General features: G+C 35.7%; 3 protein-coding genes across 6 annotated transcripts; all 3 read right to left on the reverse strand.

The window, feature by feature from the left end:
- Nucleotides 1–27,088: 27,088 nt before the first annotated feature.
- LOC108984113 (disease resistance-like protein DSC1) lies at nucleotides 27,089–35,037 on the reverse strand. Of its 4 annotated transcripts, XM_035691056.1 has the most exons (6): nucleotides 34,465–35,037; nucleotides 29,648–33,186; nucleotides 29,251–29,532; nucleotides 28,068–29,150; nucleotides 27,547–27,737; nucleotides 27,294–27,433 (listed from the first exon to the last, which is right to left on the reverse strand). In XM_035691056.1, the coding sequence occupies exons 2-6, from the start codon at nucleotides 29,768–29,770 to the stop codon at nucleotides 27,400–27,402; spliced, it is 1,713 nt and encodes a 570-aa protein (XP_035546949.1). In that variant the 5' UTR covers nucleotides 29,771–33,186; nucleotides 34,465–35,037; the 3' UTR covers nucleotides 27,294–27,399. The 4 variants fall into 4 exon arrangements, with proteins under 4 accessions (XP_035546947.1, XP_035546946.1, XP_035546948.1 ...); XM_035691054.1 differs by having other exon boundaries at nucleotides 27,089–27,737; nucleotides 29,648–30,756; XM_035691053.1 differs by having other exon boundaries at nucleotides 27,089–27,737.
- LOC118348593 (TMV resistance protein N-like) lies at nucleotides 30,124–30,585 on the reverse strand. Its single transcript, XM_035690624.1, has one exon. It carries the CDS (start codon nucleotides 30,583–30,585, stop codon nucleotides 30,124–30,126), a length of 462 nt encoding a protein of 153 aa, XP_035546517.1.
- Nucleotides 30,663–34,958, reverse strand: LOC108984114 (TMV resistance protein N-like). Its single transcript, XM_018955949.1, has 2 exons — nucleotides 34,465–34,958; nucleotides 30,663–30,756 (listed from the first exon to the last, which is right to left on the reverse strand). Exons 1-2 carry the CDS (start codon nucleotides 34,956–34,958, stop codon nucleotides 30,663–30,665), a joined length of 588 nt encoding a protein of 195 aa, XP_018811494.1.
- Nucleotides 35,038–63,653: the final 28,616 nt, after the last annotated feature.

Here is a 63,653-nt window from a genome sequence, read left to right on the forward strand (position 1 = left end):
ATCGAAAAATACCAAAACAAACATTCTAAGAAAAGGCTTGAAGATATGGTTCATTAATCCCTAAAATGTAGCAGGTGTATTGGTAAGCCCAAATGGCATTACCAGGAACTCATAATGGCCCTCATGAGTTCTAAATGCAGTGTTTGAAATATCACCTTCTTTCACCCTTACTTGATGATAACCTGACCTTAAGTCAAGTTTGGAGAAAATCTTAGCTCCATAAAGCTCATCAAGAAGCTCATCAATGACAGGTATGGGAAACTTGTCTTTGATGGTTTCATTGTTAAGGGCTCGGTAGTCAATGCACATTCTCTAACTACCATCAACTTTTTTCACCAACAACACAGGTGAAGAAAATGGATTTTGGCTAGGCCTTATAACTCCATTACTGAGCAAATCTTTCACTATTTTCTCAATCTCAGATTTTTGATAATGAGCATAACAATAAGGCCTCACTGAAGCTGGCTGAGCACCCTTCTTCAACAGAATTTGATGATCAAATTTCCTAGGTGGGGGTAAATCCACTAGTTCTTCAAATACAACTTTAAACTGGCCCAGTAACTCTTCAACTTCACTTTACAATTGCTCCTTAACTACACAAGTTTCCAAAGTCATTACCTACAACAACCACCATTGCTGGCTCATAAAAGAGGATTTCAACAGATTCAATCCAGGTTGTACTGCTACTGAATCATAAACTAAGCCTTGCAAGGAAAGCTTTTTACCATTCACCACAAACTGCGTGGTCATATTAGTAAAATCCCAATGAATAGCCCCTAATGTCTTCAACCATTGGACACCCAATACAAGATCACAATCCCCCAAATTCAATACATGAAAAGGAACCAAAAACTTGGTACCTTGAATGCTGATATTTTCTTCACATCTGCCTTGGCTAAGTATTTTAGCACCATTAGCCACCTTCACTTGAAGACCTACATCTTTGATTACCTTCAATTTTGCTGCCTCTACCGCTAATGGATCCAAGAAGTTATTAGTACTTCCTGAATCCACCAAGATTTTAACAGAAAATGAACCAATCTTGCCCAACAACTTCATTACATTACTGTTAGTACAACTAGAAATAGCATTAAAAGTAATGAAACCTCAAGCTCTACAGACTCTTTTTCAAGAACTGAATTCACTTATGGTACCAACTACCCATCCACTTGTTTTTCTTCATTCTCTACACTACTATCCACATGCAACAAATAAACCTTTGGATTTTTACAAAGATGATTGGGGTTTCATTTCTCATCACAGTAGTAACAAAGTCCCTTTTTTCTTTCTCCATCCATTTGTAAAGAAGTAACTCTCTTAGCTAGAACCTGATTCCTTGGCCCTTTATTAGAAACTTCTACTGCATTATCAACAACCCCTTTCTCACCAAGATTAAGATTATACTTCCAAGGCCTTCTCGAGGATAAAACATACTCCTCTTGGATCTTTGCCAATCCAAAAGCAACCCCAAGATTGATAGGATTAAAGATTTTCCTGATAATCTAACTTCATCTTTTAACCCACTCAGAAAACAACTAAGTTTATGTTTTTCAGATAGCCCTTTTAATCGATTAGACAAAGCTTCAAACTGTGACTTGTACAAAGTGATTGAAGAAGTCTGCTTCAATTTCATCAAAGCCTCCATTGGGTCATCATATGCTGATGGCCCAAACCTCACTTGTAAAGCCAAAATCAAGAACTCCCATGAATTAAATTGGCTAGAATCCAACCCTTCTTGGTACCATATCAACGCCTCCCCTTCCATATGATAAGAAGCTACTAACAAATTCTGATGAAATGGTGTTTGATGGTAATCGAAATACAGAGTGGCTTTAAAAACCCACCCATCAGGATCAGTGCTATTAAAATGTGGAAAATCCAAACGCAACCCTCTATAAAGTGCATTTCTATCCTCACAATTCTCCTCCACGAGCTTCATGAGAATTAACATGATTAGATTCAACAGCAGAACGTAACATGTCAGTAAGTTGATCTAACCTTTCCGAAATACCATCGATTGCCTGTTGATGCTGCTCTGATTGCTTCTGAACCATTTCTTGTTGCTTTTACAAACCTTCTAGTTGACCTTTCACAGAACCACTCATACATTCTGCCATTGTAGGACTGACCACTGCTGATACAACTTGTAAGGTTCAACTTGCTACACTTCCAGAATAAGTAACCTAAAGCTTGTAATGCCAAAGCTCAAAAACTCTCAACACTAGAACTGACAGAACAAGATTTCATTAGTAAACCTTGTAGAGAATTTTTGAGGAATTCTCAACCTCCAAAAATAGATTTCCAAGATCATTCACACCGAAACCATTATTCCTACCTTTGCTTTTATAGAAGCATATGGCCAACTAACTTTCTAAAACAATCGTATGTAGTAAAACTCAAGAATACAAAATGTAAAACGTAGCTATCTATTTACATCATGAAACACAACGTTTCATCCTCTAAATGCAGCTTCTAAGAAAATAAAACGCAAACCCATTATGTGAAGATTAAAACGATTCGTTTCATTAAAGCCTTTCCTTCCTTTGATTCCTCTTGACGGTTAAACCGTTGCAACTGACTTCCTAACAAACTCATAACAGACTTCTCTCATGGCTTCTTTGGACTGCACCACTTAAAGGCCTTTGCTAGGTACACGTGACAATAGACTTGCGGTGAAATCTGCTTGTGAAATCTGAAAAGGTTGAACGTGGCAGATGCTGGCCATGGGAGGTGTTTCTACTCATGGATGCTGATAGAATGTATGATGCAAAATTGGGGATAAGAGTAGGAAAATTTCATAAAATCAACAGCATTGATCAGAGGAGAAATGGATCAGGGGAGGAGGTTTTTGAAACTGTCAGTTACAACGTGCCTGTGGGTTGCTCACGGTGGTGTGCGGTTTGGTGCGGTGGGGAGAAGCCGAGGTTTGCGACTAGGTTAGCTTGAGGAGAAATGACGTCATTGAGGAAAAAGGGAGAAAAAGGATCAGAGGTGGAGGGATGGCGACGTCGGGAGGGTGATTCCGGTGGGTACAAGCGGTTTTGGCAACGGCTTGCTATGGTGGAGACGTCCGAGAGAAGGGAGGGTCTCATGGGGAATGGGGTGTCGTCTAAAGTCACCGCAAAAAGCCAATAACCTCGTCGCAAAAAATAATAACTCACGAAAGGAAAATAATTCGGGTCAGATTATTTGCAATGAGACAAAGTAGCCGTAAAAAATTATTTTTCACTGCAAAAAATTCCCCCACACCCCACCCCCCAAGTATTACTTGCGGACGTGATTTAATGGTAAAAGGTTAGTTTTTTTCCTACGAACAATTTTTGTGTCATCAACTAATTATTTGTCTCAAATATATATCGTGAAAAAAAAATTATGACAAAAGAAAATATTTCTTGTAGTGATTATTTATGTCGTTAAAGTTACCAGACTAATATAAATTAAGTACCCATGAAATTTCACTTCAATAGAATGTGTACTTACTTTTGTCTTACTATTTTGAGTTTGTGGGTGTGTGTCATGTGTGTAACAATGCACAATATATACCAATCTGATCACTTTAATTTGTAACCAAAGGGGGGAAAATAAAGACATGAATTAACAAGTAAAATTGTAAGTTAAGGTTAAAATTTGTTCCCCTAGAAATTAGCATTACTCAGGCAATCTGGTAAACTATTGATCAAGACGGGGAACCCTCTGGCTTATTTTGATTGGAAACTAGCCTTTGTTGCGTGTAGTGTCGTCTTGCATTCACACGTCGTTGCGTGTCACGTCTCCTAAAGGGATTTTTAGATCTGTGGTGGAAAGTTGCATTTGAGTTTGTGTGTGGAGTGATTTTAGGGATGTGATCTTGCGATTTCTTTTTATTTTTTACAGTGAGTTTGGTGTGGGTCTAGTGTCTTGCAGATCTGGAAAGCGTGTGGGTGTAAATGCAGACTAGGTATATGGAGAAGACCAAATCTATAAGTAGAGGCCAGAGGAGTTTGGAGGGGGGAGGAGCAGAAGACGAGTAGCAGGAGCACAAGCGGCCGGCTCTCGCTAGGTGGTGGCAATGATTCCACCCGCCTTCAATCTTTGGTGGTGGTGGTGATGATTCCAGTGAATAGTAGCACACATGGCTTGTGTGGATTTAGATTTTTTTCAATCTTTCTTTGTTTGTAAAAGTAGAAGTACTGGAAGAGATCTTGGTTTTGAGTGACATTAGCAGGTTGCTAAGATTTAGCAGGTTGGATGGGTCGAACCCGAGCATCATTCAAACTCAGTTTTTTGGGTGCGGGTTGGGTCAAGCGGGCGGGTCCGGTCAAGCTGTTTCTTGCATAGGCCTATTTAACATAAATGGGTTTTGGGAAGCTACAATAATGCCTACTTTTACAAACTTATAAGTATTCCCTATTTCACTCAGCTCAATGTGGAATGAAATTTGCCCCAAATTAATCATTTTGGCTCGAATTTTGGTAAACCGATGCATGGGATCTAAGTGGTTGCCATGTTTATTGGAATCCACTTTTTACATACCATATTTGGTAAACGATGTCATTCACTTGCATAGTGGTCATCATAACATGTGTACATTGGTCCAATTGTTATTGACTATAGAAAATCAAAACATAACATATGATGGACCACACTTAACTATATGACTTGCACTAAACATCGCATATTAGCATACATAAGCTTCGTAAACAATGGATTCAACATGCCACACACAATTGCATCAACAAGCACATTTTTATAAAGAAAAAAGCTACTTTGCCTTCTCACTTTGACCGTTCTATTTATCTGTTGGTCAAATTTATTTATTTTTTGTTTTTTTTTTAACTTAGTGATTAAGAAAGTGATTTTAAGTATATTGGTGTATTTTTTTATTTTTTTAAAAAATTTAAATGCATTAAAAAAATGTGAAAAGAAAAAAAAAACAAAACGCCCAATGGTAAAAGTGGGGCGCCATAGTAGCCCCACTCTTTTATAAATCAGCCAAGTTCAATGTTAGCCCCTTTCATGAACCTTGGCTATACATAGCACAGGTAAACAATACTTGTTCACGCAAAAAGAATAATTTCAGCATACATAAAGGTTATGATCATGTGATTAACCTTATCTCCTTAGCAATCAACTAAGCACGCCAATCAAGCACCTATTAAGTAACATAAATATTCCATGCCAATCTCTGCTCAAACTTTTACTATTTGGTTTGAAGGTCTCATAACAGGGGCGATATCCTCTGGATTGGGTATATACTGGGTTTCTAAGCTTCCTGCATATCCCTAGATCCTAGGAATTTCCTTGTGACTTTTACATATAAAGATTTCCCATGCTTTCTGATATAGGCCTGCCGGAGTGTTTAATGCTGGCTGTACAGCTATTTCTAGAATCAACTTCTTCCCTAATTAGTTCTAAAAAAAATGGGCAACCTCTTACTAGAAAATTCCAAGGTAATTATATTCCAGCCTTAAAATCAGGCAAAATACCTTTTTTTTTTTTTTAATTTTGTTACGAGGATTGCTAACCTTCATGGATGGATATGGATAATTTTAATATGTTAATTACTACGTTTTTCCTGACTTTTCTTTAGGCTATTTTCAAGAACAAAATAGCAAATAAAGTTAAATAGTTGAAATATTATTATATATTTACTTATAAAAATATATATATTTTCAAAATTGGAAATTCTTTGGGTTTGTTTTTAGTTGGGCCAAAATAAATACTAATAGTATTTATTGGTAAGTTGGGCTTTTAACAAAAAAACTAGCCTTTTTTGCACAAGCCCGGACTGGAATGGACTGATAGATAATGGTCTGGTCTGGTCTAGAGGTACCATTGGTTCGGTCTTGGGGTGGAAAATGGGTAGACAAAAAGTTTTCATCCGATCCAAAAATAACTCTTGAGATAGACCGGACCAAAACTGATTACACCTCTACCACGTTGGGCTATGAGTAATCCTAAGCTAAATGAAAATCTTTCTCCTATGCTATATTTCTACAAAATGTGCCTAGAAACAAACATTTCTTATGAAGCTGGTAGTCCACTCTTGGTGAGGAATATTTTTCTACTATCAAACAACACCTTAATGTTCCTATCTCTTTTGAAGTGTAAATGTATTTGAGTTTCATGTTAAAATCTGGTTCCAGGGTTTATGAACAAATGTCTGTAAACAATTATAATGCCACATCAGTATATATGAAAGTTCAACATGTGTCACTTGACACGCAATATATGCGTGCTTATGTACATAAAAAATTCATTTAAAAAGTTCTTAAAAATACAAAGCCCTGGCTGATCTATGGGTGGCTGCATGACCACGCCTTCTTGGTGTTGGCCAATAAGAGTTCAAGTGACGAGCCCGAATCTTGTTCGTTGTGCTACGTACCTTATAGTTGTGATCCTTTTGGCATAAATGATAGCCACATTATCTCATCTTGACGTACCAACTTGATTTCTTCCTCTGTTAATGGGCTATGAGAATGTAGATCAAGTTCCACACTACCAATGTTCGTATCCAAGAGACACAGGAGATGATGAGGATTTCCTAAATCCAACATTTTAACATTGGCAGCCTTATCATCCTTATATACCCAAAAAGAAGCACACATGGCAAGCCCCAACCAATTACTGTCATTATAAAAATTAGGAGGTAACTCAAATCCTATTAAGGGCTCATTGCTGTGATAGCTGAACCATTCCGTCATTCCACATGGAAGGAAACAAGAACTGTATTTAAAGTTTCTATGGAAGACCTGATAAATAGAAACACAAAATCAAGTCCATTAGTGAGAGACAGGTTGAGTGGGGTGGGAAGCAAATGGCGATTTAGAGAATCTAATATTATTTTTTTTTATCTTTTCAAATCAATCTCTTTTAAAACTCTCATGATCACGAAAGTCATAATGATCATGTATAATTGCCCCTTGACAGTATATATTTCAAAGTAATTAATGCATATTTATATAGTTTATTACCTCGCCATTTTGGTTCTGAAAAGGCAAGGTAAAGCACTTGAGAAATGTTTCCTCAAACTCTTCCATATCTTGATAATGTAAGAGGCGGAGGCTATAGTTTTGCACTGTCAAATTAGGGCAATTACTGCCAAATAAAGCCTTAATTTGACTACATGGGTTGCACAAGCCATCTCTCAGACATCCATGCGGTATATAGGCTAGCCAAAGGAATCCATGTAGATAAAACCACATGCATTTCTCTTTAGTAAGGCGAATGACAATGCGACGTATCAACCCACCTAAATCAATGTCCAATCCACAAATAAGCTTGTGAGAAACATTGGGATCGTGGATTGAAAAGGCAGCACATATAGAAAGCCCCATCCAATTCCTATCATTCATGACACTTGGAGGTAGCTGGATATTCACAAACGCCCCTACTTTGATGTTGAACCACTCCGGAACTTTTGTCTGAGGCAAATAAGTAGTCACTACAAGAAAAAAGGGTTTTCCCGACGATTTTTATAGTGTTGCAAAAGGGAACGCCGGAATAGACGATTTTTTACGTCGATTTTTTTACCGCCGCTGAAAACCGTTGAGAAACCTAATTCTTGGGGTTACTTTAACTACTTGCGGCAATATTAAGCTTTTTAGCAGCGATTTATTTCGTCGACCAAATAAAAAAACTGTTGCAACGCTCCATTTCGCCGTAACTACGCTCTGGCGCCAATCCCTTAAAATTATTTTCTTTTTCCCCCCCGATTTCTTTCCCCCTTCACTTCTCTCTGTTCTTCCCCAATATTTCGTCTCCATTTCCCTTTCCGAGAGATCAGCTGCTACTCCACCCACGTCCCCCGAACGATTTCATCTCCATTTTCGCCCGACCACCCAAAGGTTTGTCCTTTACCACATTCCTCCTCCCGCGGAAGCTACTCTGGCTAGACAGAATCCCCGAAGCTGATTAGGAGCCGTGCGATTCGTCTCTGTTGAACCTGTAGGATTTGGGGATTCAATGGCTTCCAACTGAGGCTCGTCGAGATTCAGTTGAGGGATAGCGTGGGTCCTTCCGTCACCTCAGGTATGGCTACAACTCAGAACTGGTTTGGTAATGAATCGATTTTGCGCGCGTGTTTCTTTACAAAATTAGGAGTTTTCTTGTTGCACTTGTTTAATTTCTATCTGTCCAGTTGTGAAATCTACCGCTTGTTTCACGAATTATTGTAGGGTATACATGCATTTTGTGTTTCATAGAACTCATGTCCGTGGCTCCAACATTGAATGACCCAGTAAAAAATTTCTATTTTGCCAATACATCTTATACTAAATTATAATTTAGTTGTTACTAAATTATAGATAATCTCAAGTTTATAGTCCTACTTGTTTTTGGAGATGGTCCTGTTCTCATAACACAGAATGGAAATTAATTCATTAGTGTTTAGGTAAGACGAAGGAAATCTGTATGACTTCTGGGACTATTCCCTATTGCATTCACTAAGAGAGAGTGACACTTGAGTAAAAAATTTATTGCCCTTCTGATTTTTTACAGTGAACAATTTATTTTTCCACAATATGGATTGGCATATATGCGTGTGTGTGTGTCCTGTCTGTCTTTTCCTCTACTAACACAGCAAGACTTTTTTAAGGATAATACACAAGGGTTGAGGAAATTTTTCAGAATTATGATCCCCAAGCATGACCCTGTATGAATTTGGTTCATTTTTGAGCGAGATTGGAGCTCTCATGAACTGATGAAAATGTAGTCTTCATAGACTGAAAATATTCAATTCATTTTACTGTGCTCTTGAAATTGGATTTGTGCTAGCTAGGGCCTGCCTTGACATTAATCATCTTGGGCAAACTTTGCTGCCCAAATGTATATAGAAAAACCCTCCTTTACCCACAACAAACTGCATGTACCTCTTGTGTGCTGGAAAAAACTCTTTTTACTGGTTTGAGTGCATGCAGTCCTAATGCAAGCCATGATGAAGACCCTAGTGTAGACTCTATAATTAAGATGTGATTTAATAAATTATTTGTTATATCTATATATATATATAGATATTGAGATATATCTAATTATCATTGCGCTGGATTAACCCTTTTTTCTTGTAGTGTAAAAAAGTTTGATACTGAATGCCTAACTATATGATCATGAAGGGGCACTGATTTTAATGGGGGGTACAAACTCCTAACTGAAGTTTTCCAAAGTATTTTGTCAAACTTTCCGTGATTAATGGCTTGGATATAAATCATGTTTTGGAAACATGATGCTGAAATTAATAATATATATGTTTTTTGAACAATTACTGCCTCCTGCTCAAAAACCAACCAATATGTACAGATTTTTCTTGTGTGCTTCTCCCTTATTGGCTTCAAAAGTGTAATGTAAGTGTTATTACATTATTCATATCTGATCTATAATTTTTATTTGCGGCGACTGTACACCCTATTAGCAATATCGGAGAACCAAAAAAAGAAGTGAAAACGCAGCCGGTGCAAATAGAAAAATTACAAAAATTATTAAGTCCAGCTTAATTTAGCTTTTTAATTAGCTGATCATGATGAACGAGTACTGAGTTTGTGCTTCTCTCACTTTTGTTACAAAGTGCATGTCGTTGTGGTGGTACAGAAATATTGGATTCAAACTATAAAATGAATTAAGTTAGAAAACATTTTGAGGCACTTTGAGCTTGGAACTCCAATTATAACTTTGACAATTGGGTAAAAATATTCACTATGAAGCTCGCTCACATATGACTGAAGCAATTAGATTTTTCTTAAAATTCCTCTGCTACATTATCATGTCGAGAGTTTGATAACTTGCTTACAATGACTTTATTTTTGGGTCATAAATATCAATATCCAGATTTTATCTTCCATTTGGGTATGTGTATCAATTATATAGTACTCCCTAAATATTAATCAAGTTCATTCTTAAATATCAATTGAATTATGAAGTGCCCCGCCAAATATGATCATGCTATTGGAGTATTCCTTTCTTTGGGTTACAGTTTGGTGAGCTGTTAGTCCCATTGTTTATGCATGATCTCTTACATGCACGATGATTGTTAGTCCACAGTCCTCTCATTTCTTTGTATAGAAAGCTCATAATTCAATATTTCCCCCCGAATTACATTCATATCGTTTCGAGTTAATTTATTTTCTGTTTTGACCTCAATTATCTCAAATTTCTTGTAGACTCATGATATACTAAAAGATAATATTGGGGATTATTGTGCAACATATATGGTCAGATTTCTATATATGGATTAAATAATTGAAATGCATGAAATATAATCACTATTGAATATATAGGTTATATATTCACATTAATATACATCACTATCGAACTTTACATGCATATACTTGTGTGATACTTTTGTACATGATTAATTAAAAAACTCATGTACTTGGAGTAAGGGTGATAAGGAGATCATCCATATTAATTAGTACTAATCATCTGCAAATATTAAATTCATGCTTTTAATATATATATATATATGTATATATATATTAATTTCTAGCCATATTCTGTTTAGATATTACTTAATAAACTGATTTAATATTCTTGACATCATGATCATGGATGAAATGACTGTCAGTTTGGACTGGTATTTGTCCCATTTTCACTATTATAATTTTATAGAGACAAAAGCCACTAGATTCCTTCCTCGTAACAGCCACTCATCCGAATTTAATATATGACCCTTGGGACCCACGTACAACTAGCTTTACTGTGTCCAGCTTTGCTGAATCATAGATAAGGACATCTTCACTGTTTTTTGAGTTCTCTCTCCCCTCTCTCTTCGCACGTAGGGTGATCCAATTGGTTGGTCATTCGATGTGATTCTCTAACTTTGTCACCGACTTATAAGACTAGTTACTCATGTTATTCATGTTATTCATGAGTAACTTAAATGTGAGTTACTTGTTCATGTTTTAGTGTGTAGTTCATCTCATTATATAGTTTTGGTAGACCCCCCCATATATGGAAATCAAAGTTATCCTATTACTCAATTATAAAGTCTATATTCATATATATATATATATATATATATAGACTTTATATATATATGGAGATTGATCCTATTCTCACTTGGTAAAGCTGCAGATTGTCTGGTATATATTTTCATGTTTATATGGCCCCCATAGTTAACCTAATTGCTTCAGTATTTTCATTTCTATTTTGGCAAATTTTTCTCCCCCACAACCAATCATTAGGAGCTAATGATTGATCGATGTTGGGAAATGGATATATATAAGACACATTAGCATAGATCTTCTCTCTCTCTCTCTCTCTCTCTCTCTATGATTATTTATCTTCTCAATAGCCCTTCAACATATCCATGTCTTTTTTCAGATTATATTAATTATATATTGCACAGGACAAACATCTATCGTTCATTATTGTAGTGGGCTACAACTGTGACAGTGGCTATAGGATAGGAGGTGTGAGATGTTGGGTATGGCCATCATGTACGGAATCATGATGGCCATATATATATATATATATATATATATATATAAGACACATTAGCATGCACTTCTCTCTCTCTCTCTCTCTCCCTCTCTCTCTCTCTCTCGCTCTCTATGATTTGTTCTCTTCTCAATACCCCTTCAACATATCCATGTCTTTTTTCAGATTAGATTAATTACATATTGCACAGGACAAACATCTATCGTTCATTACCTTAAACCATATTCAACTGTCACAGTGGCTATAGAGAGAGGAGGTGTGAGATGTTGGGTATGGCCAACATGTACGGAATCATGTCCTGTATATATATATATATATATAACACACACACATATATATATATATAATGGTGAAATGACATCCATCACAAGAATAGATTTTGGTCTACTTAATCCATATTGATTACAACCATGCACATGTTGGAAACAGCCCAACGAAAGCTAGCTAATTCCCAGCTATTTATACTAGCTTCAAGTTTTAATTCCTAAAAGTATAAGTAACTCAGATTTAACATACATCATAACAAATTCCTCTGAAGCAAATCTGATCATGACTTCCTTGGAGTTTGTTTCCCTTTAATTACAATTAGATAGCCAGCTTTCTTTTCCCTTTTGGATGTTAATTATTTTTTGTATATGTTTTTTTGGTTTTTACCCAGATATTGTACATATATAATACAATAAATCATCGAACTCCTATGATTCATTTTGTTTTTCTGAATCATTGAAAATGTGGGGCTTTAACAGGTGTGTTAATGTGATATCGAACTCTAGTGCCTATGTGACCCTAACTTTAATTCTCGATTAGGTTCAAATAAGTCGAAACTTTAGACTTCAAATTGGGTGTGCCAATTCCACTAAATTTTTTGGGCTATGAATTTCACTCACCAAAATACATAAAGATGAATTAAACTATGTGAATTTGGTCCATCGACCAAATCTGGATTCTGTTTCCCTGTCTCTTCCACTTCCTTCCATTTATTTTAAGGAATTTGGGTTAGCAAAATACATGTAGGCCTAATCCAAATTTATTTAATCCCATCAACTTTCGTTACTTAATTGGTACTCTTTATTTCAGCTCACTAAGCCTCAAATAACAAATGTGGTCAGCAAGAGCTTGAGTTACATGCTCTCGCCTAGTCAGAACTGACATTAGTTTCAACCGAGTTGAGTTATTATTAAAGAAAGTTGAGTTATTATTATTCTTTAATAATAACTCAACTCATGTCAAGTTTTGACTTCTAGCTTCCCTTTTGCTCTTTTTAAATAAAAGAGCTGGTACGATAGTTTAAAACCCCCAAAGAATTATTACTATATATTTTCGTTATGGGACTCCCCCCACCAGATTTTTTCCATCATGTAGATATATCTCTTGGGACAATCTATTGGCATTTTGCTCTATGTCATCGTATATGTAACATTGCCCATAAATATGATTTAAACAAGATTTAATTCTTGTGCCTTAGACCATAAATCCCTCCAACCATCCATTAATTTTTGGAGCCGGGTTTGGGTTTCAATTACCTCAAAGTTGAAGTATTGTGTTCATTTATATAGTTCATATGAGGCTTACCCAATTCATATATGCCATAATTGTTTTCCCAACGATAATGAAAATATTCAAGCATACCACCTACACGCTTCCATAACTTCCATAATTATTCCAACTCTTGTGTAGGTAGACCATCCCACTAGAATCTTTATATGCACCTTCATCTAGAATATTTCAAAAATATTCACATATGATGCACTATGTTTAACATGATGACATATATTTTCTACAGCACTTCACTGCTCCTGGCATAAACAGTGAAATATTCAATATTCAACACTATCTCTTCGTCACTCCACAGCGATCTTCATGACAACCCCGGTTAGTATCATTTTCAACATCTTCTCTTGTGCTCCACATGCAAGTAACTTTGACTCGCCTGTTTATAAATTCAACAATGAACTTTCTCAAATTTCTTACCCGTCCTCCATATAGCTAAATTGAAGTTATCCGATTAACTAATATATATGTATATTTCAACCTTTTTAGATGGACAAAAGCTGGATGAACTTGACTGATCGACTTCGTTCGCCTGCATACGCCGATGGGGTTAACGCTTTCCTCACCCTAGGATGAAACCATTCTCAGGGCAGTGATCGCATTCGGTGTCCATGTCGTTCATGCTGTAATAATCTTTTCTTGCCTATACGAATTGTGGAGACTCACTTGCTTCTCAAAGGGATCAATCCAAATTATACCCATTGGATATTTCATGGGGAGGAGGAAACTCGGAGATTCAATGACGACGATGATGATAGTAACGCTGCTGATTACACCGATGAGTACATTGATGACATGAACCATATGTTAGATGACATCCGGGCAAGCACATCCTTTGATGTTCCCCAAGATCATGGTAATCCATTGGCAACTCGTGGTGAAATTCCAGATCCCTCCCCAAGTTCATCTTTCGACCAGCTACTAGAGGATGCCCAACGTCCACTTTTTGCTGGTTGTACAAAATTCTCAAAACTATCATTCATTGTGAAGTTGTTACACATTAAGACACTCGGTGGATAGTCAATAAAGTCGTTTGATATGCTACTTAGCCTTTTGCGGTCTGCCTTTCCTAACGCTGAATTGCCACATTCATATGAGGAGTTAAGGTCATTGGAGCGTGGTTTGGGTTTCAATTACCACAAAAATCATGCATGCCCCAATGACTGCATCCTGTTCTGGAAGGAAAATGCTAATCTTGATGAATGTCCTAAGTGTAAGGCTTCAAGGTGGGTGCCTAATACACACAAGGCACATCATATCCCTCAAAAAGTGTTGCGGCATTTTCCTTTGAAGCCAAGATTGCAACGTCTCTTCGTGTCTGCAAAGATAGCAGAAAATATGAGATGGCATAAAGAGCAACGACCGACTGGAGAGGCTATCCTGAGGCATCCTATAGACTCAGAGTCCTGGAAGAGATTTGATGAAGAACATAGTTGGTTCGCTCAGGATGCTCACAACGTAAGGCTTGGGATGTCAAGTGACGGTTTCAATCCCTTCAACAATATGGCTAAACCGTATAGCATTTGGCCAGTAATTCTTGTTCCATATAACTTGCCGCCGTGGTTGTGCATGAAAGACCAATTCTTCATGACATCCCTCATTATTCCTGGACCAAGATCTCCAGGTAATGACATTGATGTTTACTTGCAACCGTTAGTCGATGAACTGCTTGAATTTTGGGAACATGGGGTACCCATGCATGATGCCTACACAAAGGAAACATTCATGTTGCATGCCTCATTAATGTGGACAATCAATGACTTTCTAGCATATGGAAATCTTTCTGGCTGGTCAATAAAAAGAAAATTAGCATGTCCATCCTGTAATGTGGGCACTGATTCCATCTGGTTGAAGTATGGCCGAAAATATTGTTATATGGGACATCGTCGCTTCTTGCCGCCAGATCACATGTGGAGAATGAGAAAACATTTGTTCAATGGTAGAGAAGATCAACGCATGCCTCCAAGGATGTTAGACGGAGCTGATGTTTTAGCTCAATTACAGATGCATGGGGATGTGCAATTTGGTAAATCTGGTCGAAAGAGAAAACGCACTGCTGAAGAGTTGAATTGGACAAAGTATAGCATTTTCTTCAAGCTACCGTATTGGGTAACACTGCGTATTCGACATAATCTAGATGTCATGTATATTGAGAAAAATATTTGCGATAACATCATATGCACTTTAATGAACATTCCTGGGAAAACCAAGGATAATATCAATTCTCAACGTGACTTGGAGGTTTTTCGCTTCAGAATAGAATTACATTTGAAGGTTCAAGGTGAACGTGTTACAATGCCACATGCATTGTACACATTACACGGTGATGAAAGGAATAAATTATGTGAATGGCTGGCCGATGTGAAATTTCTAGATGGATTCGCTTCCAATATCTTGCATTGTGTTTCTGTACGTGATTGCAAAATCTCAGGATTGAAAAGTCATGACTGCCATGTTTTCCTGCAAAGATTACTACCTATTGCTATTGCTGGGTACTTACGAACTGATATTGCCTTGGCCTTGGCTGAACTGAGCACTTTCTTCAAGGAGCTGTGTGCCCGAACCCTGGATGTTAACCGTCTATCTCAACTCCAAATTGATATTGTCACCATTCTATGCAAATTGGAGATGATATCTCCTCCATCTTTTTTCGATGTCATGGTCCACCTAGCTGTCCACTTACCCCGTGAGGCCATACTTGGGGGTCCAGTACAATATAGGTGGATGTATCCATTTGAGAGGTATCTCGGTAAGTTCAAGCGGTATGTTAAGAATAAAGCTCGCCCAGAAGGCTCAATAGTCGAAGCCTACATTCACATTGAATGCCTGACTTTTTGCTCAATGTATCTCCAAGATATTGAGACGAAATTTACTCGAATGGACCGCAACATTGATGGTGGAGAAGCGGAGAATATAGATGGATTCAAGATTTTCAACCAAAAATTACGAACCATGGGTGTGGCTTCCAACTTGCAATTACCAGATAAACTTCTCAAGGAAGCCATATGGTACGTCCTCAACAACTGCGCTGAGATTGGACACTACCTAGAGTAAGCATCCATTATATCTCAAGACTTAAAACTTTTTTCCTTATCTTTCTTCGTTGACAAACCATTTATGGTGTATGTCCTTCACGGAACTGACGTGTATTGCTGTATGTGGTTGTGCGATGCCAATTGCAGGGAGCACTATGAGAAATGTAAGGTGCATAGCCCAAATTGTGTGAATCGAACACATCAAACTGAGTTTCCAACTTGGTTTAAGGAACGTGTAAGTTAGACTGCGCCCTCCCTAGTTAGATGAATCAATCTTTTCTATATAAGTTTTCTTCCCAACTATAAGTAATTACCTACCTACAATACTGTTGTAGGTTCAGGACCAGTGTATCGCCAACCCACTCACTGTGACTGCTGATCTGTATGTGTTAGCATGAGGCCCTGAACCTAAGGTTGCAACGTATGCTGCTTGCATTATAAATGGCAAAAGGTTCCATACAAAGCAGCGTGAACTTCGGAGGCGTACACAAAATTCAGGGGTGTTGGTAACCGGTGACGAAAGTACAAATAACGTTGACTTCTACGGTGTTATTAATGATATCGTGGAGTTACGCTATATGGGTTGGCGTCGGGTGTACTTGTTCATGTGTGATTGGTTTGACGTTGGTGATCCAAGGAGAGGGATCCGAGTTGATAACCATATGACCAGTATCAACATGGACAAGACTTGGTATAAGGATGAACCATTTGTGTTAGCATGCCAGGCTTCCCAGTGTTTTTACATCAGAGATTTAAGGGCGAAAGGGAGATGGTTTGTGGTGCAAAAGTATAACAATAGGAATGTATTTGACATTCCACCAGTGCCAAGGGTGTTAGAAGATATTGATGGCGAATCAAGTGATGATGATGCCTATCAAGAAAATGAATCATCATTTGATTATGCACCATTGGATTGTGATGGATGTCCAGTGTTAAGTCCATTGAATAGGGATGATATAGAACCTATCTTGATTGGTGCACGAGAAGGCAACGATTTGGCTGGTCAAAACATGGATTCAACCGATTTTATTGACGATGGCCTACTAGCCTCTAGTTCAGGAGATGCTTATGGTGATGGGGAATATTCAGATGAGGATGACCTACCCATAGACGACGAGTATGTCTCAGAATAGACAACCAGTTGTAAAGTTGACGCACTTTAATTCCATAGTTTACCTTTTTTGTAATGGGTATGTGCCTAACTGTAATTTGTGAGAACTTGCATGTATGTTCATTTCAACTACGTTATCAATTCCCAATTACCTTTGATTGAGCAATTTGTGTAACAATTAATGCTTCTAGTTCATACTCAATATTTTTTTCAAGTTATGGATCCTGGATGCACACGTACTATGAATATAGTTGTAATGATAGCGACCTCAGGTTCCAACATTGCTGAGTATATTTATAAGTATAGACTCTCATATTGGTTGGTCTAATTATTCAAGTAGACGTTTAATGTTAGTTTAAAACTTAGTTTCACGTGTGAAGAGTTTTTTTGTCATAGATTTTGTTACGATTAACTATAACTATTAAAATAAAACTATACTACCAGGGTTGATTTATTTCTTACTAACCATATGTAATTACAACCCATTGATGAGGGGACTTCACTAATGAAACCCTAAACCCTATGTGTGTTTTATAGTTTGCATTATAATATCATGAAGCTTGTTGGAATTTCATCGTATTATGTTACTTATATATTGATATTGGAACTATCAGGTGGGGAAAAAAGACGGCGTTGCATTTATTCTACGAGAAATGAGGAGCATCAACATTCAAGGTAGACAATAAACGATTAAGGTCATATCAGTATAGTAGGTCTTTTCCCCCATTTTCATGTATGCTAGTTCATGAATTCGTTGAATTAGAGAACAAAGTCAATCATTGGAGGATTAACCATTATAGTTTCTCAAATCATATTAGAATTTTAAAGAGATTGCTATATATATATAGGTGTATTAAACAAAATAAAATATACATCATTTGGTTTGTAGATACTAGCCATCTACAAGATGGGTACTAGAGTCATGTCAAATTTGCAATGGATAATATGATTTATTAAATGGAATGGAGTTTTTTGTAATTCAAATGGAATTTGTTTACAAATGAAGGTGATGCGACGAGAGAGAGTTCTCGAGGAAGAGGGGCTGCACGAGGTATTCATGCTTGATGATTTGTACCATATACATGTAGAGCCTGCCGACCACGTGGAGTTCGCATCGCTTCATACCATTCCACAGGCTCAGATGCAGATCCGTCAGGCTCGAATGACTCAACGAAGCCACCCAGTCATCAATGGGAGCCACCATGTCCAACTCCAATGCCCTCGCCCGAGCCAAATAGAGAAATGTCACCCATAATAGAACCCCCACCTAATGGAGACAATATCGGTACATATATCATTTCTATTTTCTTTTCAATATAAAACCCCTATGACATATATGTGTAAACAAGGTTATATCTAATTATGAAGACTGATAGCCATATTTTGTTTTTCTATGACCTTGAAATACAGCTGTGACAGCCCCCACAATGACTGAAGCAAATCAAGAACAGCCCAAACGTACACGTGGGCTTGCTAAGTGTATTGAGTTCGAGAAGGCGAGAAAGTACGGCAAAGTGCTATTGAAGATTAATGATGGTGAAACAGCCCCGTGCTGCGAGAACTCATCCATGTTCATGACACGGGTAACACAGATAGTAAAACAACATTGCGACATGAGTTATGCGAGGTGGACTGATGTGCCTGATGCTAAAAAGAATGAGTTGATCGAACGTGTGAGGGTAAGACAATTGTTATTTCATATTGAGAGTAAGGAAGCGGTATGTTAAGTACAATACAAGATGATGTACTTAACGTGATATTCATCCATGTAGGGTGACTTCGTTTTGGATTGGGATCGGGAAAATCATAGATTGGCCGTCTTGAAGCAGTTGCGCAAGCAGTTCAATGCATTCCATCATGAACTACACAAAAAGTATTTGTCATACGGAAGTCACGAAGAAGCATTGGCTTCTGGGTGTACCATGGTAAACGACAACGTCTGGGTTAAGTTGTGTGAGAGGTGGGGCACTGATAAATTCAAGGTAATCATTTGGTTATTCAAAATAAAAAACATTCCCTAACTTTAACAAGTCATGTCCTTTTAAGGTGCTTTCCCAACTTGTGTGTAAGCTAACATTGAGTGTTAATGACAGAAAATCTCAGCACAAAATCGGGAGAATAGAAAGAGGTTGGCCGTTAACCACACTGCAGGACACAAATCCTTTGTTAGGATGTTGGAGGAGAAGGTACAACTAACAAAACTTGTTGGAATTCTCCTTATTGGCTTGTATGGTCACAACTCATTTGCTGCACTTATACTGGTCCACTAATTTAATTAGACATATGTACGGGTGCTCATTACATGAAGAATCACGTTAGTTAAGGTCATATCCATTTTTCATAACGAAAAAAACTTCTTGTTTCCTATAAAAAATCTCACAGAGTTTGTACATGAGAACATGTATATATTAGATGAGAGTAGGATGCACCTTCATCTTAGTCTGTTGTTTGCTCAAATTGTACAAGTCAATTTTATGTCTGTACATTAAACTTGAAAAATTATGACATATATTAAGGACATGGATAGAACAAATGATGATTGAAGCAAACATGAGTGAATGGTTTGTACACTTCAATTTGGGTGTGGCTCTATAGGTAACCATTATAGGTTAGTCCAGAATTTTCTTGTGTGGTTGATGGTCCAGTGTGTGTGCAACACTTTACAAAATGATAATGGATTTGAAGGAAGGGCGAGATTCGTAATCTTGTTAGCATCTTAAAAAAATGTGTCTATATAAATTATGGAGTATTTTCCAGCATATTTGTTAGACTATATTATGAAGCAAATCCTTGCATTTGTGGAGTGGACTACAAAGATTAATGATCATGTTCAGGCATTTGCATTGTATGGTATGAAGGCCTTCTTTTTTGTTTTTTGAAGTTTGTGTGGTTGTACTAGATGGGGTTTTTTACATGATTGGCCTTTTGAACGGTGCATTTATTTTAAATAATATTTTTAATTCCGCACAATCGTAGCGGGCTACGAACATGAATTTGGTGGAGTTCTATAAGGAGACCCGCTGGTCAAAGAAGAATGGCAAATTTGTCACTTCAGCCGCTGAAGACACTTATGTGAGTATAATCTATAATTTCCAACTATTTCAAAAACTCAGGATTGTTCAGTCACTTTATATTTGAAATTCAGTATTTTCATGAGCCATCACAAGATTGTAGAATAACTAAATATTTAATTTGCATGTGTAGAAGGAGATGGTTGGCAAGATGGATGGGTTAGAGCCTGAACAAAGCACCGATGAGGCAGCTGCGACTGTATTTAGGGAGGTACTCAGTCAGAGACCCGGATACGCAAGGGGGCTAGGCGAGATGGTCATCCCGGAGTCAACAAGACAACGGGACCGTGAACGAGAAAGAGAGTACCTTGCCTTGACTGAAAAACACAAGAGGGATGCCGACAATTACAAGAAAGACGCCGACAATTACAAGACGCAGCTTGATGAAGTGAGGGATGAATTGCGAGAACTTCGTGAGAGGCGAAATGACATGGATAAGATGATGAGGATGTTCTTCTTCCACGACTTCCATCCTTCTAGTGGGTCTCTCCATTCTTCTGGAGAGACCCAGTGAACATGGTGTATGAAATGAGGGAAGGACTTTTTTGTGTACTTTGGGCTATTTTTGGTAGTCAGAGATCGTGGGTGGCCAATATAAATATATATGTATATATATGTATATATATATATGCATATGATGTACTAGGTTGTCTACTTTTGTGTTATGGGAGAGGTATGGGCAGTTAGAGGATTTTTCGGCTTTGTTGGTGAAATGGATAGTTTTGGCTATAGTTGATCATGATGAGCAGTTCACTTTAGATAGCCACATTTGTTGGATGAGGACCTGACTGGTATCTCTCCCAATGAATTACAACACCTTGAATGGACATTAAGTGAAGGGGTATTGTCCAGTGCAGCATGGTGAAGGTACAAAGTATGGGTATGTAATCACCTGATACCTTCTTGTATGAATTTGTGGTTGACATAAGGATTTTGTCAAATATCATATTCTCTGGTTATAACAAATGCATGAATTTTATTAGAATCTAACTGGCTTTAACAAACCGTTCATTTAAGACAGATAAGAGAAAATTTTTGATGGAGCAGCTGGATTGCAAAGGTTTGGTGGTTATAGTCAGCAAAGAAAGTAAGATTTGTCTTCCATAATTGTCTTCAAATTGGAGGATGTTATGATTTTTTTAGATATAATTTATTTTGCTTACAATCTTTGTCAAAAGTGCACTTATATATGTTCATGTTATAGTTTTAGATTTTGGTACCTTAAACGTGTTGAGAATTATGTATGACCCTTGGGGTTTGTTGCCAGAGATTCATATGAGGATGTTTCAAGCAGAATTACCTGCTTGTCTAGCTGGAAAATCAGGTAGGTCATGCTTACAATGATTTGGCATTTTGGCTTGGTATTGCACATATTAATAAATTATTTTGCTTACAATATATTTGTTAGAAGTGCACTTATATATATTAATGTCTTAGTTTTAGATTTTGATACCATTATTCTTTAAATGTTATTTATGACCCTAGTCATTTATTGTCTTTGTGTTTCAGGAAGGATATTTCAAGCAGAATTATGTGTTGGTAAAGCTAATGAAAAGCAGGTAGAAACTTTAACATGATTTGTTATTAGCCACTTGGTATTGCACATATTAATTTTAAGAAAGTTAGGCACTACGTTGCTTGCTATGTGACCCTAACTTGCTTGAGGCAGTCTTGTGTATAATTGGTGTTGGGGACTTTCTGTAGAATGCACTTTTACAGCCTATAGCTAAAATTGAAGTTATCCGATTAGCTAAAATTCCTGGCAAAAGATACTTTACATGCATAACCATCTTGATCTAGTTGATTCCTTTTTCCATGCCTCCCATAGAAAGTTGAGATAATATAATATAAAAAGGTCCAGCTTTGACCATAGTATAGAAAGACTATGACTAGAACCAAAAGACATGACAATAAAGTAGGATGACCCCATACTTTATTGCAGTAATAATAGACTAATGCTAGCATGTCTGCCAACTAGGAAAAGCTTGAGTTTCAGAAAGTTGGAGGAAACCCAAGTGCAAGGGTATTCCAAATGATCATGTACGTTTCTTTTCCAACCCTTTTTGCTCATTAATACATTTTTAGAGTCTTATCATACCTCACTTATTACAAAGGAGTCCTAGATCATCAAGACAGCCTACAAAATCTTTGAATGGGCATTGGACAACCTCTTTTGTAGCATTCTCTATATAAATTTTTGGCAACTGTCTTTGTATCTACTTTGCAAGGACTGTTGCAACTCTGACAAGGAAGCATCATACTGTCAACAAATATACTCTTTTATTAGTATCCTGACAAGTTTCGTGCCTAAAAGCTTAAAACGTAAGAAGCAATGAGGAGTTTTTCTGTGGGTGAACATGCATGCATATTTCAGCAAAAATACCTTGGACCACATTCCTTGCATTTTCACTTTTAAACATGGACTGGGCATTTGTGCTTTATCATAAAATCTAAAAGGGTCAATTGCAGATGGCTTCCAACTATGAATTATGTCCTGTCTCCTATGAAGCATAAATCTAGACCATATTAATATATACTTGTTTTCTGCTTTGGGTCATATATATACAAGTCAGAGTTGTGGTCATCCTTGGTGGCACTTGTTTTTAGTTTTTAGAAATTGGTAAAACATTTGGTTTTGTGCATGCTCACTTGTGCAATCAGATTTTTTTTTGAGTAAGAACATCCCATGTACTGGTTGAAGCATCACTAATTCCTTTGTTGTTTTAAAAGCTCATTTGATTCTGCTTTGCAAGCTTTTTTACAAGTCAGACATGTTACTTGCTTGGTGAGCTGATGTTATGTGTTTTTAGACATTTGGAATTAAGGTTTTGTGCTTCCCGCACTTTAATAATCAGATCAATATTTTGAGCAAGACCATATCATTTGGATGTGCATAATATGGACTCTGTTTTTGGTTTTGGAATTTAATTTATTGGTTGTGCATAAGAGTTCACATGAGACTTCTCATGTCACCTCTTGAGGTGTGAGATGGAGGGATGGAATAAACGAAGAGAAAATGAAAAATAAGAGGTTGAAATGTTAAGAGAATAGATTCATTAAATGTACTGGGTTGAGTGGCTTCCCTTTTCCTCTGCTGTTTCTTAGCTAATTTATTTTCTGCAATGAATTTGTTTTCTAATTAATTATGTACATATTGACTAACTTTCCTCATGAGCATATGAGGGGATTCAATGGTGGAGTCTTATGTAAGAAGAAATGAAGAAATTCTGTGGAGCCCATAAGCAAACAATAAGAGAATTCACAATAGATTCTAACACTGAGTTGTGTATATCAGTAACTTAATTATTTCACTATTACGAATACCGACATCAACAAATCTCAATATGTGACACTTGAGAAACCTTTATAGAAACCATGTAAAAGGGTGGGGTATGGTAGAATAATAGCCTCTTGGGGACTAGTCAATTTATTGCTTGTGAAAAGATCATTTTGCTGGTATGTTTTATAACAATACATAGTAGTGAAGTTTATTTTGTTGTTGAGGGCATTTTGTTTTGTATCATAGCCAGATTGCAGTTGGAGAGGTGCAAATATGCTCCTGGTATGCTTGGATTTTAGCCATTAACGGATTGTTGAAGTCTTCATGAAGCACAACATATCCACCCACTTGAGCCCAGGTGCATATTGAAATAGCTAAGGGGAAAGATATCATTTGTAATGCTTGGATTCAGGTGCGGTCCAATTGCTCAATATTGAATGAATGTGAACATTTCTATAAAATATTGTTTCGAACATATATTTAGTAGTTGAGTTGTAGCTTTTGGACTCCAATTGGTACACCCTAGTGTAGCCCAAAAATTACATTAATGTGAATTTTATGTAATTGAAGGACTTTGCATGGATGAATGAATGTCATTACTAAGGGGCACTGATTCTGTACTTCAACATTTGGAACATGTGGTGTTTATTATTCTTTTAAAGTATAATTTATGATATTTCAGGTTAGATACTAAATATATATTTAGTCACTGACCTGAATTTATTAAAAATGTGCAATATGCCAATCAGACCTGTATAATGACAACAGAACCCAGCGAAACGGCGAATGGAAATGGAAAAAAAAAAAAACTGAACGAAATCTAATTACGGCGAATACGAAATCGCTGGTATTACGAAAATAAACATTAGCGGCGACTATTTATCGCCGTAAATTAGTTCCATCCAGCGATTTACATCCGCTGTAAATAGGCAGTACTTCTGTCAAATACATGTTGCGGCAACTAAGCTGTTCGACGTAAACAAATTTGCGGCGACTTTAAGTACGTTGGAAAATCACAATCATGTTGAAAATTGAGATCGTTGTGATTATTGTAGGGTCAATTACGTCGACTCATATCGTCGTAAAAAATATTGGTCGCGATGATATCACAATATCGCTGGGATTGGAAGAATTTTTTGCGGCGATTTCTTGTATTATTCACGGCAATATAAAGCGTCGCTGTTTATCTTTCCCAACGAAATCGGGTCAACTAAACAGGCTCTTTAGCGGCATGTTACCAAGTTTTTGGGACGATTAAAAATCGCCGATAAAAATAGCTTTTTCAAGCGAATTTTACGTTTCGATGCTTTTGATTAAAAAAGACATTTTTATTTCGGCGAATGTGCATCGAGTTATAATTCGCTGGAATTGAGTATATACAACGATTAATGAACTCAAAATCGTCGATTTTGAGCGCTGGAAAAACCCTTTTTCCTTGTAGTGAGTACTTATACAGGATGTGGCGAATAGATTAAAGGCTTGTAAAACACAGAACGTGGTTCGAATGAGAGAGAGAGAGAGAGAGAGAGAGAGAGAGAGAGAGAGAGAGAGAGAGAGAGTCCCCAGGTGAGGAAATAAAGTACTGTGACACATTTTTTAAAGAAGTACTCAAAATCAGTTTCCAAGGAGAAAACTGAGTCACTAGTGTAGTCTAGATACCCAGGTGGTAGAACTATTTCAACACCATTTCCTAAAACAGTGTTATTTGGATCTAGGGATGCTCAGCAGTGAGGTTTCAAACATCCTTCATTGCTATCTAAATGAAGAATGCAACCGGTATGAGTTTTTGGATTTGACTTGCTACGAGAGTCAGTTGGGCAACCCAAAATAACACATACAACAAATCCCATCCAGCTCTAGTTATTATACAAATTCAGTGGCAAGTGGATTTCTATTGAGGGCCCATCATTTCAATTATTGAACCACGGTGGAATTTCACCTTGAGGAAAGAAATATCCATCATAATCGCTTTGTAGTCCCTCGAACATAAAGAATTATGGAGACTTGATATTCAATCTTTGTGCGTGCATGTGTGTGTGTGTGTGTGTGTGTATGAGAGAGAGAGAGAGAGAGAGAGAGAGAGAGAGAGAGGAACCTGGAAGTGATTTAGAACTAAATTCACTTGAGAGGCTTTTACATGATCTCCTTTTCTGAATTCATTCAAATACACTGCTCTAATATGTATAAAATTATAACTCAAATCTTTTGAAACCCTTCCAGCAATTGTTTGAGTCAGGCATTTCTCATTTGGTGGAAGCTTTTCCGAGAATTGATTCTTCCTATTTGATGGAAGCTTTTCTGTTCTTCACTATTTGATCGAAGCTTTTCTATTTTGTTCTTCACTATTTGATGGAAGCTTTTCCGAGAATTGATTCGTCCTACATTTTTCTAGATCGATTAATGAGGAATAAAAAAAAATAAAACATATCAGTTCTGAAGCTTATAAAATTAAAGTTAATGAGCCTGGCTCAAGATTCATTGGAAAATTAAATTGTTTAAGCAAAAACTTAACCTTTTTGTTGAGAAGTAACCAAAAAACATGTCCCTATCCCCATAGTGCTCGACCAACGTGGTCGTTGGTCTTGAAGGGTGTGAGTATGTTATAATCCCACATTAGCTATGAGTCAAATGGTATGTGTGTATATAAGCTTGGGACACCTCCACCTAGCAAGCTGGATTTCTAGAATGTGAATCTGTGGGCCATATATGGACATAAAATTTGCATTTTGCTTTGGGCATAGTTTCCCTGTAAAATAGAGGGATATATATCACGTTTAGAGAGAGAGAGAGAGAGAGAGAGAGAGAGTTCTTATAGCATTTGGGAGGCAAGGATTCAAGTAGTGTTTTCATACAGATGGTCGAATCACTGTTAATACAGCCTGGGTCCTCGACAAAACAACTACTTTAATTCTTTTAGTTGCATTCTAATATTTCATTTGAGGTAAAACCCTTATGCAATATATTGGACCACTAGATTCTATTTCACCAACATTCTTTGGCGTAATCCGTTTTAGAAAGGAAAAGCTGGAACCACCTGGATAGCAACTCCGCGGAGAGTGTTAAGGACTTTTGGATTAATGGTTAGATCTTTAACAAATGGTATCAGAACCAGTTGTGAACTTCCATACTACCTCAGCTAATGGGCTGGGCTTGTGGAGTGGCTGGCTTTAGATCCAGTGGGATGGGCCATGTTGCCCTAGCCTAGTGAAAGCCTCCCATAGCGCTTGACCAACGTGGGTATTGGTCTTGAAGGGTGGGGGTATGTTATGGTCCCACATTAGTTAGGAGTCAAATGGTATGTGTGCATATAAGCTTGGGGACACCTCCACCTAGCAAGTTGGTTTTCTAGGATGTGAATCCATGGGCCATATATGGACACATAATAGTGCGCTATGGAATTTGAAATGCCCTTTTCCATCGCAATTTTTTAGAGTCATTTTCTAAGCATTAGCATTGGATTATGCAAATGTAAAATTTGCATAATATAACATGATTTTGCATTTGCCTATTTCACTCAAAACTTATTCCCACGTTAGATTATCTATCTATTAATCAAAATAATAATAGAATATTATAAATTTAATAATAATATAATTATTTTTTTCAATTAATTTTTTTCTATATATGGAAATACATTAATACAAGTGAAGATCAATATTTCTGGAGTGCAGCAAATACATTCTAAATATTTAACACAACACCATTAAAAAGAACACATTTGTCTATTACATTCTTACCTAAAAAAATACCTATTAATTTTCTTCTAATTGAATTTGTGTTTGTAAAATTCAATGAGGATGTGATAAAACTACATCAATAAACTCGTGAAGATTTTGCTCGTATACTAGTTGAGCCCCACACTTTTCCACCATCGTGAATGGATTGCCAATCGTAATTGAAACCTCAATGTAACTCCATGTATCCACCTCCTTTGACTTTTTCTCAAACCAGATGCGTTGTACATATATCCAATATCCTGCTGACGTATCAATAGTATTAGGGAATTTCTGGAGTGTATCGAACTTTAGGAGGGCTTTGAAAGGACCTTCATCGGTAACAAAATGAAACACATACTCCTCACAATCTAACCTTGTAGAAGTACTTGTTGACTCCCAACTTTCAAGGTCATTGATTTTATAGGAAAAATAAAGAGCATATCCCAACCACTTTCTACTATCATCCAAATCAGGATGCAACCGAATTGTAATCGAGGAACCCATACTCTGATTCTGGAACCACATTGGAATTCCTACTCCTCTGGCCGCAACATCAATGTTTGCCTGTGAAAAATAAATTAAATTAAATAAGAGGAAACAGAAAGCTAACTTTTTATGGTTCAACTAACTACTATTCTTAAATTGCAACTTTTATTACTCATTTAAGTGGCTTCCATTAGTACTTAATCTTGTTGGTACCGTCCATTTTGTGAACTTGAGATGATATTATAAGTGTCCTTATCTTCACCAAGTGGGGGAAAAAAAAGACTATAATTTGATCGTACGTATCACATGATTTAAAAGCCTCTATATATATGATATATCACAAAGGATGGGAGCAAGTTGAAATAAAGTTCAAAATTTGATGCTGCAAGGGAGAAGAAACTAACATACCTTAATGGTTTTTTCTTTCAATAGGTCGCATTGTCCATCTTTCAATTGACATGGCTCACGGGTACTATTTAGAAAAGCTAATCCAGTTTCATCTGATACCCATGCATGAAGTTTATGAGAACATGTCTCCAATGAGATACAATCTACAGCATCAAAGTATGGTGTACTTGACGGAAATTCTGGCAATGATCGAAGCTGGCTACAGCGTCTCAACAAAATGATAATAAGCTTCGAAAGTAGAGAGATGCTTCCAGGTAAGAGCGTGAAATCGTTTCCACTTAGATCTAGATATTGTAGTGATGATAAGCCACTCAGGTCACTGGGAATTGCTCCATCTTTTAAATGGCAATCACTCAAATCTAATCGCATCAAGCTGCATAGAGTACTTGACAACGAAGTAGGCAATACCAAACCAGTGTCAGGGTTCCCCCAAAAGCAAGTTACTAATCGTTTGACAAACGAATTAGGCGGCAGACCTGAACATCCTTGGAAGGACAAGATTTTAAGATTTTGTAGACATGCAATGGAGGTTGGAAATTGCCTTATAGCGGTTTCACTTATATCGAGCTTCTCCAGATGTTCCAAATTCCCTAGTCCCTCGGGCATTTCCTCAAGTTTTGAACAACCAGTGAGAGTGAGAGTTTTAAGAGATGTCAGACCACAAATAGCACTCGGAAGACTCAAGAGGCTTTTGCAGCCTCTCAAACTCAAAGAAGTAAGGCCAGTTAAATGCCCAATTGATGATGGAAGTTCTACTAATGCAATCCCATCCAAATCAAGTTGCCTCAAACGATTAATGTTTCCCACCGTTTCTGGAAACTTCAAGAGTCTCGTACAGCCAGAAAGAATCAAAATTTCTAGGGAATCCCAGCTAATGTTACAGGGAAGACTTGTAAGAGATGTGCAACCTTTCAAATTCAGAAAAATAAGGCGTTTTAGTGCTCCAACCGATGAGTGGAGATTATGCAATTTTGTACAGCCTTGAAGAATCAGCCTCTTAAGATTTGGGGCATTAGTGAAGTCCGGGGTCTCCACCAAGTATTGAGAGTTACTAAGATTAACATGCTCTAACTTGTATAAACTCTGGGATATAACAATAAATATGGGAATTAACTTTCATGCATACATTAATTTATTAGTTTTTAGAAAGAAAAGAACATTTTTACTCAAGCAAAGATCTTACCTTAGTTCCTTGCCATAGTTGCTGAATGTGGCTGCAACACATACTCAGTTCAACGAGTTTATCAGGTTGCCGGAAATTCATTGGCAAAGATTTTAAAGGATATCCATGCCACTCCAAAACCCGCAACTCTGTCGAAAGATAGCTCAGGCCCTGAGAAAGGTGCACATTACCTATGATCTTGAGCAATCTTAAGTTCTTCATCTCCGAGAAGACATTAGGATTCAAGTGTAATTCTTCTTGTGGAAGAGAGTTTAGGACTATGCCTTCGATCCTGTTTGTTCCCTAGTGACCAACGAGAACAAATTAGTGCAGTGCATGATATAATCAAGTATACTGAAAATTTTAGTTGCATTAACATGTGCAATTCAATGAGTTTATTATTCTAAGATCCACTTACACTATTGTTCTTCAGTACACGAATGATGTCATTAGTAAGCCACAACCTACTCTGTCTGCCAGGATCTCCATGAGATTGGCGATGAACAATTTCATGACCCATTTCTTGGACTAGATCATGCATCCACAGTTTTCCTCTCGAGATTGTTATGAGAGACTTACTGATAAGAATCTCTATACCACTGCTTGGGTGATAATCACAACTTTCTAGTATGCTCTTCACACGGTCGACATACTTGTCCCCTTTGAAGTAACATGCAATATCTAGAAAAAATTTTTGCTCGTTGTCCTCGAGTCCATCGAAACTTATTTTAAGTGTATCCACGATTTCTTTCTTGGGCTTTTGTCTTAGACTTTTCAAAGCACTTTCCCAAAAGTCTACATTTTGCCGACATAAGAATCGACCCAAAACTTCAATAGCTAAAGGAAGGCCATTAGCATAATGTATAATCTGCTTGGAAAGCTCCACAAAACCTTCTAGCGGGAGGTGCTTCTTGAAGGCTTTCCAACTAAAGAGTTGGAGAGCTTCATCATCATCCAATTCTTAACCCTATATATTTCATCATCAGCCAATCCACGTTCTATCAACAGATGCTTATCTCTTGTTGTTATAATGATTACACTCCCTCCACCAAACCAATCGCGCTCAATTGCCAATGCTTCTAATTGTTGGGTTTGATCCACATCATCCACAACAGCAAGAACCCTTCTATGACGTAGTTTGTGTCTAATTTTGTTCTTTCCTCTGTCGACATCCTTTATGTCGCTACTTTTATCCTTGAAGAGATCGGAAAGAAGTTGTTTTTGTAAATCAACTAGACCGCCATTTCCTCCACTTCTTTCTCTAACATCAGCAATAAAGCTACTAGCTGATTGAAATTGACTAGAAATTTTGTCATAAGCAGCACGTGCAAGAGTGGTCTTCCCAATACCACCCATCCCCCATATACCTAGAAAGCAAACATCATCCGGTCTAATATTTAAATACAAATTCATCAATTTCTCTAGACGAGAGTCTATTCCAACAAGCTCTTGGAAACAGCTGAGAATGTAGAATTTAATTTAGCAAGTATCTCTCCTACAATCTCTTCAATAACTGTTGACTCATCTCTGCCAAAATTAAGACGATTAAAATTAATGAAATTAAACCAACTAATTATTTGAAAATATATATATATATAAGTGGTCGCTCAGAGATAACACATTTCTATCACAATTAAACCCAACAAGAATATAATTATTAGCATCAAGCCATGGCCATCATATCGCTAGCTACACCATTTAATCGATGTAGGATCGTCCACTATCACAAATGTTAAACACTTCCATGGACTGCATAGATCTCCAACCTCCAACTAATTTGTGTGTGTGTGTACTTAGCACACAAATTGTGAACTTTCCAAGGAAAACCTATTATGCCCACTTCATCAATGCTTCAAGTTCAAACCCACATTACATCTCAAGCTAGAGAGAGATTAATCTTATGCCATTTATCCTGTTTTATCTTGGATCAATATTGTTACAATAATAAAAAAGATATAAGTTAGTTGTTCAAATGAAATATTTTTTTATGTACTTATAATTAATATAAAATACATTATATAAAAACAAAATCTTGAAATTTAAAGATATATGCATATATACCCATCGTTGATGGCGTCGATTGGTTTTTGCCCCTAGGTGCTGAGCAACACACCATGTCATCATGGGGGCTAGTTATGGGGAATGAAGCATTTAGATGGTGACAGACACCACCAGTTGGCCCAGTCGTGGTCGCCAACAGCCTTAACAGCCCTTGGATAGCTGGTGAAATTTTCTCCGACTGCATACACTGGGTGAGTTTGTTTGACAGGGGTGGGGAGGGGGGCAACTCATCGTCACTGAGTGACACCTCACCAATGGTCCCAGAGCCTACTGGTGGTGTCCCTGCCCACCCATGATGGGCACAACCTTCGTGACTGGAGGTAGCCCACGTTGAGGCAAAAGGTGCCAGCGGTCCACATGGTGGCTGCTGGCTGCCATAGCAGACTCTCGGTTAGAGGCTGCGAGTGGTATGGGTGCACATTATGTGCACCCATATGCCACATGTGTGTGCCATGCACAGTGGGGACATGCACTAAATGGCACTATGCACTTAAGTGCATAATGCTTACCCGCTTGTTTGTGTGCATGTGCACAGTACATTTACGTGCACCGTTGACAGTATGTACACTATGCACTTAAGTGCAGAGTGCACATAAAAAGCACAGAGCACTTGCAGCTCAAGTGGTAGGGTAACTCATATGCTCGGGCAACCACATGGGCGAGGATGTGTTCATTCGCCCAATCTTTGTGACAGTGTTGTTCATAAAAATAAAAGTTGAAAGGCCGAGTATACTTATCTGAAAAATTTTATCTTCTCATTCGGAGATAATTTAGCACATCGAAAAATCGTCTTTCACCCATTTCCGATGTAGAAGGTAAATCAAATCCCACAGCCAACAATTAATATAAAAAATTGCACAATAGGCCGAAAAAGTCAATTCCGACACTCTATGAAGATTCGGGGCTCGAACGATGTGGTTTGGAGCCCCTTGACGGCTTCCTGGTGCAACTGAATGACATCCGTATATACATCTATTGCAGTGAATGGAAAATAAATTTAGAAAAAAAGAGAGGGAGACATACAAATTTATGTGATTCGACACAATGCCTACGTCCGTGAGTTGCTTGGAGGGAAAATCCATTATAATATGATCATTTACAATTTCCCATAGTCTCTAATCCTCGTTGTACAATGAAGTCAAAGATCTATTTGCTGGGAGAGATCTTCTCTCTCAAACTCTCGTTGCCAGGTTGAAGAAGTCGCTAGGACTCTCCCTTACAATCTGGCCCTTTGTCTTTCTTTCTTTTTTTTTTCTTTTCTAATTTTCCTCCCCTTTATGTCACATCTCTCCTCCTTTATGTTATATCTCCTACTTTTTCTCCTGACGCACCTTCTTTCCTCATCCTCTTATCCACCCTTTATTCTTCTCTCACTTCCCTCTTGATGAGAACCCCACCTTTAGGCTGGGCTTGGAAGACCCTATTGGATTTGGGATATTTTATCCCCTTCATAATGAATTATTTATGTTAAAGGACCCATGAAATTTCACTAAACTAGAATGTGTACTTATTTTTGTCTTACTTTTTTGAGTTTGTGTGTGTGTGTAATAATTCAGATGCAATACCAACTGACATGATCACTTTTGTAACCAAAAGGGAAAAAACAAAGACAACTAGGTAATTATTATAAGTTAGGGTTAAAATCTTTTCCTTATGAAATTAGCATTACTCAGGCAAACAGGTAAGAAAAATTCTATAGATTAGTGGGTCCACCAAACACACACCCCACACCTGACGTGTCAGATTGGGTTCACTAACAACAAACCGGTTCTGACCTTAGCCCCTCCCTTCCCCGAAGCCCTCAATCCCTTCACTGTGATTTCAAAAAATTCCCTTCTCCCTCTCCCCGAAGCCCTCTTTTGTTGAACAATCCAGAGACCCTTGTAAAGGCCCAGGCTGAAATTCACAAACACATCGGACAAAACAGGATACCTCTTGTTAAAAATCTAGGAAAACACTTAACTGAGAAAAGCTTGCAAAATCGAAGAGCTCAGTGTCAACCAAGAAAAAACCCAAAAGAAAAGGAGCTTCGTGTTTACCTAAAGAAAGTTGTGAACTAGTGGCTGGCGAAAAAGATTGATTTCAAGGTTTGGTTTAGGAGAGAGAAGAAGCTTAGAGAGAGGGATGACGGGCGTTGAAACAGAGGTTGGAGTCACGGGTACTGGGTGACAATGGGCAAAAGGTGGTCGACGAGTCGAGGGTGCATTGCTTGGTGGCGCTAGTGGAGGGAGGGAGACACTGGTGTTGGGTGACGAGAGGTATGAGAGGGAGGGAGGGAGGGGGCGCGGGAGTGGGATAGGTGGGTATGGGCAAATGCAGGCCGACGAGTTGCAGGTGCTGGGTGATGATAGAGACGGCGATGCTCAAGGGTGGTGGGCAACGAGAGGGAGGGAGGGGGGCGTGAGAGCTTCTGGGTTCAATACGTGCTGTGTTCAGCAGGAAGGAAAAGAAAAAAAAAAAAAAAAAAGACAACCACATTGGGTGTGGGGTGTTTGTTGATGAACAGTGACTGATTAGTAGAAAAACTCATCAAGTAAATTATGAGCATTGCTATTCATAATCCTCACACACCACACGCCATATTTTTTTTTTAATTTTTTTAAAGTTTTTTTGGTTTTATTTTTCTTAAAATAATTGAATTATTCTACTCATCATCTATATACTACACATTTGGTAAGAGAAAAAAAATTAAAAAAATCACAAGAAAGGTGGTGTGTGGTGTATGAGGCTTATAAATAGAATTTTTCGGTAAACTATTGATCAAGAGGGGAACCCCCTAGTTCATCTGTACTGGAAAATTTTATGAAGGAATATCATGCAAGTAATTGATTTTTCCTTAATTCGCAAATTAAGCAATTCGATCTATGAATATATATCATCTTGTACTAGTGTCCGTAGAAGATAACGATCATATATATATATATGGGTAGTGATAGGTTACTATCCTATTACTACTCCTAGTTCATTTTCAATTTTTTATTTTTTTATTATTTTCTTTTAATTATTTTTTAACATCCTTAATTATTAAGAAAAAATTAAAAAAAATATAATTTTATTAATAGTCACTTTCTTAACTATTAAGTAAAAAAAAATTAAATTAAAAATTAAATAAAAATAATAATAAATTGATAGTAAGAGGGTAGTACCTAATCTATCACTTTCCAAAATATTTACCTATCTCGTATATCCCATCCGGAGATATTGCCCACTTTTCTCAAAGCAGATTTCCATGTTCGCAAATCATCTCCGACAATCTTGGGACTGTTTTCATGTTTAACAAAAGCTCCTGCAAAAGTACCTTTCTGATTTCTCACGTGAGAGGGATCCACGTGATAGAAGACTGGCAAAAGTATCAACCCCGTCTTTTCAATGCATTCAACGATCTTGGCGAGTTCAAATAAGCACCATCTCGAAAAAGCGTAGGATGGAGAGAGAACGACGACCGCATACATGGAATTTTCAATTGCCTTCAAGAGTTCTGGAGATATGTATCTTCCTCTCTCCAGCTCTTTATCATCCCTATAGGTGGAAAGGCCTCTTTGTTCCAAAGCATTATACAGATGGGCGGTAAAATTTTGACGGGTGTCCCCGCCATGGAAACTAAGGAAAACAGTACCCCATTCATGCGAAGAAGAAGAAGGGGATGTTTGCATGGTGAGAGACGACATTGATTGGAAATTTACAGAGCCATGTTTGCAGATTTGGTTAACAACAATAGATCTTACTCTCCCATGACCTGATCTTGTGCAATATGTATATGCACCTGGACGATATATATAAAGTGATTAATTTCTATTCAGGTGACTATAAATTAAATAAAGTTGAGTTCAAATTGACCACGACCTGGCAAAGTATTTAGAAATTCGGAAGCAAGAAAAAAAATTTTGCGCGTATGATTTTTGTACGTGATGAGTTGTTCATTTATTATGATGGTGATGCTACGGCCACACCCACACGGTGAAGCCACCGAAATTCTTCACCGAATGTTCAAATTTCTTTTTCGGACATTTTTTTTAAATCCTTTAGACATTTAAAAAAAATATCAATTTATTAAAAAATACTTAAATATTAAATAAATAAAAAACAATTCGGTTAAAAAAGATTTGTGGATATATTTAGTGGGAGTAGACTCCAATGACCATCTTCTCCGGTCCAAAAAGGGTCATCAACTCCTATTTGTATAATAGGATACAAGAGATCAGGAAAGACCGTAAAATATTATTCTTATAATAGATTTGTCATCCAAACTACCAATAGATATAGGTTGCAAGTCGTATCACCGACTATCACGTAAATCTGTACATCTCATTATCTATTTTCATTTCTTATAGTCTTTATTATTTAATGTTATAATTGAACATACAAGTATCGTACCGATGTCCCAAACTACCATATATGCTTCAGACCGCTTCATCAAGACCCGAGACACCTCTATAAGTCAAGAATGACCTTTTCTCCTGTTTTGGCTTATGGAGAGAGAGATTTAACATTCATTTATGCTTATTAATTAGTATGAGGAGGTATTACATAGATTTTGAATTATTATTTTTCTTTTAAAATCTTATCCTACACTTTTCTTCTACGAATTACCTAAAAGAGAACTTTAATTTAGGACCTTAAAATCAAATAACATAGCTTGACATGTTCCAACCCATATTATTTAGGCCTCAATTGTCGAATGAGGTGAGATAAAAAAATTTTAAATAATAGTAAAATGATTTGTAAATAGTAATAATATGGTTTGAATTAAGATATGTTTTATTAGATTTTGAGAAATGGTAGAGAGAAAGTCGAATAAAAATTTTATAAAATTAAAATATTATTAGAATATAATTTTTTTAATATAATTCTTATTTTAGAATTTGAAAAAGTTGAATTGATTTTTATGTTTTAATTGAAAATTTGAAAAAATTATAATGATTAGATAATGATAATATGAAAAAGTTAAAAAATTAAAAAGTGTTTATTTTTTAATAATTTTTGAAAAGAAATTAATTACAATAAATTCTGAAATGAGATATAATTATAAAATAGTTTGCGTTCCTAAACGAATTTCCCAACATTTGCCCCCAATTAGACCCTATATGTGCAGCTAATATTTATGTGGTTGGTTTATTTATTTTTTTTAATAAAAATTAAAAAATACAGTATTAACAAATACCATTTTTGTTTGAACAAAAGTATTGAGAAATTTAAGAAAAGTCTTTGTCTTTAAATTATGGGAAGTTTTGCCGACGAAACATTCATTATTCCAGTGGAGCCCGGGCACTGGAAGACTAGACCAAAAATTGCCTATCTTAATTTTCTTTCCCGGACTTCTTTGCAGGGGGAGGCCCCCCATGACCCCGTGCCTTCGTTCATGCTTGAAAGAACAATACGGACCAATGGTACGTGTGGATGTTTTAGGCCCGGTTTGAATACCGGACACGCACATTCTTGTATATAACGGTACAAGAAAAATATATATTTGTGATGTGTTATTTATAATAAAAATAGATTTATTTTAATAAAAAATAATAATATTTATAAAAAATAATTGATAATAAATATATATATTTTTTATAATGATAGACATGTAGATCCCGTTCATGTTAAGGTGCTGAACATTGGATCTAGAAGATGTGAGACCTTAAGACTGCTGCGTTTCATTTCTAAATTTAGATGAATTCAGTTGAATTTGATCTAATTTTAAATTGAGTCTAATATCTAAACACTTAACTCTTAAATTATTAAACTTATTCCAATTCAAAACCTTATTACTCATGAGATTTACAATTTTTTTAATTTAAAACATCTTTATATATAAGATTTATAATCTTTTTTAATTTTTTATAAAAAATATTAATAACATTTAAACATACTTTAAACTCAATTTAAATAATCTCACGTAACTTTTTCTATTACTTAACTTATTCTTATTTATAAAATAAACTCAATTTAATTGAGTCTAACTTAATATTCAAACGCAGCCTTAACGTCAATGCTTGTGTTGCCGCGCCTGTTGCTTGGAAAATTGGAAATGTCCAAAACGCGGTAAATTGACTTTCAGACTCGAAATAGCAAAGAAAAAAAGACCCGGTTTAAAAAAAAATGTGAAAAAAATTAGTTTAATAATATTTCTAATATATTTTTTAAAAGAAAAGAAAATATATGTATTTTAAATGACAAATAATAAAAAAATTGCTTATATGGTAAAATACCAAAAAAAAAAAAAAGAGTAAACGAAACATCAATACTAAAAAATACTTTACAGGATAAACGGTACGTCGGTACCTATTACAAATATAAAAAATCTTTACAACTTCCTAACACTTCACACTTCACATTATTTTTAATTTTTATTATTATTTTTTTTATTAAATATTTATTATATGAATAATGAATAAAACATTTGAAATAATTTAAAAATAATAAACTCAAAAAAAAATTTTACAAAAATATTAAAAATTTAAAAAAATGTGAAGTGTGGAGTGTGGTGGAGATTGTGTAGCAAAGCTCATTTATATTTTCTATATAATACAAAGAAAAAATCTGTTTTGCCCTCTTAATGTTACCGCTCTAGTTGATAGTTCGGAAATTTTGTTTTATTTAAAAATTAAAAAAATGATTTTAAAAGTATTAATATATATTTTTTTATTTTTTAAAAATATTAATAGAAAAAAGTTGCAAAACCCATTATGGGTAAAAGTCACTGCTCAAACACAAAAGTGTGCTAGAGAATATCTAGCGAAGTCCCATCCATCACGCCTGTCAACGAAGCAGTGCAGCACTGGCCCATTACCAACTCTTTCACGAGAGCTGCTGCGTCCACCGCTTCCAGCTCCCGCCGGATCTACCGTTAGGAAATTTTTTTTTTTATATATTTTTTAATATTTTTAAATATTTTTTAAAAAAATAAAAAGATATAATATCATTAAAAAATATTTCCTTAATCATTAAGTAAAAAAAAATAAAAAATTATAGCGATAGAATAGAGCGGTAGAAAAGAGTGGTAAGAATAGAATTTTTCTTCACGTAAAATCACTTCGGTTGCGTAAAGACGACAAGATGATATTAAATGATTTGAATTGATTTATTAACAGTAATATTTTGTAAATTTTATTAAGATGTATTTAAATATAAATAGATTAATATATATATAAATATATAATGTAAATTAAGATGAATTTAATTTTTTAATTATAATTTTAAAAAAATAAATCTCATCAATAATTAATTTGAAATGAATTAAAAATTTTAATTTTTAATTAAAAAATAAATAAATTCAATCAATAATTTGATATAGATTGAAATCACTCAATCAATTAAATATAACCTAAACAGTTAAATTTCATTATTTAACTTATATTTTAACAATGAGTCAAACTAGAGTCACCTCGATTTCTATCGAGGTAAAATATATTTTTAATTTTACATTTTTTAAATATATTTTTAATTGTTTTTAGTATTTTAAAAAAATTATAAACTCATTTAAAAATATTTTCTTAACAATAAAATTAAAAAAAATAAAATAATAATGGGTAACTTTTATCGTGATGCATCTCTGTTGTGACAGGATTGTGGCCATCGACATCTATGTTCCCAGTTGCCCTAGGCGGCTAGGCCTAGTTTGAACAAAAGTCTGCATGTCGACCAAAAATTATTCCCGTGGAGACCAGGAAATGGAAGACTAGACTAAAAATTGCCTATGATAATTTTCTTTTTCCAGACTTCTTTTGCGGCCACGGCACGGAGCCCTTGCTCATGCTTGAAATTGAAAGTACACTATGGACCAATCGTTAGTTTGAACAAAAGTCTGAATGTCTTTTCGAAATTATGGCAAGTTTTGCCGACCAAACATTATTCCCGAGGACCACTTTGGTTGCGTAAAGACGACGAGATGATATTAAAATGGTTTGAATTCCATCCATCACGATTCACGCCTGTCAACGAAGCAGTGCTTAAGAGGCCCCGTTACCAACTCTTTCACGGAAAATCACTTTTGGTTGCGTATAGACGACGATATTAAATAAAGGGTTAAAGACTTAGAAGTGTTTGCAGTTTGATTCAAAGTCAAATTGGTTCATATGGTTTTCAATTGATCTTTTTACTTAGTAATTGTAAAGAATGATTGAATCAGTCTTTTTTGTTTTTGTTCTGCACAGTTCTGTCGGTAAACCATTAAATGACACGTCAGCCAGCGTATAAGATAGTTCGACATGGGTAATTTTTTTTTAAATTATTCTGAGCAGCAGCTCGTAGCAGTTGCACATCCGTGCTTCTTTCTTTTTCTTTTTTTTTTTATTTTTTTTTATTTTACACTCAATCAGTAGAGTGCTGCGGCTGCAGCACACAGTAGGCAACAATATATATTTTTTCTTTTTTTTTTTCTAATCTCGACATGTGTCACTTGACACGCTATATATGCATTCTTATGTACTTATATATACATATATATAAAAGAACAAAACTTGTATAAAGAGTTAAGAAAAATCGTTTCTTTTTTAAAAAAAAAAAGCAAAACCTTAGTGTTAGCCAAGAAGATCAATTCAAGTGACGAGCCTGAATCTTGTCCGTTAATGTATTACATATCTTGTGATATTTCATATGATAAGAATAAGAGTAGGTTATGAATATACCTTACAGTACTTGTGGTATCTATTTCATCCATGTGGCTTCCTTCTCAACTAATTTATGGGTGAAATATATATGTATAACAAAAAATAGTGTCAAAAATATTACTTGTACAATATTATTTCTTTTGCGGGATTCTCAAGGTTTTGACATGAAGTTGTTAAATTTTTAAGACATTTGGTGATTAACATTGTATCAGAGTGGTAATTTTAATTTTTGAGTTTAATCTTGATTCATATAGTCCAAACAAATTCAATAAATGTAGTTTATATATAGATAAAAAATAATAATAAGAAATGTAAAAATCATATATCTAATCGTTTCGAGTGATTCGCATGTCAAATATTTACCTTTAACCACATTATTTGCTACAACCTATGAGAACTAAAGACTTTTCTTTTCGTAAAAATTATATCAGAAAAAGTTTGCACCTAATATCCTTTTATGATGACATGCATTCATGAGAAAAGTGGTTAGTAAAACAAACTTACATTACCCACACCGAAATTTGTGTAGGAAAGGTGATAATTGATTTTCATACCAATGCAAATCACATCTATGGCAACCTATGCTCCTTCAAAAAACTTTCGTCCACATATACTCGTTAATGGTGACTTGCTAGCCCTAAAAATACCTTCACTCACTCTCACTTTTTTTACGACCGACTACAATTCTCCCCACCTTTGGTCGCTCTCTTTCTCAACTAATCTAACCCACTACGTATGGCTCTAAGGCACGATCGAAGGCCATGACCCAAGGCCATGGTCATTTGGTGACGATGATCTAAGGGAAGACCTTCAACGCTGGCAAATTTCAAGCAGCCCATACCCATCGATTCCTTTGTAAGATAAATTTGATCGGTCTATGACCTGCCAGCAAGGAGACCTTACAAGAAATCGAGATTGTACAATCTGAGTATTCTACTCCATCCAAGTATTCATATATATATATATATGTAGAATTATATCGTTCCAAGGGGTACTAAACGCTTCAAACTGAAAAGGCCCAAACTGATGTCCTATAGAATCTGTTATGAACCTCAACGAAAAAAAAAAGAGATACTAAGAAATGAGAAATATAGAAATATGAATATGTAAGGAAATTAAGAATGAAACTGTAATGAATATTAGATTGAAAAAATAGTCACAGCTTGGCGTTGTTTGAGGCACCCCAATTCCTCCATCAAAATCAAGCCAAACAACATTCTAGATATTTCTTACAAACCACTACCTCCAGTCTATATATTAGAAGGGAAAATTCTATACACCATACTACCATCCCACTCTCATTCCACTAAGTAAGATGTGACACATTTATTACTATTAAATAATCATTTATTGCATTCTTCTTTATCATCCTAATGGTGATAAATGTGCCATATACTGCTTAGTATGAATAAAATAAGATGAGAATGTAGTGTATAACATTACTCTAATGGAAGACACCCCTCCTAATTGACAACAACCAAAATAAGGTCATTGGCCCATTTCTACACACAATAACTAAGGTCACGGGCTATTAGAACAACTTAGCAACTCAAATAATTCAAAAGGACAACAACTTAGCTGGAGGCCCATCAAGCCCAACCCAATTTAATTGGATTCATTCATTGTCCACCATTTCAAAGAACCTCTTCCTCAAGGTTGAGGAAAAAAGGCACTGAATATAGCCAAGGAGACAAGAACAGCAGAGCCAACAAAAAATTCCTTGCGAATCAAAGCAGTGGTGTTCCTGGCAATATAAAGGGAAATAACTTCTCAAATACGGCTTGGTAGTAGTAGGCTTCCTTTGTCACATGAGTGTTTTCGCGTAAATAAAGCTTGCATGCATCAACGTTGCATCTGCTACTTGCTTGTTTGCATGAACCTTCAAGCCAACATTTAACATTTCTATGAAAAACCCAACATTTATCCATGTATTTTCTCTTCAATAATCATTTGAGCATCTTCTTCTATATGGATCTTCTCGTGTCCCCTGCTTTTGGCAAGATTGCAAGCTAGATGAGCAGCTTCCAGCTTTACCACGTATGGATTTTCTGAACATTGTCTTTCTGTCCATATTTCTCTTATAATTCCATTGTTGTTTCTGCATACTGCTGCTACTGCAGATTCGTTCTTTACTGCTCCACTCAAATTGATCTTTCATTCTGCTGGTGTGAGGGAATTCCATCTTCTTCTTTTTTCATATTTCTCCTTCCAAGCTTCTAAGTGCTCCTCAGGTTGCTTCTTGACATTCCTTGCTATATTAATTGCACCCAAGTGCGTGCCTTTGTGGACTGCTTGGTTTCTATTGAACCATATAATGTCTAGAAAGATCACTGCACAAAGCAAAAACTTAGGTTGCTTTTGCTTCTCCATTCTCAACTTTCTGAGTCCACTCCTAAAAGGGGTCCCACTAGCCATAACCAAGCTCCAGCAAGAGAAGAAGTTCAGATTCTCCGAAACACAATGCATCTTTACAAAAAAAAAAATATATATTCAAGCACTCTTCATAGAGCCCATTACTTGCAAAGCCTAAGATCATTGTCATCCAACCTATGGAATGAAAATTATACGTGGCCACTAAAATATATTTTTGACAACTTAATTCCTCATGATTTTGTTTTCCTATATCAAAAGGCCACAAGGTTTGTTTTAGCAAATTATCCCACACCATCCAAAAACACTCCTAAGTGGCAATAAATCAAGCAGTTGAGGTCCACTATTCACCCCTTCATCCAATTTATCACCAACATTTGAAAGAGGATCCTTCATATGTACTCGATATTCCGTTTCTACTTGTTGAAGGTCCATAAAGAAGAAGGAAATCTGTTCCCTGGATCTATTCTATGTACAAGTGGTCTAGCATAATCTTCAAGACCAGTAGTGAATAGAACAAGATCTGCAAATTTGCTAATCTATACTAAAAACTCTAGCAAGCTAGGACGTTGAGACACTGTCACATAATTGAACTTTTCTTTCCCTTCAAAATCCTTGGCCGAGGGTACACATTGGATCTTGAACCACTTCAACCCTGCATCCATTGCTTGATCACGAACATGAATGGCAGGCAAGCTAGAAGTTTCATATGCACACACTAGAGTTTCGTCCAAGTCAAGAAATACCTGCAAAATGAATCTGTGTTCTGTAAATAGGAACGTGGTTGCTCCTTTAGCAATGGCACCTTGGATATCAACAATGAAATTACCCAAGTACCCATGGATGGCGCCTTGTATAGCAAACTAACAGCGGAAATATCTATCAATTTACTCAACAAATTGGTTAGTTATCAAGCATGCAATAATTTGATAAACAATCAAATACATAAAATAAATAAAATGCGTAACACCAAATTTGGTTACGAATGGAAACCCTTTAAAAAACTCTTTAAAGGTAAAACTCTACCTTTGTAACTTGACTCTATTACTTATCTGGACAAATGACCCATTTGTCTTCTACCGCAGTAGCAGCTAGAACCTCTAGCGATCATCAAACTATTGACTTCCCTCCTAGAACTCCAGTGGCTGAACTCGATTACCTCAACTCAGTCACAGAGTATGCACGCACTCAAAAAGAGAGAGAAAAAAATACTTGAAAATTTTTCACAAGAATTTTCTCATACTCAAGCTCTTAAATCTCTCTTAGATCTCCAAGCTCCCTCAAAATTAACTGATCAAAATATACAATCCTCAGCCGAAATCCTCAATTAAATAATCTGCCCAGTATTTGATCTGCAGTAGGATTCTGCTGACGGGAGGACTCTGCTGAGGACGAGTCTGCTGACGCATTTGTTGACACCTGGCTCTGAGTCTTCTCTTCAGATATAATTTCCATTCAATTGGATAATTCTAGACTCTTTGAACTTCGGATACACACACTCATGACTTATCTAAGATATTATCTAATAACTGCTTAATTCAAATTAAATGTTCTTAGATAAAGATAAAATATTGACATTCATCAAATCTCAATAATCTCTCAACTTAAATAAATCTCTATCGTCCTAGTCATCTAATCCTAGCCAACTACTTTTACATTTACAATCTCCCTCTTTGGTGGATTGGTGACAAAATACTCAGTTGATGAATGTAGTGTGTACCTGAAACAAAAACAACTAGCAGACCAAGATCTTGTGAAGCATCAATAACAAATATTAAAAGTTCCGTTCAAAACATTCACTTGAAAACAATGAAATTAGACTTGTCTCCAAATCAAACCACATTTCTCAAAATATGAAAATTAATCATTAGCTAAAAAAAAAATTAAGTTGCACTACTTTACTGATGCTACTCCCCCTTAGTCTTCTACTACTGCCGCTGCTACTCTCCCTCACTTTTTACTCACCCTTCACAAAAGACTTTTTAACTCAGAGACTTTTTAAATACTTTTTAACTCCCCCTTAATAACACACTTAAATTTCTTCATTTTTGTTACAAATATGTCAATGCTTAAAGCTCATTCTCATCAGAATCAAAAGAATACACATACCAAGCCTATGTGTGCCGAGATGAGAACACTAAGAGTAATCTTGATTTGACACTGCTAAAACTCTCTCTGATCTTAACTCGACCATGCATTTTGAGAAACCTAATGTTTGAGTATGAATGCATGTAAAATAGTGAGCAAATAATGGAGGAAACCTGGTTGAGACATAAAACCAAACACTTGGTGGGCACTACTTGAAAACCGAGATGAACAATGCCGTAACCCACACAAAATCCTTCCTCAATACAAATAAAACACAATCCCAGCTTAGATAAACCAGTAATTCATATGCTTTTTTTTTTAAATCAATATCACAAACACTCAGCAAACCAATTCACGAAGTACATTCCCAATCAGGAATCCCGTGCCCTAGAATTGGAAAAATTGTGGAGAGTCGTATAAATTGTGGAGAGTCGTATGGGACACGTACCTTGAATAGGAGTAGTGCATATTAATCCTCTTTGATTTCGTACTCACTCGGTGGATAAATGCATACTCAGATTGGGATATGACACGAAAGAAATTGAGAGAGGCTTGGAAAGTGGATATCGAGAATGAAGGAATTTGGACTTATCAGCCTGGGTAAGTGACTTAAGTTACTTGAGACACAACGTGCTGCTCAAGAGATCTCCTTTTTAGAGCAAAGTCGCTACTGGGACTTAAGCCATTAAAACAGAGACCAACTCCCAAATAAACAACCACCAGTTCCAGACATATGCACAGACACTAAACTACTCAAAATCGAAGAAGACCAAAAAATAAAAAATAAAACCATAAAAGGCTATAAAATATATTTTATATTTTCTCTTTGTTTATTTTTTTCATTTTTTGAAAAAAAGGCAATGAACATACTTAAATGCATATCAGTTCAAGCATAGTGCCACTCACACAGAAAAATAAAATACACTCTCATATTTGTAACAATCACAATGATTGTTCACACCTCATAAGATCATCAATATGAAAGTTCATGTGAGTGTGTGAGTGAGAATACTTATTTCAAGGAATCATCTATATATATATATATATATATATTTTCCATCTCCCATTTTTTATTTCTTTCTTTCCATAGATACTCCCAAGAGATTGTCTCTCACCTTAAAACTCAAACTTTATGCTAGAGCTTAGATACTTGAAAGAGTATCTCATCCAAACACAAATTTGCACAATCCTTTCATATGTTCATTTTTATTGCTTATCTTTTTTCACAATGATTAGAGCAATGATTTTTCTATAATGACTTAAGGGATAAATCCGTGTTGGGTGTTTGTCTTTTTTCGTAATGATTAAATACTGACTTTTTCTATATGGATCAATTATTTATGTTCGGCAATGGGAGATCTCTTGCTTTTAGTACTAGGTTCAACTAGTATTGGTCAATTTAAGGCATAAACTCCCATTATGGCGAACATTTCAATAATAAATATGGAACATGATTATAATAAGCATAATTATAAGTTCCCCACAATGCTTGAAAATGAACTTTGTCAAGATGACTCATAGGGTTAGTAAGCTCAAAGTTGACTGCACAAAACTGAGAGATGAATAAGTTCAAGAGTTTACTATGTGAGAGCTTAAATGATTAAACCTTGACACACTAAATATGCACTTTTCTTAAAAAAATAAACTAAAAAATAAACCAGAAAAAAATAATGTATTTTAAGCTAAAAAATAGAAACATAAAACAAAATAAAACAAAAATGCATGTCCTAGACTAATGCAATAATATAAGGTGTCTCTCACTTCATATCATACACACCTATGCCTTTCTTTCTTGGCAAGGTCCACTCACTATCTTCTTTGACCAGCCATTTTGTTTTAATTTTTGACTTATTCATATCACTTTGCACACTTTTTCATTTGTTGAGAAGACAAAATCCTGCTAGTTCACCAAACTTAAGGCTTATGGAGGTTATTTGATGACTCCACTCTTCAACCTTATTTTCTAATTTCTTTTCCTTGTAATTTTTTTCCCTTTTTTTTCTTGCACTTTTAAAAAAAAAAAAATTAAAACAGTGTGGTCTTATATGACCAAGCATATCATGAAAACGACAAGTAGGGGTAAACTTACCTTTGGACTTACCTTGATTTGGCTTCTTTGTCATTGATCTATCGTGTGAGACTCTTGGAACATGAGTTTTAGGCATGACCTTCTTTGGAGCTTCTTCATCTTGACTTCCTTTAACAAAACTGATACATTTTGATGAAGTGGTAGCGGATGATGAGGCTTGAAGTTCTTTGCTTTGGGGAATCATGTACTCCAAACCCATGCGATCATAACTAGATTTTGAAAGCTCAACATCTCATCTAATTTCTAAGTTGCAGTTTTTTTTCTTGTATTCTTGAACTTTTTTCCAATTCCTTCTCAAATACTCATTTTTTAGTCTTCAATTTTGATACTTCAATTTCAGAAATTTTTAAAGCCTCGGACATATTATTATTTTTTCATTCTCCACGGTTGTGTGCTTGTTATACAAGTTCTTATTTAATTTTTTCAGCTTCACTACCTCTTCACATAGATCATTGTAAGCTTCTTGTAAACTTAACTCATGATCATCCACAACTAGAGCAACCTCCGAATCATTATCATCATAGCCACTTTCAGATTTGGTTAGATCAACATCAGAAAATTAATTAACAACAGCAGAAAAAGCTATAAATGAAGTTTCATCCTCAGACGATGAACTGAAATTTTCAGAATTAGAATAGTCACTAAGTGTGACGTTAAGAGCTTTTCCTTTATTTCTTTTAAAGTTTGGACACTCAATTCTTATGTGACCATGAGCATTCATAGCACTTAACTTTATATTTTTGTTTAGATTTATTTTTGTTCCATTTTTCAGAATCACTTTTTTTAGCAGAAAATTCCTTATCTCTTTTTTTCTTTTCATTTGTTCTCTTGTTAAACCAAAATGTTTTGAATTTTCTTGCAATGAGATCTATATCCTCATTGTTAAGATTTTCTTTATTAGAAAAATTATCTCAGTCTTCTTCCACAGTTTTGAAAGCAATTGACTTACCTTTTCTTGTTTGAGGAAGAGAAGACTCATCGATATCTCTACCTTTTCTTGTTTGAGGAAGAGAAGACTCATCGGTTTGTAGAGAACCTACAAGTTCTTCAACCTTGATTGTATCAAAGTCCTTGCTTTCCTCTATAGCAATCACCTTTGGGCGAAATCTTTCAGGTAGAGATCTTAGGATCTTCCTCATAACTCATGAATCTTCCACCTTCCCGCCTAGACTAAACCTGGAATCACAATATTGTTAAGCTTCACATAAAAATCATTAAAGTTTTCATCTTCCAGCATTCTAATTTCCTAAACTTTGAGGTTAGTAATTGCAATTTAGAATTTTTGACCATTTTGGTTCCCTCATGTGTGACTTCCAAGATATCCCAAGCTATTTTGGCCACCTTACACATGGAAATTCTTTTAAATTCTTTAGGAGAAACGGCTATAAATATAGCATTAAGTCCCTTGCTATTCCAATTAGAGTTGGTGATCTCATCTCTGGTCTAAGCATCAATAGCAGTCTTGTGCTTAGTCCATCCTTGCTCTACTGAATGCCAGACTCACTCATCCAATGATTTGAGGAAAGCCCTATAACGAACTTTCCAATATGCATAGTTTTCTCCATCAAAGTGTGGCGGGACATATAATGACAACATGATCTACAGGGAGACACGGATCACATTCGAATGAGTGAACCACGTTCTGATGCCAATTGAAATTACCTAAGTACCCCTGTATCACAGTGAAAATATCTACCAATTCACTCAACAAATTAGTTAGTTATCAAGTATGCAATAATTTAATAAACAATCAAATACATACAATAAATAAAGTGCGTAGCACCAATTTTGGTTACGAAGGAAAATCCTTTAAAGATTTTTTTAAAGGTAAAACCCTACGGGACAGTTCTACTCAGGAAAGTCAATCTTATTATTTGAAAATCAATTACAGGTAATTTTTAATTATAAAACCTTTGTAACCTGACTATCTTACTTGTCCAGACAAATGACTCATTTATCTTATACCACAGTAGCAGCCAGAACCTCTGGCGATCTTCAAACTAATGACTTTCCTTCTGGAACTCCAGTTGCTGAACTCGAATACCTCAACTCCAACACGGAGTATGCACACACTCAAAAAGAGAAAAAGAAAAAATACTTGAAAATTCTTCACAAGAATGTTCTCACACTCAAGCTCTTAGATCTCCAAGCTCTCTCAAAATTAACTAATCAAAAGATCCAACCCTCAGCTGAAATCCTCAATTAAATAATTTTCCCAATATTTGATCTACAGTAGGATTCTACTGACGGAAGGACTCTGCTGGGAACAAGTTTGCTGATGCGTCTGTTGACACCTGGCGCTGAGTCTTCTCTTCAGATATAGTTTCCATTCAACTGGATAATTCTAGACTCCTTGAACTTTAGATACACACTCTCATGACTTATCTAAGATATTATTTAATAACTGCTTAATTCAAGTTAAATGTTCTTAGATAAAGATAAAATATTTACATTCATCCAATCTCCCAACTTAAATAAATCTCTGTCGTCCTAGTCATCTAATTCTAATCAACCACTTTTACATTTACAAACACACTTGAGGAAGTGGAGGAATAATGGTGGATTTGCGCATGCAAGTGGAGGTTGCGATACGGATTTAGCTAATGGTTTACTTGACAAGAGCTCACCTAGAGCCAAACAGACCCAATATTCTCCAAACAAACACACAAACAGAGATTGAGTGAAGCTTTCATGCCATGGAAGATGTCATACGAGACGTGGCCATTTGTTTGGAATTATTCCCATGAAGGAAATTTTTCCTGTGGGGGGTTGCTTCTCTTTTCTCTTGAATGGTCTTTTGATTCCCTTATGCAAAGGAATCTCATCCACAACTGCATCTTCAAAGCTCACAATCTCTACGATGGGAGCCTTGAAGTCTTTTGTCCTTATCAAGGTATCAGAGTCATCGGTGAACTCAGATATGAAGAAGGAGCCACCGAGCGTCCATTGAGTAGAGAGAATGAGAGGGATCTTTGGATCAGAATAAACTTTCATGGACACAGCTACCTTCTCTTCATTCTCCTGTATCACAATGACTTGGTCTTGCGACTAAACACTCTCTTCATCCTTTGTTGCATTTTCTTCATCATCCTTCATGCTAACTTGGTCTTGCAACTCAATAAAGGATTCTGTAAATTCATTCGGAAGTTCCTTTAATTATTATCGGAAGCGCTTGTAATTTTCACGCATTCGATCAACTAAATCTCTAAGCTACATGATTGATGCAAGAACTTGTTCCAGTATATTTTCTTCCTGTGGCTTGAACCTTGTTCTGTCCGCCATAAAGGATCATTGGTCTCTGATGCCAATTGTTATGAACCCTCAACGAAAAATAAGGAGATACTAAGATATGAAAGAGATAGAAATATGAATATGGAACGAAACGAAAAATGAAACTATGATGGATATTAGACTGAAAAAATAATCATAGCTTGGGGTTGTTCAAGGCACCCCAATTCCTCCATCAAAATCAATCCAAACAACATTCTAGATATTTTCTACAAACCACCACCTCTAGTTTATATATGGAAGACACCCCTGTAATGGACAATTACCAAAATAAGGTCATGGCCCAATTTCTACACACAATAACTAAGGTCATGGGCCACTAGAACAAGTTAGCAACTCAAATGAAAAAAAGGGCAATAACTTAGCTGGAGGTCCATCAAGCCCGGCCCAACTTAATTGGGTTCATTACAGAATCAAAAGGTGATGTTCCTAAATTTATACTTTCTTTTATTTCATTTACAAATAGTTTATGCAATTTGTTCTTTGATCAATTTAGATAAATTGAGTTTTAATTTTGATTTGGGTTTGCTTAAAACTCTAATAGAATTGGTTGATTTTTGACTTAATTTGTACAAATTTCAAGCCTTGAAACCCTTCTACTCCTCTGTTTTTAGAGTTGCCATAATTCATGTAAAGGAATTTGTGAGAGGGGAAAATACCAAGAAAGAGGAATAAAGAACTTCTAGAAAAATTATGTTGCTGATGGGATGTCTTTAAATCTCTGTTGGGTCAATTCCTATACAATTTTGTGCATCTTTCTCTTAGGTCAGGATTGTTTAGACAAATGCTCCCAGTTGCTAAAAGAAAGCAGAACAGAGAAACTATTTCACTTTGGGTTGTCGATTACAAACACAACAAAGAAAGTCTAATACTTTTAAGTTGAGTGAGACTCTTACATCTGCAATGATATGGTTGAGTTGCAGACTTCCTAGGTTTTTCTTTTTTTCTAAGGACCACATTAGCCTAAAGCTCCATTTGTTTTGTTTGATTAAACAGTTGAGTTGAATGAAAGCTTTCAAGTGGCTTTGCTCCATTGCCTTCAGCCCCATATCTCTTGTATGACTTCCAAAGATGAAATCTCCCATTTCTACTAAGTCAAAAATGAAAAATAAAACATCTACTGAATTGTAAAAACAACCTACCTACCAGTTGGATGCCCTTTCGAAAGACTTATTTGCTCTCATACGTAGATGGAGTCAAGATATTAAAAGTAAAAAAAAAAAATGTTAAAATCATCTTCTTGAGGATCTTTATTTGTCTAACGCCAATAGTGAGGATCATTATTTGAAAAAAAAAAACAAAAAAGGTTGATACTACTTTATGTAAGTAAAGTTTATAGCAACAATACATTTTTTTTTCATTTTTTGGGAATGGTTACAATTTATTATTTGAGTGTTCTCATAAAGGTTCTTCATAATTTTTTAGGTGCAAGTTTAGAAAGAATTTTCCTAAATAAAACTCCACAAGTTATTTTAGTAGGTACCGTACTAAATAAATACAGCTATTTATCAATTCTATATATACCTAAGCATTTAAAAAATATTTCAAGTTTTTCTGATTTTAGTTGCTCCACCACTGCTCTCATGGCATAGCCTAGGTTCAGAGAAAGGGAAGAAAGCAAGTTAATATGCATGGAACAACCAAAATTCAATGTTGGGATGGGTATGGTAGGCTCACAAAAATCCATAAGTACTTGCATCAGTCAGACACAAGCTTTTGCAGGCTCAAGAACTTGGTTATTATTTTTATGTCATTCTTCTTTCAACCTGAATCTATACATATTACTAGGGCTGCTACTTGCACCCCCCGGAGTGAGGGGACTCCCATCCCCCACCCTACTCTCGCTTGGGCGAAGGGTGGGGTTTTTCCCCTCGGTACATGCCCCTGCAAATGGGGGAAAAGGGACAGGGGTAGACCCCCATCCATCTGCGCCCCTTCCCAGCCCAAATGGGCCCTCGACCCACTATGCCCAAAATATGTTTCTTCGCTCAAAATAGCCCAAAACCTATTTCTAGGTTATTCTGCGCCCAAAATCATGTAAACATAGATGAAAAAAAAAATTAGTCTTTTTCAATAATATAAATTAAAACGCCTAATTGATTTAGGGGTTTTGGATTCAAACTCAATTAAGGATTTTGGATTGAAACCCAAATTAATTTGAGGCTTCAATCCAAAATCCCTAAATAAATTAAGGGGTTTGGATTGAAACCTAATTTATGATTTTAATCCGAAACCCTAAATTAAGTTAGTGATTTTAATAGTTTAGGGTTTCAATCCGAAATACTAAATCTAGATGCACATTACCAATTTGTTTTTTACACAACAAACAAACAAATCTCTATAGCACACAATTAACAATCACATCCTCCAACTCTTCAATTTTATCCCATCCTCCATAACTCAGTAGAACTCAAAAAAAGAAAAAAACAAGTGAGTTGGGATCGACGGGATACATACCTTTGGTCCTTCACTGCGTTAGAGATGGCAATCTCACGGTGTCGATGACGGCTTGCGATGGACGTAGAGTGAGGGAGAGAGAGAGGGTAGATCTAAGAGTGACACAGAGATGAGAGAGAGAGCGTTAAGAGTGAGAGTCTGAGGGAGGGAGGGACTCACCAGGGGAAGGTTGGTTTACTTAATAAACAAAACGTCGTCATTCTGTATACCCTAAAACGAGATTGTTTTGATATATATATATATATGGGATTGTTTTGATATATTTATATATATGTATATATATTTCTTATGTGGGGCCGGAGTGGGAGATATGCATGCCGGGGTTGAGCCCAGCTCGACCCCCTCCCTCACTAGGGGGGCCAAATGCGGGTGGGTGGCCTTGCCCCTCGCATCTGGGAGACAAGGGATCCTCCCTACCCATGCTAGGGAGAAGTGGACATGGGCGGGGCAGTAGGGTGTGGGGCCTCGTTGCCCGCCCCTATACAGTACGTCATAAAACACTATTCAATATCAATTGTTGAATAGAACTTTTAGCTCCTGAGCTTGTACTTGGAATGTCTGCTAGAAAAGTAACTATCGGGGAAACATTCTACGAACTCTCTTCAACCTCTATTGATCTGTTGATGATCCAACCTTTTTCTATATGTAATTCAAATTATTCCATACATCTTACAATATGCAATAAGTATGCCATATGGCATATGTAATACATTAATGAAAGAAAACCAACTTCAACTAATTCAGTTCAAGAACTTATCAAACACTTCCAAAATTTGAACCATTGTCATAGACATTTAATCTACATTGTTGAACTAGTAAGCAAGTAGCAAGAAGATTTGTGGATCATTCCAGCATTCATTTTGCTACACAACACTACATCAAAAAGTTGGAAAAATTTGGTGGATAAAACTTAATGCTTCACATAGTGTAATTCATTTACCAGGGTATATATGAGAACTAAGATTTCAAAAACAACAATACTATGAATTCCATTTTTTCAGATGCTACTTAAATTACGCATTCTTTTTAGCTAATCATCATTCCTTCTCCATCTGCTCAAACAAGGTTCCAACATAAACAAGAAGCAATAGTTAGGACTGGAGGGAAGTGCATGCATGCATGATCGCGCTAATTACCAATAGCTTCAGGAGGGACGAACTTGATCAAAAGGAACAAAACTAGAAGCAGTGCACTTGAGAGGTGAGTTTATTATTTTACAACTTGCTTTCTCTTGTCTTGGAGCATGGGATCAAAATTGGGTCTTGTTATCGATGTTGCCTCATCTTTATGGTAGTTTTACTTATTATAGTGCCTTATTGTTTCCTTAAACTCAGCCTCATCGTGCTGGTAGAGAAGACGAAATCCACATTTTTGCACTCTTAAGCTTGGGTAGTCACTAGCAATGGAGGCCTCTATTTGAGTGCATTTGTTCAACGACTCTGGAAGTATTCCTTTTGGTATAAATGATAGCCACATTATCTCACCTTGATGTACCAACGTGGTTTCTTCCTTTGTAAATGGGTGATGGGAATGGAGATCAGGTTCCACACTGCCAATATCTGTATCAAAAACACACAGGAGGTAATGAGGATTTCCTAAATCCAACATTTTAACATGGGCAGCCTTATCATCCTCGTATACCCAAAAAGAAGCACATGTGGCAAGCCCCAACCAATTATTGTCATTATAAAAGCTAAGAGGTAACTTAAATCCAACTGATGGCTCGTTGTTGTGATAGCTGAACCACTACGTTATTTCACATGGAAGGAAACAACAACTGTATTCAAAGCTTTTATGGAAGACCTGAAAAATAGTAACACAAGATTATATATCCAGTCTAGTAGTGAGAGACATGAGGTTGAGTGGGGTGGGAAGCAAATGGTGATTCGGAGCATCTAATATTCTTTTTCTTTTCAACATTTAGATTATCATGTAAGAATATGATATCTGAAAATTAGATTCATGCACATTTCAGAATAACTATCTATATTTGATTTATGATTAATTGTAACCATAATATTGTAGGAATTATTTATGATTTCAAAACATCCTTATATATTTTACTTAAAATTCATAAGACAATTTAATACAAAATTGTTCAAAAATTAAATAAAAGAATGAAGGGATTACAAGCTTTACATAAAATTAACCATGAGTACTTTTCCTAAATATATAATATATATAGTTTTTGTTTATAACCAAATTAAACCTGTACATTTCCGCTTTTTGATGAAATTAAATAATTAGTTTATTACCTCGCGATTCTAGTACTGAAAAGGAGGGGTAAAGCACTTGGGAAATGTTTGCTCAAACTCTTCCATATATTGACTATATAAGATATGGAGGCGACAGTTTAGCACTGTCAACTTAGGGCAATTGCTTCCAAATAAAGCCTTAGGGCTGGATTGGTTATACAAAACCAAACTATATATCTCATCTAATCATTATAAATTTTCTAAATTTCTACGTAAAATATAAAAAACAATTCAATTTTTTTAAAATTTCAAAACAAAAATTATATTATAACTATATTTTATTAAGCTTTTAACAAAACATCCTATATCATCTCATCTGAACTGCGTAACTAAACCAGGCCTTAATCTCAACTACATGGGTTGCACAAGCAATCTCGCAGAAGTCCATGCGGTATATAGGCTAGCCAAAGGAATCCACATAGATAAAACCACATGCATTTTTCTTTAGTAAGGCGAATGACAATGAGAGGTATCAACCCATCTAAATCAGTATGCAATCCACAAATAAGCTAGTGAGAAACATTGGTCTCAGGAGTTTCTCAGGAGAGTTCAGTCAGATATTGAACATTGTGGATTGAAAAGGCAGCACATAGAGCAAGCCCCATCCAACTTCTATCATTCATGATATTTGGAGGTAGTTGGATATTCACAAATGTCCCCTACTTTGATGGTTGAACCAATCTGAAACTTGTCTGAGGCAAATAAGTGGTACTTACATAGGATGTGGAGGATAGATCAAAGGCTTGCAAAACAGAACATGGTTATAATTTGTGCGTGTGTGTGTGTGTGAGAGAGAGAGAGAGAGAGAGAGTCCCTAGGTGAGGAAATAAAGTACCGTGACACGTTTTTGAAAGAAGTACTCAAAATCTTTTTTCAAGGAGAAAACTGAGTCAATGGTGTAGTCTAGATACCCAGGTGGTAGAACTATTTCAACACCATTTCCTAAAGCAGTGCTATTTGAAACTCTTTCATTCGAGAATGTTTTTGATGAAGAATATTGCTGATGTGCTTCATGTTTACAAATAGATGGGGGCTTCGGCAAGGATCGAAAGCACCTACAAAATAGCCCAAGTAATTAAATATGTTTCATGTAGGGAAAATGAATAATGATGCATTCATACAAAGGGCTAGCTAACAATGGATTACCTTTCAATTATGGGAGAGTGACCTGCATAAACGTTGCGCTCCCTGGATTTAGTACTTATGTTACCACTTACCACGGGTTTTCAGAAACTTCAATTTTTCTACGAGAGATAGATAATAGCAGGCCGTTTCAAATAGCAACTGCAAACTCTCCCGTTGTTTGAGCAAACCTTTCCCTATCTTTTTTTTACATTAACTGTATCCCACACATTTGAGTCTCCACACTTGGGATGTTGCATTCAACTATAGTTTTAACATGACTCTATTGGTTGAGCTTGTTGGGAAGAATCGTTGGTTATACGAATTGTACCACAAGTGATTGGTTTGATTGCAACAATATGGATCTAGGGATGCTTAGGACTAGGTCAGGTTCCAAACAACCTTCATTGCTATCCAAATGAAGAATGCAACTGGTAGGATTTTTTGGATTTGAATTGTTGCAAGAGTCAATTGGACAACCCAAAACAACATATACAACAAATCCCATCTAGCTCTTGTCATTATACAAATTCGGGGGCAGCTGGATTTCTTTTGAGGGTCCATCATTTCGATTACTGAACCATTGTGGTATTTCACCTTGAGGAAAGAAATATCCATGATAATCGTTTTGGAGGCCCTGTAACGTAAAGAATTATAGAGACTTGATGTTCATTCTTTTTATGTGTGTGTGTGAGAGAGAGAGAGAGATCAGAGAGGGAGACCCCAAAGAGTCTTGAAAACAAAGTCTCAAGCTTTCTTTTGAGAAAGATGGTTGATGTTTCCAATTTGTAGCCTTGGTTCTCTACCGCGGTGGGGTTGGACTCAACGTTACTAGCAAAACCTGAATCCATTGAAGTGCGTCCTTCTATTTGATGCGAGAATGGTTCCGGTTGTGTAGAATCTTGTTCCAGTACTATTTCTTTATGAAAGAGACCCCAATTGTCAAAAAATGAGACCTGTAATTGGAGCAGTAATTGCATAAATTACTCTTCCAAATCTTGTGTAGAAAGGAAACGGAGACCACAGTTGTTCACAATCCAGCCAGGCCAATCGCTCATAATTGAAACCTTTATTTGATTATAGTGCTTTATTCTATCTGAAAGCCACCAAATTGGTATATAGAATAGCTAGCCAAACAAATCCATATAAATGTAACCAGTACTTGAATTCTTCCTTGGTGGTGCGATATACATGGATAGGTCTCGAACTATCTATATATATCTTTGTCAAAAAAACATACAAGGTGGTGCGAAACTTTTGATTCCAGACTTTCAAGAAATTCAATTTGATCTTGGAATCATTTAGAATCATTATGCCTATTTGGAGGTAGTTCGATTGTCACTGAAGGTCCTATGCCACGGTAGGTTAAGAACTCCGGAATCTCACTTGGAGGGAAACAATGATCAGATGCAAAGAATAAATGAAGTTCCTGAAGAATAGAACAAAAAAGGCCAGTAAATAATGATAATGATAAAAAAAGGAAATAACCATTTTAAAAGAGACTGTAAATAAGCATAAAAAAATTCTATTTAGTTTTTATTGAAAGTGAAGGATTTAAGTGGGAAATACATATATAAAAACGTGAAGTGAATCTTACTGACAAGAAATTTAGAGGATCTTAATTCAAACTTATAACCTTCCCAGGATTATGTAGAAACTTTATACATTTACTTATCTTTTGGTTCAGTATGCTGAGATGATTACCACTTTTTTCCTTTATCCTGGTTCCTCTTGATATCTCGTCGGAGCTATCACTTTTGCTGGTTTCCTCTTAATCATCAATACAACAACATTGCTTATTATTATTCATATCCTCATCTCCTTTGAACTGATGATTGATGAGCTCAGAATCGTGTGGAGACGTGGCTACACATTGAGCTATTGTTCCAACTAACTCTGCCATGTTGTCCAAATATACAAGTTTGTGTCCAAATAGCCAAATGAATCTATTGTTTCTGGACATGGTAATTATTTGATGGGAAATTAGCATCTCGAAGCCTGTGTTGCTTGTCAAATTACATAAGACGGTATAAGAAATTTCTGAGCCCGTCGGATTGTCATGGATGAGAGGTTGATCATTATGCTTGTTGACAGTGGAAACAGATATAGAGCTATTCCAATCCAATCAGAATTAATGTTATTCAAATTTTAAGGTAGATGGAATGGTACTTATGAACCACCATGACAGCAGAAGTATTCCGGAATCTCACATTGCATAAAACAATTGTTATAAGGATGGAATTTATTAATATGGGTGTCCTGCAAAATAGAAATTAACCAAGTCCAGAAATTTGTAATATTTGAAGTATTCAATAATATGAGAGAGAGAGAGAGAGAGAGAGAGAGAGAGAGAGAGAACCTGTAAGTGATTTAGAACGGTCTCGTTTATTTTTGCAGATGAGATGAGATTAGTTGAGATAAAAGTTAAAAGTTGAATAAAATATTATTAAAATATTTTTTTAATATTATTTTTGTTTTTAAATTTGAAAAAGTTTAATTGTTTATTTTATTTTGCATGAAAATTTGATAAAGTTATAATGATTAGATGAGATGAGATGAGATGAAAAGTTTTGTAAAAGTGAATGAGAACTAAATTCACATGAGAGGCTTTTACAGGATCTTGTTTGCTGAATTCATTCAAATACATTGCTCCAACATTAAAAACACGAGCCTATACCCCTTTTTATGCTGAATTTTATAAATCTAAATAGTTCATTATACATAATCACTACCACAACTATTAAAAAAATGTATATCAAATATATATAAAATGAAGGATGCATATATAAAAAGGTTCACTTTACCAATAAATATTTCATGGTCAATTTACAATATTAAAAATGTAATATATATAGTTTCCATTAGCTTCCTAAAATAAAATGTCGAGATCGACATTTTCTGAAATGTCGAGATCAATGTCTATATTAGTTTCCTTAAATAAAATTAATATCGTTAATAAATGTCCATGTATAAAACATTTTAATCATTATATTTCAAGTCAAGTATAATACAGCAGTGTACTGATCAATACCCCCAACGAATTGATTGAACAATGAGAACTGAAACCACTATAAATATAAAATCTATTAGAAAATATTATTAACTATCAAATCGTGTAATTTATTGTTACCTTTTTAATTAACTTTGATTCTATAAATTCAGGATCAAATATTCGCTGAATTGTGTATTTTCCTGTCCATATTTTAAATTGTACTCATCAAGTCGTAGTTGAAAGATATATACTTTGTCAACAATTTGTTGTAAATCATTTGGGAAACCATCATTTTGATCTTACACAAATACAAATATATATGTTATAATAATGGTATATCTAATATTTACTGTACTTATAAAACTTTCTAACCAATATTTAGTTTAAAAGTATTATATTTACTATTTTGTTACCTGGTCCTGTTTTTCTGTAAGTTCTTTTGCAGTTTTATATAAGATTTTCTGAGCCATCTTGTTAAATAACACCGACGACGCTGACCTTGAATCATCAACCAGCTCCATATTTATTTGTAACCTAAATACTGAAACACTTAGTAAATAAACTACACATTTAATTAAAATATAGATCTTCACGTGTGTGTCTGTGCAAATGAATATATACATGGAATTTGTTTTGTAAAATTACTTTGGTACAATAAATTTTGGTTCCGCCTTACATTGTTCACACCAAGAAGATCCTTTAATGAACTTAACTTTTGTTTTGCATATAAGGCATGAACTATAATACCATCCAAATTTGTTGTCTATCTTCACAATTTTGCATAAGCACGTGACTAATAACTCCCTACAATATTAAATTGTTATTAATATTAAAGAAATTGTATAATCTTAAAGAATAGTGTATTATATTAAATTGAAAACACAAAATCAATACCTTAATTTGTCTTTGCAGTCCATTCGAGTTCTTTAATTTGAGCAATTGTTTTCCTATTGTAGAATGGAAGTTCTGTATTAGATATCACCGCTTGCTCTAGTTTCATTGTTCTGACTTCCCTTTGTAAGACATCCTGCAACCTACTAAAATAAAAATAAGTTAATAGATATATATAATATGATGGTTAAATATTTAGAGAATAAAAAGTAAAGGTAGCACAACTTGACCTTCCATACAACAAAGAGAAAATCTCGATTGAGTGGGCATCCTTGATTTTTGAGTTCTCTCTTTATATAATAATATTGCTCCACAATAATCACATTCATAAAATGGAAGACCAAAATTCTAAGGCTTTGTGTATTTTCCTAGAATGTAGAAAAGAAAACCAAAAAGCATCATTACTATTAATCCAATTATAAAAAAATGTGTTATTATACATGTAATTGAGTCATTTACTTGGTGGTTCGGCAGTTGTACTATCTTTGCTTCGTTCACCATCAACACACATCATTGCTCCACTTCTTATTTCATCCATTATCATTTGTCTTCTATGTTGCACAACTATGTAATTATTTATACTGTCACTATTTTGTTTATCATCACGATGCATTCTTGCTCTACTCCTTTTATCATTAATAATCGTTCATCTTCTACTACGTGCTAGTCTACAATTTTTCATTTTTAATTTTTATGAAGAATAGAAATGGTCACAAACTCATAAATGAATATAAATATATCAGATAAATATCAATAGTTTAACTTAATATTAGCAAATTAATTAAATCACGAATAAATACAAGAGAACGATCACCATGAAACAAATGATCTTAGATAAAGAACTAAGTGACTAAAGATCGTAACTAAAGATCAGAAGTAAACATAAATGCATCAGATAAATATCATTAGTTTAACTAAATATATGAAAATAATTAATCAAATTACAAATAAACTGCATAAAAAACTGATCGAATTCATCTCTTCAGTAATTAATGGGAATGACATTGTGGCTGGAGATGTCCTTGTTGGTCTGCGATCCAATGGTGTTCACTCTAATGGTTTCTCTTTTGTAAGGAAGTGTTATTTTCAAAAGTTTCCACTTTTCTGTTATTGTTATGTGATACCCCGTATTTACGTGTATTTTTTTATTAAGTAACTATTACATTTCTTATGATTATGGACTTGTTTTAAATTTTAGATGATTTACGTGATATTATTTTATGACTTTTAACTGTGAAATTTAAATTCAATGTGTTTTATTGTTATTAATTATTGTTCATTATATAAAATTTTCTTTATTTTAATTAATTTATTGTTGGATTTTATTATTATTTTATGTAAGCTATTCACTGCGTTTAAATTATTTTATTTAACTTGCTGTTTTGAAATAATTTTCGTTGGATCATTTTTGTGACCCAAGATGTGAGGATTGGACCTTATTTATTTCCACCACTTTTTCTTTTTCCATTTTTCTTTTTTTCCTATTTTTCTTTTCCTTTTTTTTCTTTTTTCTCCTTATTTCTCCCCTGCTCTTCCCGTGCGCAAAGGCCTTCTCTCCCTCTCTCCCAGTGCATTGCTTCTCCTCCACCCAGCCACCGCCGCGTGCCGCCGTGTGCCTCATCGCCCAGCCCACCTCCTTCCCCACCCACCGGCGACCCCACCCCTGTGTTTTCAGCCCCTCCAGCGCCGCAAAACTCCCCCACACGTGACTTCAAGCCACGCAGCTTTTGGTGCTCGCGCGCCGTCGTTGCGCCACCGCTGCCCACCACCTTTTCACCACACTATCCTCGACCTCTCAGCTACCTAATGCACCCATCCTTGGCTTCGATCTGCCACCCGTGAAACCCATCTATCTCCATCTCCGATTTGAACAATTTGGCCTTCAACCGCCACCCACGTTGCCATCCATGCCGCCACCCACCACCACTAGCTTCACCAACATCCCTAAGTCATTCCCTAGCAATCTCAGGGCTTTGTTTGTACCCGTTCAAAAATGAATTTTTGAGACCCACAGCCAGTGCATTTGGCACTATTATGTAGCTGTGTTGCCACTTCTTGCACCTCCGTGATCTTTCAAAAATTATATTATAACATTGTAAGTATTTTCCCAAAGAACTTTTGAGATTTAAATATATTTTTACGCTAACTCATATTTATTGTGAATTGGTTGGTTGTGCCGGACTGAGTCCGAGGAGTAAGGGGGTCTGTTGAATTGGATTATGGAGTTGTTTTTGTGACTGGTTTATGATGTGAGATTTGTTGGTTGTTTCGGGTTTAAATATTGGTGTTTTGAGTTTGAAGTTGGTTATGGTGGATATTGATGATTTTAGAAAGTGATGATATATTTTGGGATTATGAGGGTTTTAAGTTTTGAGGAATGAAAATAGGTTATTTTAGAAACTGAGGTTTAAATATCGAAATACGTGATTGATTGGAAACTTATAGAAATTACGTGATTATTTTTATAGGTGACGATTTATAGTCGACTCGACATTTTTTTGAGGAGAATTTTGAAAAGCTAAGTTGTTCAGGTAAGCAAGGTTCCAATGCTAGATTTGCATAAAAAGAAATAAACGGAGGTTGATTTGTAAAAAAATATGCATGTTGTTTTAAAAAGAAAATGTGAAAAACAACCTCAGTATATGTTTTGCATTCACTCATGAGATATGTATGAAAGATAAAAGAAATGTTTTTGACATGAATAGTGTAGACATGTGCAATATTTGACATGTTTATGAAATATGCAAAAGAGCGAATATGATATCATTGAGATTTTTATGCATGTGATATGAAATGATTTGGATCTGTTTTTGATCAAATGGAAATGATATGAATATGTTTCGCATATGTTTTGATATGATATGGATATGATAAAACTTTGGCATACTTATCTGTTCTGAATCTGATTCTGAATATGGTTCTGATATGATGATACTGGTTCACGTGATATGGTTGGTACCAACATGATATGATATGATATGAGTGCACCCACTTTGGAAACAAAGTGGTCTTTTTACGTGTTCTTTCCTGTGTCCACACTCGAGGCTCCGAGATTGAAACAGTATCATCATATGACACTGCCTGGTTTGACCACTGAGGATAGCATAACCCTACCACATGGGTTAAACATGGTATATGATATGATACGATATGATATGATAAGATGAAGATGTTCAGTTATGTTATGCCAAATCGTTTTTGAATATGGACGGATCTTTAAATATGAATAGTTGATTTTGAGTATGAAAAGATTGAAAAGTCGCTCTGATTTTCTGATAACACGTTTTTCTGAGATCTTTATATAAAAATAAAATGTTTTGTTTTTGCATACTGAACTTTCTGAAAAGGCTCATGTTTACATACTAGTATATGTTCTCTGCTTACTGAGTTGTTGATAACTCACCCCCTTATCTTCTTATATTTTTCAGATGACATTGATTGCCCAGCTGGGATCCTGGATTAGAAGTTGTAGCTTGTCTTGATATGGATAGAAAGTTGAGTTCCATTATTAATAGAAGGGTACAACTTGAGTAATTGAAGTAATTGGAGTTGTTTGGACCCATTGAGTTTTTAAAGATGTATTGTTCTGTTTTCTTTGAGATTATTGGGAAAAAAAAAAAGATTGATCCCTTTGGTTTATGTTTTGTAATGATGACTTATGAAGTTTGTATTATGGTTATTTGGAAAATATGAGATTGTGTACTATTTATGAAGTCCTTGGAGTTTTAGGTGCTTGGAGAGACAGGTTGGTAAGTGATATGTAGTAATTCTCCGAGCCTTCCGGGTATGGGGCGTTAGATGTTATATGTCAACTGAAAAGGCTTCAGCAAATGAAATAGTTTTTGCTCTCTTATAACTATGGGTGAAGCGTTTATCTATGTCAATTGCTTTTTCCTCCTTTCCTTTCAAATTAGTTGCTTGGCTTGATTAAGGGGATTGCCCACATCACCGGTGGTGGTTTTACTGACAACATACCTCGCGTGTTTCCAAAAGGCCTTGGAGCTGTCATCCAGAAGAACTCCTGGGAAGTCCCAACTTTGTTTTAGTGGATTCAAGAGGTAAAATACACTTCTCCTAATAGAAATATGAGACGAGGACGAACTGAAAGTTTGGCTGAGTACTTCTGTTGGTTATTTGATATAAACTTTTTATTATTTGATATGAATGCTTTTACATTGGGTTACGTTGTATATATGTTTCTTGATAAAATA

The sequence above is a fragment of the Juglans regia genome, chromosome 6 (genome assembly GCF_001411555.2).
Source record: "Juglans regia cultivar Chandler chromosome 6, Walnut 2.0, whole genome shotgun sequence".
Taxonomy (NCBI): Eukaryota; Viridiplantae; Streptophyta; class Magnoliopsida; order Fagales; family Juglandaceae; genus Juglans; species Juglans regia.

Bases quoted from the DNA above. Each gene is read 5' to 3' on its own strand.
- LOC108984113 (XM_035691054.1), bottom strand. From the start codon at position 29,770: ATGCATGATCTAGTCCAAGAAATGGGTCATGAAATTGTTCATCGCCAA. The intron at 29,533-29,647 runs GTAAGTGGATCT...GTTGGTCACTAG, and splicing joins GTGTACTGAAGAACAATAGT to GGAACAAACAGGATCGAAGG. The intron at 27,738-28,067 runs GTATGTTAGTTT...TATTTTTCACAG, and splicing joins TGAAAGAAAAAACCATTAAG to GCAAACATTGATGTTGCGGC.
- LOC118348593 (XM_035690624.1), bottom strand. From the start codon at position 30,585: ATGGGTGGTATTGGGAAGACCACTCTTGCACGTGCTGCTTATGACAAA.
- LOC108984114 (XM_018955949.1), bottom strand. From the start codon at position 34,958: ATGTCGTCTCTCACCATGCAAACATCCCCTTCTTCTTCTTCGCATGAA. The intron at 30,757-34,464 runs GTAAATATTTTG...TAATTTTGGCAG, and splicing joins GGATGGGATATACGAGATAG to AGATGAGTCAACAGTTATTG.